The sequence below is a fragment of the Camellia sinensis genome, chromosome 2, assembly GCF_055761805.1.
Source record: "Camellia sinensis isolate YWXY chromosome 2, ASM5576180v1, whole genome shotgun sequence".
Classification (NCBI taxonomy): domain Eukaryota; kingdom Viridiplantae; phylum Streptophyta; class Magnoliopsida; order Ericales; family Theaceae; genus Camellia; species Camellia sinensis.
Genome location: NC_138962.1, coordinates 66,392,768 through 66,464,856, shown reverse-complemented (window position 1 = coordinate 66,464,856; position 72,089 = coordinate 66,392,768). Strand labels below are relative to the sequence as shown.

Here is a 72,089-nt window from a genome sequence, read left to right as displayed (position 1 = left end):
GTAAAAGGAAGAGCAGTAGTGGAGTTCCTTGCCGACCACCCGGTTGAAGGGGATGAAGCGGTTGAGTACCTGTTCCCAGATGAAGCCATTCTGCACATCGAAGATGAAACTTGGACGATGTACTTTGACGGAGCGTCGAACCAATACGGGTATGGGATAGGAGTGTTGCTGATAGCGCCGGACGATTCCCGTATCCCTTTAGCATTCAAACTCCGGTTCAAAGTCTCAAACAATGAAGCAGAGTATGAGGCATGTATTGCTGGCCTAGAAGCAGCCCTAGAACTAGGGGCAAGACGATTGGACGTCATTGGGGACTCGAACCTTGTTGTATCTCAAGCAAAAGGAGACTGGAAAGTCAAAGAGGAAAGGATGATAATTTACCACCAAACCTTGGATTTGTTAAATCCTCGATTTGAGAAGCTAAATTTCACCCACCTAGTAAGAGAGAACAACAGGTTAGCAGATTCACTAGCAACTCTATTTTCCATGATAGACATCCCGTCCGGAGTCCGGATGTGTCCAGTCATTATTGACCAGAAGTTTGCGCCAGTGTACGAGTCAATTTCCGCCATAGATGAGGCTCAGGACGACAACCCCTAGTATTACGACATTTGGAACTTCTTGGAAAAGGAGGCGTATCCGCTAGGGGCTAATGCCAAGGATAAAAGGGCAATCAGAAGAATAGCTGTTCAGTTCATCATCTGTGGGGGTAAGCTGTACAAGAGAGGTCATTTGGGAATGCACAAGCTGTGTGTTGAGGCCGAGGAATCGAAGCGTCTGATGGAGGCCATCCATGGAGGAGAATGCGGTGCACATATGAATGGAGTAATGCTGGCCAGAAAGATCCTCAGACAGGGCTACTACTGGTCTACCATGGAAGAGGATTGTATCGGCTTTGTTCGGCGATGCCACAAATGCCAGATCCATGCAAACCGCATGAACATCCCGCCGTCAAAACTGTACAACATGACGTCCCCATGGCCGTTTTCAGTTTGGGGAATCGATGTGATCGGAGCTGTTACCCCGAAGGAATCGAATGGGCATGAGTTTATCCTGGTAGCGATAGATTACTTTACGAAGTGGGTCGAGGCCCAATCTTATGCGGTGTTGAAGGCGTCGCACGTCGCAAAGTTCATCAGAAACAACATCATCTGTTGCTACGGGGTTCCGAACGAGGTTATTTCGGATAACGGATTCCACTTTAAGAAGGAAGTGGTTGACTTGTTGGAGAAATATAACGTGGCTTTTCATAAGTCATCCACATACCGGCCGCAAACCAACGGTGCAGTTGAGGCCGCCAACAAGAACGTCAAGCATATACTGCAAAAGATGGTGGAAACCTACCGGGATTGGCCAGATAAGCTGTCATTTGCTCTGTGGGGCTACAGGACTTCAATTAGAACTTCTACCGGAGCGACACCGTATTCATTGGTTTATGGGATGGAGGCCGTTCTACCTATCAAAATTGAGGTTCCGTCCTTACGGGTATTGGCTGAGTGTTAAATAGCCGAAGCAGATTGGCAGCAGAGCAGGTTTGAGGAACTCATGCTTTTTGACGAGAGAAGACTGAAAGCACTGTACCACGTTCAAAGTTATCAGCGCAGAATTGCCCGGGCTTTCAACAAGAAGGTTAAGTCCAGGAACCTAAAGGAAGGGGATTTGGTGCTCAAGGACAACCAAGCTCCCATCCACAACCCAAGGGGCAAGTTCAGACCCAATTGGACCGGTCCCTACATCATCAAAGCTATCTGGTCAGGTGGAGCTGTGGTTCTGATGGACCTAGATGGCCTGGAATTTTCCCAACCGATCAATATGGACAAATTGAAGAAATATTACCCTTGAGAGGCTCGCTAGGCCGAAAACCCGAAAGGGCGACCTAGGCAAAAGTTAGAGCACAAAAAATTAGAAAACATAAAAACTGAGCTCGCAAGGCTGAAAACCCGCAAAGGGCGGCTTTGGCAAAAGTTAGAGCGCAAAAGGAGAGTGAAAATACCCGAGTGAACCTAAGCCTGAACTACGTAAGGCTTGATTCCCATCTTTGGGATACGTAGGCAGCTTCATCCTGAAGTTCAGCCATAACACTTCCCCGATCAACTTTGTCCATTTAATCATCTCAGTCATCTTTGTCTATCAGTATCCATTGGAAACTCCAGTGCAGTGCTACTCAGACTAGGGGCAACTTTCCGTTGCTGTGCAGTGCTGTGGTGCTCTTCAGACTAGGGGCAACTTTCCAGTTGCAGGGATCTGGGGTTGTGCATCTCAGTGACAGATCTCAGGCGTGTCCAGTTCTGATCCACATCGAAAATGATTTTGAGAAGTTTTAATAAAAGCCGACTTTGTTCAAATAATCTTTTTACAACTTTGACCATTTTTGGACCAAAGCGGAAAATTTTCAGTACCACAACCTTCAATTTCATTGATTTCAAAGCAGAGTTCCCCTGCTCTTGCATACAATTGAAGTTGCTTTTATTACATTCATAAAGAAAACTTAAAAGTACTAATAAAGCAATAAATCTGGGGCATAGTCAAGTCAGGTGCTCCTGCGCCCCCTCCCAGAGCTAGTCAAAGCTTCTGACGCCAAGGTGGGCCCGACCTGTGCCTCCTCATTAAGCCAATCCAAGCACTCATCAGACAAAGTGCAACTGAAAGTAGGAGCAGGGGCCAGGAGTTCTCTCATCCTCCACGCGGTGGCCTGCCAAGCAAGCTGTGTGCCTCAGGCTGGGAATGCAGCAGGATACTCTATCCCCTCTGGCGGGCAAGTCTGGTCATGGCCAAATTGGCGTCGAATCCGAAATGGGAAATAGAATACACAGTGAGTGAGACCAACCAATTGAATCTCAGTCTGTCGGGGCATATTGTAACTCATTGCCGAGAGGCTTAGCCAAGGGCATCGCCAAGCAATACGGTTTGCGGACAAGCGGCACATCCAAGCGAACCACCATCCCTCATCCAAGGCATTGACTAGACGGTGCCGGAAGAAGTAGCCGCGAGCTGAATATGCCGGGCAAGAGTCCACAACCTGTAGTTTGTCTATCAACCATACCTGGGGAGGGACGAAGAATGAGAGAGTAAAGAATAGAGAGATGTACGAGGAGAGAAAAGTGAGAATAGGGCTTTGTGAGAAAAGACCGAGCTTGAGGGCCGAGTGATGTGAGCAAATACATATGCGAGATTGGGTGGGAAACATTACCTGTAGTAGTAGTGGACTCCCTGCTAATCTGGTCGTCTCACGACGATAAAAGGCGTCTAAGCCCATCAACGTCTCAACCAGAGTCATGGCAATACAGCTCTTGCCCTCCTTCAAGCCTTGGGCAACCTTAATTAGCCGAACACTAGACCCTCCGGAGCCTGAGACAAATAGAAAATGAGATAGCATGCACAAACAGAGGGCATGTCGCCGGAAGCCTTGCCAGTAATAGTTGTTGTGATCATCAGCATCAGAAAACTGATCGGTCAGACTCGAAATGTCCAGCATCCCGTCACAAATCAGAGACCGAGCGTCACGCATGCTGAGTCCACACATTCGCCCTAAGAATTGGGCATGACCAAAATTAAGTTGGGGCAGGAGCTCCTCGTCGCGCTCGGACTCCATTAAGGCTCAGAAATCTTCAAAGGTAGGACATATCTTTTGCCCAGCAAAGCTAAAGACATGCGTCACCGGATTCCAAAACCTTGCCGCGGTGTGGAGAAACGGGAGGTGCAGCGGGGTACGACCCAGAGTGAATAGTGCATTTATGCCGAAACCCCAGAAATTCAACTTTTCCGAGCCATCCAAGCTAGCAATCCAAGTTGTGAGATTTTGAGCAAGAAACTCTTCCATTAGAGCAAATCAGTGTGGAATTGAGAAAAACTACGATGCTGGGGTCTTTTGTAGGAGATAAGGTTGGGTGGAGGACAGGTGTCAACATTCTAGTGATTCCCCTCTTTAATAGCCGGCCGGCCAAATATTCTGCCGACCGGCCATTACCTGTTGCCGACTGAACAAATTTCTGGCCGATGGCCATTCCTTGTGGCCGATGGCCTTTACCCCTGGCCGATGGGCTTCCTCCTGGTCCCCTGATCTGTTTATGCTAGGGATTGGGGAACTCCACCACCTCCAATCCCTCCCCCGGTGATCGATTCTTGCGGAGTCACACCTGTCTGCTTATCGAGTTATTGTACATTTTCTTATCGAGTTGTATTTCACTCTCTTTGAGTTTTTGATTTGTTTATCGAGTTGTATTCACACTTGTTTGGTTATATCATGCCTTTGTTTTGCTTATCGAGTTGTAAGTCGGTTCACTACCTGATTATTACGATGCACATACTCGGTGTTCAAAATAAGTCAATTTCGTTCATATTGCGGTGTGATACCTTGCGATGCGATGCATAGAAAGTTTACAAATGCAACATATTTTGAACAAAATGGTTGTTTCATTCCCGTCACGTGCTTTGCAAAATGTGTAATTTTGAGAAAGAACAAAACCTGCCCGAGGCAGTGCAATGTGCTTAAACTACCAGTAAAAAGAAAAGTAAAACATAGAATGACAGGGTAGCAAAGTGCCAGAATAGATACCAGCAAAACTCCCCTTGCGGTTAACGCACCTTCCATGCCTTTGTTCGGGTCAACGATATGGTTTGGCACCTTCATTACTTGAGACCATGCGGGGAAGCGCACTTTTGAAACGTGGACCTTCGAGTTGACCTCAGGCCACAACTTCTGCGAATGATGCTCGATACGTACGAAGAACGTCCCTTCCCGTATCCTTTTCATGTCTTGAGGATTCCCACAAATCGCTTCAACTACGCTGTGTTACAGTATTTTACCCCCCTTGCATTATGGATGATATGTTCTCACTCACATGTGTTCAAGTTTCTCTTTATACACATTACTCGCGTAGACCACATGTTTATTACATTACCTGCGTAGACCGCATGTTTGTAATCAATTTCATTACTTGCGTAGACCGCATGTTTGTAATCAATTTCATTACTTGCGTAGACCGCATGTTAGTTACATTACCTGCGTAGACCGCATGTTTGTAATCAATTTCATTACTTGCGTAGACTGCATGTTAATTACATTACCTGCGTAGACCGCATGTTTGTAATCAATTTCATTACTTGCGTAGACCGCATGCATGTTAATTACATTACCTGCGTAGACCGCATGTTTGTAATCAATTTCATTACTTGCGTAGACCGCATGTTAATTACATTACCTGCGTAGACCGCATGTTTATAATCAATTTCATTACTTGCGTAGACCGCATGTTAATTACATTACCTGCGTAGACCGCATGTTTGTAATCAATTTCATTACTTGCGTAGACCGCATGCATGTTAATTACATTACCTGCGTAGACAGCATGTTTGTAATCAATTTCATTACTTGCGTAGACCGCATGTTAATTACATTACCTGCGTAGACCGCATGTTTGCAATCAATTTCATTACTTGCGTAGACCGCATGTTTGCAATCAATTTCATTACTTGCGTAGACCGCATGTTTGTAATCAATTTCATTACTTGCGTAGACCGCATGTTAATTACATTACCTGCGTAGACCGCATATTTGTAATCGATTTCATTACTTGCGTAGACCGCATGTTAATTACATTACTTGCGTAGACCGCATGTTTTGCTTGCATAGACCGCATGTTTGTTAAATTCATTACCTGCGTAGACCGCATGTTTTGCTTGCGTAGACCGCATGATTGTTCAATTTCATTACTTGCGTAGACCGCATATTCTACTTGCGTAGACCGCATTCTTATGTCCAATTTCATTGCTTGCGTAGACCGCATACTTATGATCAAATTCATTGCCTGCGTAGACCGCATGCTCCACTTACACATCTGTACCTTCACAGCATTGTTATGCTCCCCACTTGCTTTGCGTTGTCACGCATTTCGAGTACACTATTATGCATGTTGTTAACGATATTGTACCTGTTAAGTTTGTTTTCTTTGCAGGCACGATGTTGTATGTACGGTTCATTTGAGGCTGGTGCAACCAGACGAGCCGCACAGGTATTGTATCCTCTGAGTGAGACGTATTGAGAATTACATAATTCTCTTACATCCCTTCTGCATTGTAGTGTAGTTCGGTGTATGCTAGCTTAAAATTGTCGCATGTATGCTTCATTACAGTTTTCTTTGCATGATCATAAGTTATGCTCGGCTTCGTCCATTGTCTTGCATTTTGCCCCTGCCTTCGGGCGCATACCTTGTTTGTCTTGTATGTTTGTCTATGTTTTCGGCCTTGTCAAAAATGGGTCGTCTCTGGGCTTTGACATTCACTCCCGTCATTGTTATGACTTTCGAGTTCTGTCAAAGAGGGGCAACTGTAGACACCCCATTTTTGACCGTCCTCCAGACTTGGACGTCACCATTGGAACACTTGGTGATTATCCATGTTTATGTTCGTTTGGAGTTCCCGGAAGTCCCGGCTACGCGCCTTGTCTCAGGATCTCCGAACTCGACCATTTAGTGTCTGGTTTCACACCAAACACTTGTGTTTTGCCTTGGAGGGGCAGGGAATGCCTTGTGAGGCATCCCCACATATCACCGGCCATGGCCAGAGGCCACCGGCTGGTATTTTGTTTCCGTCGGCAATATATTTTGCCGGTCGGTACTATTTGTTGCCGGTCGGCACTAAATTTTGTCAAAATGGCAATTTTGAGCAGCCGATTACTGTTCATCTACTTTATGTAGATATTTTGTGCCAGCTGTGATAGCTGGCACCAACTCTGCTTCCCTCCATACACGTGTATGGAGGGATTTCCCTCTAAGCAAGCTTGTTGTGTAAGCTTGGCAAGAGGGACTTCTATAAGAGGAGAGGTCTTCTCCTTGTTCTAGGTTAGAAATTTTGAAGGCAAAAACTAGAGCCTATACATATAGATACACCCTCTCTCTATATTTCCCTCTCTCTCCTCCCTTGTGTGTGTTTCTTGGCCTAAAAGTGTGCTTTTACCTTACTTTTGCACTAATACACACACTATTACACCTTGCTCCGAGATTGAGGGGCTTTGAGCGTTGATTCTTGAGTTTTGGGGCTGTTTTGATCAAAAGAAGAGGGCTGCATTGGCTGTTCTTGAGGTGTGCTTCAAGGGTGAGCACTTTGCTTTAGTTTCCCCAAACTTGCACTAGTCTTTTACCTATCTTGCTTGCTGATTTAGTTTTTGCGCATAACATAAAAAAGGCTTATAGTTTCATGCTTAAGAACTTTCATTAAGGGTCCTTTGTGGTTTGAGTTCAAACTCACCCTTTTAGGCCTTATTTGGCCTTTTTTGTTGCCTCCTTGGTAAGGCCTTGTTTGCTTAACTGTTTTGGTCTTCTCACCACTGAAAACCAGTGGATTTTCAGTGGTGAGGAAGGTGGTTTGAAATCTTGCATAGGGGAGGGACACCCCTCTCCCTTCATTGTCTTATTTCCTTGCATTTTGGCTTAAAGGGTAACATGCATGCTTGATTGGTTTTGGCCTTTTTTCAGAGATTTTTGGGTGTTTTTAGGTCATATGTAATCTCTGTTTTTGGTCGGATTTGTGGCCTTTTGCATGCTTAATATACTTGCTTTGCATTCCTCCATTTGGCCTAGAAATGCATCTTGTGTTTAGGTCATGATTCTTGCATGTGTTGGCTTAGTCCCATGAAGGTGTTGGCATTATTTTACCATGTTTAAGGCCTGTTGGCCATATGTTTCAGTCATGCTTGCCTTATTTGGTGTCCTCTCTTTGTGTTTTGGCTTGTAAGCTTTGGGCATATTGACTTCTAGCATGCGTAGCTATGACAATCCTCATGATTTGGCATCATTTAGGATCGTACTTCAGTCCATAAATCATGTTTGTATGTGTACATAAGTGACCTCTTTCATGCTTTGAGGGTATGCCTTTTATGCCTAGATATGAGCTTTGGTGCAAGCATCTCATTGGAGCCACTTTAGCTGCCATGTTAGTAGGTTTTGGGGTCTATGTTTGCTTGCTAAGTTTCTGTTTTGGCTTGTCCAATTCATGCCATGAGTGGTCATGTTGGTGGAAGTGAAGTGCCCCCTTTTGTGCCTTAGTTTTAGGTCCATTGGCTTGCTTGTTGGTATGAGTGTTTGTCCATCATTTTGGACACTTTTGGCCACTGTTTTGGGGTGGATCAAGGTCTGCCCCTTCATGGTTTAAGCCCACCATTGCATGCTTGTCTCATGTCCATTGCATGATTGCTTCATCAAGTGTTGTAATATGTTGATCCTATTGCTTAGGTTGTCCATGTTTGCATCGCATTTGCATCTTGTATGCCTAGCATTGCATACTTGCCATATTAGTTGCATGGCACTTGGCATGCCTTGCATTTTAATCCCATGTTGTATCTTTGAGTCATTGTTCCCATAACATGCATTGCATTACTTGGTTTGGGGTGTCAAACCAAGTGTGAGGGTTAAGGAGCGTTCATACTATAAGTGATGTAATGCGCCTTGACTCTCGGTCACCGGGGCCCTTGACTTCGGCATGATAGGGTCTTGGTCCTCATTTGTGTGTTGCATGCATCTTTACATCAAGTGGCAAGCTTGATCCCTTGGGCTATCATGCACCATTGATGGCTCGAGGATCGAGGGCCATGCTTCCCTGAGTTCAAAGCATGATGGGAAACATGACCATGCTCACATGTGCCTGAAATCCCATGCCATACACTGTCTGTCCTCTGTTGCTGTCAAAACTGTCCTCTGCAGGAATCTTCTGCCGACCGGCAGCATCCAATGCCGACCGGCCATTTGTGAATGGCCGATAACTCAAACAGAAGCCGATGGGAATTATACAGGGCCGGTGGGCATTTCCCCCAGCCGGTGGTATTCTGCAGAATTCAAGGAACCTGTCCTAGGACTTTGGCGTTTTTCAGAGAAGCAAGACAGTGTTAACAGAGGCAACCTTGGTATGGTACAGACTTTCCGGGCAGGGCGGATTCGAGCATGCATCATTCGCGCATCTCGAGGCGGAGGCTGTGGCCACCTTTCTTTTTTTTTTTGCATTCTTTCTATTAATTAAGTAGAAATTTTGTAATAATTAATGTATTTATTATTTGGACTGTAATATTTATTTGTACCCTCCGAGTGAGGGCAATTATGTAATAAGTGTGCGTGAGTGGGTGTATGTCTTCCAACCCCACGTCTTTCTTCCCTTTTATTTACCCGCTTATGATGGTAGACTAGGGCATCTTTAAAATTAGCATACCTTATGCAATGCATGCTTGCATTTATACATTTGCCTTGCATGCACCAGGCTCGGTACATCATTCTAACTGCATTTGTACTTCAATTTCAAATTGAATACGTGATAGTTGTAGCATTTCACATACCATGTTTAGGTTAGCCGAGCCTATCTAATTGCATCCTGTATGTGCTGCATTAGTCAACTTGACATGAACTACGATCACGCATGTTTGCTAACCAGTTTATTGTTTTGGCACGGAATACGATGTAAGTATTTATGCTTTAGCATCATCGCATGCGTGTGAATGCTATCATGACAGTATGCTTACCATGTGGCTAGATGCTTATGTGTTATAAACTGTTTGAATGCCTTTGGGTGAAGGTTGGATTGTTTGAGTTGGAAAAACTCGTTGAAATCCGTATTTTTAGCCTACTTGCGAGTAGCAAATTCCAAAACATTTTTCCAAAACAAACGGATATGTAATGCTTGTTTCCAAATTAGGCAATCTAGTCTATACTTGTTTGCTGTGCGCATAACGTAGTAATCCTAGGCTAATAAATGGAATAAGAACACATAACGTTTTCAAAAACGGATATCACGGTTAGTAGAGGTCGATCTTCGGATCGGGCGAGAGGGGGTGCTCATAGCTGACCTTCCCCAATCGTACCCTAGCTCCCGAGCCGAGGCAACTCTGGTGATGACGGACATGTGGCCTTCGGCACCGAGTCAGGGTTTCCTAAATTCCCCATAAAAAATATTTAGGTGGCGACTTTGTATCTGGCGAAGCAGTCCATGTTTGGCACTTCTTTTTCTAAAAATCTGTTTCTCAAAACAATTTGCCAGATTTGGACTCTTTGGTTCAGATTAAGAACCGTGACACAAATCGAGTCCGAACTGTAGTGAGGCCCACACGGGCGCGTCTACAAGAACCCATTCCTTCACAGAATTGCGGTGTCAGCGGACCACCCACTTGCGTTTGAGATTGTGTTGTCAGCCTCCAAATGTTGTGTTGTTGTGACCCCCCCCCAAATCAGTGCTTTATTTCTAAGAATTGAATGGTGACTCTTATTGCTTTATGGTGCCCACTTCGTCTTTCTGAACTTTATTCGTACCCCAACCCCCCATTCGTTACCGTAGTCGTCATCTTCATTGGACTTCCTGGAATTGAATAGTGGCTCAGTTAAGGGATTGAAATTCTTTACCTAGACCATCACTATTTGAAGAGCCCCAGTTAAGGGAAGCTCTTGACTGAGCTACCTGTTCTGTTTTCTGCGCCCTTGAAGAAGGAACCTCATCTATCTGAACTGCACTAGCGGCTGGGCACACGCGATGCGTGTGCAAACTCGTTTAAAATTATAATTATGATTTTGATATTATTTTTTCTAATAATATACATATAAATCATATGAATAATTATGTACAATGTAACATTTGATATTAACGTATTTGATAAATAAAATATACGTACATTAAAAGATGTACAAATCTTAAAAAAAACACAATATTTACTAATCTTAACTATAAAAAATTTACAACAAAAAATCATATAAAATCTTAATTTGGTAACATGAGGCTGAAGATCCTGCAGTTGTTGCAAAAATATATAATATATATGTAAAAATTAGTTTGGTAATAATGTACATATATAAGATATTGTGAAAATTTTTTATAAACGAAATTCAAAAATTCAGAACTTATATTTTGACATAGATCGTCACAGTCCAAATCAAATGTCATGTTCAACAATCTCTTCAAATTGTTTTGATGCAATTTTTGACATACATATATGACAACATTAAACTACAAAAAATAAGATGGAATTGACAAAAAATGAAGTTCGTAACTTTTGTTATATATACAAACCTATAAGTAAATTACATTGTAACAATGTTGCACATATTTATGCAACTAAAAAACAAAATTTATAATATTAAAATAATTGTAATTTTTCTTCAAGTATATTTGTAAAATAATTGTAATGTTGCACATATTTGTAAGTTTTGTTTTCTTCAACCAACGCTAGAACTCAAATAATAAATAAAATAAAAATAAAATTGAGTGAGAAAAAAGTTTCAGTTAAAATTTTTTTGAGAGAAAGAAAATGATGCAAATGGGTTTAAATAGGGTGATTATATGCACAAGAGATTGAAAAAGAAAGGGAAAAATATGCTCTGTTTTAAAGAAAGTGGACAAAATCTTGGGCGACATTGTGAGTCATCGCTCCTCTCACACCCTTCTGCTGCCATTGTGCTGCATTTGGTACCACATGGATTTTCGTTTTACAAAAATAAAATATATATTTTTTTAAACAGTTTTTTAATTTTTTTTTAAGAACAATGAATTCTTTCTTTACAAAAAACACAATAAATAAATAAATTTTATTTCTTATTCTGTATTTTTTTTTCTCAAAGAACTTGATAACATAATGGAAAATTTAAGAACACTGTTTTTTTTTGAAACACACACACACACAAATTTAAGATTAAAGAAAACTCCAAAAAAAAAAAAAAAAGTTACAGAACCTGATAACATAATAGAAATTTTAAGACTATTGATTTTTTTAAACAACACACGCACACACACACACATACAAAATTAAGAAAACAAACACACTAATTTTTAATACTCTGCTTTTTCCCCCCCAAAGAACCTGATTACATAATAAAACTTTTTAATGAAGAAGATAAAAATTATAATTAACAATATTACACTTACCGTGCAAAATGAGCAATAGATATATATTTTGAACAACCACTCTATCAACTTGCAACAAAACTATAAGATTGTAATATTCTTGAATAGTCTTCCTCCATACCAAAAAAAAAAAAAAAAAAAAAGAAAGAAAGAAAGAAAAAAGTTCTTGAATACTTGAATAGTCTTTCTCCAAAAAAAAGAAAAAGAAAAAGAAAAGTTTTTGAATAGAGTGAATATAGTGAAATGTGGAACTTACACAGCGGTTTGTTATAAATTTAAAATAAAAAAAAAAGAAAAAAAGAAAGAAAGAGAGAAGATGGTGAAACGTGAAACAACACAGCAGTTTGTGAAACGTGGGAAGTGAAAAAGTGAAAGTTATTTAGCAAGTTAGTAATTTACGATTTGACCCTTAATTACAAATTGATATAAGTTTTAAAATAATAGATTATTTAAGAAGTTATGGTCATTTTAGGAAAAATATAAAAAAATTTCTCAACTAGGCTTCGTGACACCAAAATTGGTGTTCCCTTTTAATAGTAGAATAGATTAACCCCCCAACTGGACCAACAACTTGCAAATGCGATTGTTTTTGTAGCTCCCAAATTCTGTTTCTTGCCAACCCTCCATTCCTTCATTCCCATTATCACTGTGGTCATCGTTCTTACTCGACTTCTTCCAGGAATCGCTTGGTGAATCTTTCTGCCATCCTGTCTGTGACTGTAATTCAACTTTGCCGTGGCCCTCTTCACTCGAAGAACCCCGACCCCCTCTACTGGACCCTCAGCCATTTGCCTTCGACGTTGTGTCGTTCTCCAAAATTTGATTTTTGTCAACAGTCCACTCGTTGCCACCATTGGACTCACTATTTTTATTACAACTCTAGATGTTAGTGGGTGACTCATTTTCATGCCCAGTTTGAGATTGTATTTTAAGTTTACTCCCCTTAGTATTGGAAGAACCCCAAGCAACAAAAGTTTTTGACTGAGGTACATGCATACATCTTCTTACTAGACTGTATGAGCTCTCCAATTAGACCAACCACTTGGTTTGGACACCGTAGGCCTTGACCCCCAATTATCTCTTCTATCCACATGTCAACTGGGTTACGAGCTTGCAGAACAGGTTCATTTGGTATTATGAACAGGTTCTTCATTAATGGAAGTTCAATCATGAAGAAGAAATTTTTTATTTGTGAAAGAGAATTGAGCTTCTCTGCAATTTGGAATGAAGCCAGTATTCCGTCTTTAATAATAAATAGTTTCTCCAGCTCCCAAATTTTGTTTCTTGCTAACCATCAATTCCTTTCTTCCCATCATCACTGTGGTCATCATTCTTACTTAACTTCTTCCAGGAATCGCTTGGTGAATCTTTCTGCCATCCTGTCTGCGACTGTGATTCAACTTTACTGTGGCCCTTTTCACTCGAAGAACCCCAACCACCTCTACTGGACCCTCAACCATTTGCATTTGACGTTGTGTTGTTCTCCAAAATTTGAATTTTTTCAACAGCCCACTCGTTGCCACCATTGGACTCACTATTTTTATTACAACTCTAGATATTAGTGGGTGACTCATTCTCATGCCCGATTTGAGATTGTATTTCAACTTTACTCCTCTCAATATTTGAAGAACCCCAAGCAACAGAAGTTTTTGACTGAGGTACATGTTCTACATCTTTTTACTTAACTGTGGGTGTGTTTCACAGTGCCGTGTGTGAGAGAGAAAAGATATTCAATTTTATCTCATGTAACTTAGCTCATGGGCATTTCAAGACACTTGAGGGCATTATGGGCATTTCAGTATTTATTTTTGATGACATCAGCAGTTTCGGTTAGTTGGGTGGACAACAGTACAAAAATGAAAGAGTCTTGATATTGTCAGTTAAAGTAGGGGAGATTTCTGTAATTATTAAAATTACAGGAGAGATTTCTGTATTTGTCAAAAATCTCAAAGGATGTAAGTGTAATTTACCCAATAAAAAAAGAAAAAGAAAATGCAAAGAGGAGAAAAGGGGATGACTGTGAAGTTTCGTAAAGTGAAAATAAGATAAAATATAGGCTGCAGTGCCAATCTTCTTTAGATATTAGGTGACCATTTTATTATTTTGTTTTGTAGTGGGATGACAGGCGTCATAAAGGCAACTATTTTGTTTTGTTTTGTTTTGTTTTGAACATTGTTTTGGTGAAAAAATCAACAATAGTTTTGTAGGTCGAAGTGAGTTGTAACGTTGTGTATTTACCTGTACTCTGTTTCATAGTTGTTTATGAACAATATTGCTTTAAAACAAAGAAAATTAAAGCCTATGTTTCATTTTATGATTTAATTTATAATTTTAGCAAACACCAATTTGTACTGAAATCGTCAGTTCAAAGTGACTACTTAGTGTATTAAAAAAACAAGCATCAGAAAACAGTTTACTGTGGCTATGTGAACTTGACACTTTCATAGCGGGATGAATTTATTTGACACAGTCATTGCATTACTGATTAATTCGGCTCGAATATGAAGGGATTGCATTATGAAAAAGACGACCCACAATTATTATTTTATCTAACAACCACGTTCGTTCATTTTCTACTTTGGTTTTTAACTTTATGAAATTGTAATTTTGGTCTGCAAGTGCATGTTCGATGCGACTACTCACTACGATACCAAAACAAGCCATGTTACTTGAGCTTGTTATAGTGGGATGATGGATGTCAGAAAAACAACTATAATGAATTGAATGGCGATTAAGTCTGCCAAAGTGACTGCATCACAGGTACACAAAGTCACGGATAACATATTACTCAGGGTTGCATGAAATGAATAATAATATCACGGGTATCACTTCTTCCACAGTGCCCCAACATCTCAATTATCGTCACCATGTCATCTCTTTTGCACGTCTATAAATAGCGCTACCCCAAGTATGATGTTTGTTCAAGTCATAACAATAGTAATATATCTACAATTATTATTATTATTATTTTTTATTTTATTTTATTTTATTTTTATTTTATTTTTTATGAACAATGTCTTCAAAAGGTGCAGGAAGTTCACGCCGTCAAAGAAATCCAAAAGTGTGGCTACTACCTCCATTTACTTATGACTATAAGAGCGAAAAGTACTCGATTCCGAAGGATTATAATGCTGGTATCCGAGTAGAATGAGCGTTCAGGGTAACGGAGCAAGAACGATTATTTAATGATCTACGTAACTTTGGGGCACCGGTACCTTATCGTCGTTCAGTGACCATGGCTAGACGAAATGTGAATGACTATGAAAAAGCAGTCAGCATAATTAAGAAAAAGAACAACAGAATGTTGATGCGGAGATGTCGACATTTCATGCTTCAGCTAGCCACCGAAATGGCAGAAGTAAGCAATAGAGAATTGACAGTGATTGAGCGAAATAATGTCTTAAACAATGAAAAATATCTCCCTGACTACTTCATGTCAGATGAGGAATGAGAAATCAAACACCTTTATCTTTCATATATGTTTGTATGTTGTGTCGTATCTTCATTATTGGAATGTAAGACAATGTTGTTGTTTATCTAGGTCACAAATGTATTTCAACTATTTGTTATATGAAGCTGAAGTTTATGAAATCACTACACTTATAAGTACACATGTCAAGATTCTTTATGAATTTCTTTTCCTATTGATAACTCATGTATAAGCATTGCAAAACCATTACAATGAATGAAAATGTTTGGTCATTCATGCAACCAAGTTCATTCAGTATCATTATTATATCCCACTTCAATAATGCATAAAATCATGAAAGCGTAGTTCAATTAGCGTTCTTCAAAATAACAATAACGGAGAGAAAGTAAAAGTAATTGTTATTTGTAGAATTACAAGAACTATTCAAAAACTATTGAAATTTCTCCCTTTATTGATAAGTCGTGGATAAGCATTAGAAAGCCATTACAAGATAAATGGTTTGGTCATTCATCCAAACAATTTCATTTATTATTATCATCATCTGACATCTCAATGTCAGATTCATACATAGCATCCATGCTCCAGGTGAAGTACTGGTGCGCATCATCCATTAACCCATCTTCGGCAACCTCATTTGCGGTCTTCATTAGTTCGGACCTTTGCAAACGTTGGGTCATGCGATTAACTTTGTCGCGGATACGATGCAATGCCCTTTGCAACAACTGTGGGGTGTCAATTGGCATACGCATGGCTAACCGGCAAGAAAATTTAATATTAACTTCACGACATAGCTCAACGAGAACGCTTGCTCGAGTTATGCGAAATTCCCATTCAGCTCTCATGGTATTGATGGCGGCATGTGAGTAACGCAAATTTGGATTTAATGGGTATTGAAATTCATCTCCATCTACAATCCAATGGCCACCCATTGCTGAATATAGATTAACCACCGTATATCTCATGATGATATCACTCGATATATCTATAAAGCTTTTGTTGTGGTATGATGCAATATTTATACCACATATGCACAGTTGTTGCAACATGCACAAATTCAAAATAGAGATGGACGCAAGTATTCATGTCTTATAAACTCTAAACTCACATGACAACAATGAAGTGCTGATACTTTAGGAGGTTCACATGGTAGCTATATGTTTAAAATTATTGTAAAAGAGTTGTCACGTCAACCTTTATGACCTGAACAACTATGCATCAACTTTATAGGAGTTGTTACTTCGACTTTTATTGACTACTCAGTGCATATCTGAAGGTTTTAACCAAAGTTCAAATCCGCTTAGAAATTTAATTTCACTTTTCCGTTTACAAATATAATTCAATTTATTTTTCCTTGACAATATATTTAATTTTACTTTTTACCTTACATATTTAATTTAATTTAATTAGAGAAATTTAACCAATTTAATTTCAATTTAATTTCTTTATCTTTTATACGTATTGTGAGCTTATTTAGATGTACATGATGGGGTTTGGATTCTTCGGCTTGGCAGATATCTTTTAACTTGTTCCACTTCCTTTATTTTCTTGAATTGGTGCTGTATTAACTACTCTTAAAATCTCTTTGAACTACTTTTTAATAATTTCTCTAAAATTTTTAGTAAACTATGTGTTGATTTAAGTCGGTGTTGTTCTTATCTGCATACTAGGCTAGCTTTTATCTGTAACACTTTCAAGTTCTATACATCCAAAAACCCATCTATAAGTACTCTACTACAAATTAATCTTCAATACATCTTAACTCTATAATATTTTCTCTTCAAGGTTTATGAATCTATTTGAAGCTGCATAGGGTGGCTTTTTAAACAGAAAAAGTCTAATTGTTTTGTTGTTTTGTTCTAACACCCCCTTATCCCATTATGAATTGCTGAAGTTCACATAGGTACAATAGCTATGGTACGACCTCTTGCTTTTTTCATACAGTGAGTAGTCTCGTCAAAGTCGTCGTAGTGATACGTCCAACATTTCTCAGTGATACAGTGATGTAATGACTTTAACAGAGGTAATAAATTGAAGGACTCAATGAAATGGCCAAGTTTACATGGCCACAGTAAATAGCGTACGGATGATTGGTCTTTTTTGAAAAAGTGAGTAGTCACATTCAAGTGACGATTGAAGTACTGATTGTGTGGAGCATGTTTAACATTGATTGTTTATTCCTTACAATGACAACTCATAAATATGTGGGCTTTTAATGGTATATGACTTTGTGCAGCGCGACTTAGATGCTTTGTTTTTTCCTCACAGTTCAGAACTCATCTAAGTTACATTAATACGACCACATGGCAATAGTGTTGACAAACAACTATATAAAGGTCTGAAGGAGTGATAGTAAACACACAACCTTTCCACTCAGTTCGCCCTAGGAAACTATCATTCATTTATTGAGAAAAAATCAAATGGAGTATAGATCCATGACAGGGGGTATGAATTGCAGAGGTGAGAGTTCATGACAAGGAAGAGGAACAGGAAAGGGACTCGCAGGGGGTAGGAACTTCGAAAGAGGTGAGAGTTCACGCCGATGAAGAGGAACGGGAAGGGAAAGTGGCGATGTTGCAGATAAAACACCATTTGCTTTGTTAGATGCCTCTTGTGCTTTATCATGATAGGTTTGGGAAGCGACATTTTGTCATGCCCAAGTACTATCGAGATCCATGTGATTTCGTGGAGGATCCATTTGATAATCAAACAGGATATGGTTTAGCAGACGCTACACTTTTGAAGTGGCCCGCACTATTTATAGAGTGAGTGCAAATGGGAAGATTATGTCAGGAAAATCAACTGAAGGTGCCGAAAGCACGTTTAGTTGAGATCCAAAGGAAGATCCATATAATGTTGATCGACTATGTGAAAGACTTCGACGTGAGATTTGTCAAATGCGCCGTAGGTCAGCCCGCGATATGAAACTATCTATACTTAAGTCGGATGCCAAGAAGAACGGAACAACACCAAATGGTGAGGCTATCAAGGAGGATCCTGCACTTCTCTCTGACCCTGAGCTCTCAGATTGTTCGGACTCTGAGATTGCCGATTTGAGCGAGAATTAGGCGTCTATTTGTCTACTAAATTATATTAGGTTATCCATAATTATGTATTGTGTGTGTTAAAATAACTCTTTCGACAATGAGTTTGTGAAAGGTTTGTCTAATATTTGTCTATGTAACTGTTAAGTATTGTACTCGTCGCTTTATTTTATGTCCTGTGTTATGTTGAATGTTTTCACAAAATTATTTTTGTGAGATACTTATGTTTGAACTAGTAACGTCATTTTGAAGTATTATAAGTGTTATGGTCATACCTTTATTTTGTTTCTCTGTTCGTAATAGTAATTAGTAAATTAGATACTTTATATATGCTGTGTGAAGTTTTATTTAAATATTTCTTGGCAACAAAATATTTAAGGGAACAACAAATATTTAGTTTGGAAAATTCCGCGAAAGTATGCTTAGTTTGGGAAAAGTCCCAAGAAAATCTCTCTGAAACTACGCAAAATGTTCTCTAGGAAGGGTGCGTGTCTGGAGGCCACTATTTTCTTCTTCCTTTTTAATTTTTAATTTTTAATCTTTAATTTTTAATTTTTAATTTGTTGTTTTTATTTTTGTCCATCATCGATCTCTTTTAAATTATATTTGAATTATAAATTTAAATAAAAATTTTAAAAAACAAAATAATAAGGTAAATTAAGCAAATATTTAATTTATATTTTTTCATATTCTTTTTTACTTTTATATTTTTAAAGTCATAAGTGGTGATCATTGGTTCAATGGTAAAATCTTAGTCTAATATTCTTTGAGATTATGAGTTTAAGTCTCGGGACAATCACTTTGTGCACTATGTCAAATGTTAGGTGTGTACCCAGTGGTGGAGCCAAGAAATTAAATTAGAGGGGGCACTTATTAATTATAACATTAAAAATTTTTACAAAAATATTTCACATAAATTTTTACAATTGACTTCAAGAAACATAATATATATATATATATATATATATATATATATATATATATATTGTTTGTAACAAGTATATCATGAACAATAAAAAAAAAAAAAAAAAGAGTCATGGATATAAGTTTTAAAATAAATTATATAATGATAAAGTAATTTTTTATACAAAATTTTAGTAAAAATTCAATATAATAGTAATACCACGTTATCATTGACATATGATATCACCAACCAATAGTAAAGAAACATATAGAGGATGAACCCCAAATGTAAAATGTTACTAACAATTCAATAAATTCTATATCGTTATTGAGATTAATAATAATTATATATCAATAACAATAGACATCACCATTGTATTGAAATTTTTATAGATAATAATATTGACTTATCGTAATATCTTTATTTTGAATAAAAAAACAACCATTATTATTCTGAAAATTTTAAAAATGTCATTGATATTTCACTCTAGATAATATTTTATAATTTTTTTATTTAAAATATTTTCTTTATGTGTGCACAAAAAAAAAAAAAAATTTCAAAACCCAGGGGGGGGCACGTAACCCCCTGGCTCCACTGTGGCTCCGCCACTGCGTGTACCTAATCTTTTTTCTTTGAGTAATGCTATGGACCCCAAATGTTTTACCAAATATTTTACTAAATGTTTCACATGGGTATGAGACCCGCATGAAACGCACATGATGTGGGTCCCACACCACATTTGATAGGACATTTGATAAAATATTTGGGATCTAGCATTTTTTTTCCCCTCTTTCCTCTCCCAAACACACATTAATGTTAGGTGTGTATCTAATCTTTTCTCTCTTTTTTCTATGTTCACACATGAATATGTACTATTAAATTATGTGTGTATTCAATTTTTTCTCTTCTACATACACATTAAGATGTACTATTTAAATATTGTTTTTTTTATTTTATTTAAATCCATAATATAACACATTATGTGAGTACCAACTGGTACTGTTTGGCTACTTAGAAAGTTGTTGAGAGAATCTCTTCATTTTGGGTTTTGGAATTTTTCAATAAGGGGATTACATTTAGGTAGAAAAAAGAGAATTTTTTTTTTTTATTAACACATGGCGGATATAAGTGTGTTTATGGTGGGTTGTAAATGAAAAATTGTAGAGATGTAAGTGTTATTTATACCCCTCAATGTGTTGATTGTTTTTTCTCTAACTCTTACTTGTACATAGTTCTCCCGTTCAATAATAGTGACAGTGTCAGAATTGCGTCATTAATCATTTTACTTTTATTTTTACTTTCATTTATTTGCAAGATGTATGGTCACATATCTGATTTAGACAACAAAAATGATTAAGAGTTTTAATTTAGAGCTCTAGGAGGAGCTTTAATGGTGGGACGCACCATGTAATATGATGTTCATGCTTGCTTGTTTGTGGCTTTCTTTTTAATTTTTTATGTTACATCATTAGAGCTTAAATCAGAACTCTAGTTTTAGAGCTCTTAATCACTACTCTTTAGACAATTCATGCTGTTTATTTTTAAAAAAATTTATGTATAAATTATTTATGTAAATATCAAATTGATCTAATAATCGTATATATAATTTTATTATTTAAAAAAAAAATGAATGAGAAACATAATTTTAAAATTCTATAATTTATTTTTAAATATTAAAATAATAAAATTTGGTAGCTAAGATTGTTTATCAATATGATATTTTATATGAATAATTTATATATAGAGATCTAAAAGATGACTGAGTGAATTATAGAATGTGGATTGAAGAGAAATCAATCAAAATAATAATAATAATAATAAACAGGTTTTTACTAATTTCAGATGCTGGACAAACAAATATTTCTTTAAAAGCATGGTTACAAATCATGCTTTCTTTTAATAGCAAATATTTCTTTAAAAGCGTGGATAGAAATCACGCTTTCTCTTGAAAGCGTGTTTTCAAATCGCGCTATCACTTAAACCTGAAAATGTTAATAGCAACAACGTTTTATTAATTAAAGTTGTGTTTTCTAACAACGCTTTTATGATTTTATTTATTTTGTCCGCCTAGACCAAAAACATGCTGAAAGCGTGTTTAGTTGGAAAATTCAGCCAAACTAGATTTAGTTTGGGAAATAACTTAGTACTTAAGCTTAGTTTGAGAAAAGCCTCCAATGTTTGTTAGTTGGCATGATGGTTGCAACCACACAACCGTGTGAGAATTTTGAAACTTAAGAAATGGCGAATTTTGATACTTCAGAATCACGGTTGAGAGATGTGAGAATTTTGAAATGGCGAATTTTGTAACTTAAGAATCACGGTTGAGAGACGATTAGAATAGGCACACAAATTTTTAGAGTTAATTATACTTGTATCTTTAAACTTTCACAATAGTCTCATTTTGATTAGGCTATCCCTCTTAGGAGGTTCTATTTGTACACCATTATTTTTTCTTATTCAGTTCATATATATCTTTCGTTTGGATATTAACTATTATCGACCAAAAATAAATTGTTTGCACACCTGAATGAAAAAATACTAGTATGAATTGATAAGTTTTGTGATGTGCGAATGGAAGCTCCCTTCCCTCTCATCAAATGTACTCCAAAAAAAAAAAAGAAAATAAATAAAATAAATCACTTTGCTCCTTCACCAAAAAAAAGAAAATAAATCACTTTGCTCCTTCAATTTAGTTTGTAATAATAAACTTTTTTATATTTTATTTCAAGTTAAACTGTAATGTTATTTTTTGGTCTGTCATACTTTAATAAAAATTCATAAAAATTAAAATGTGAGTAGGGATGACAATTTCTTCCGTTCTACCCATGCATCCCCCACCTTGCCTCGATTAGGAAAGCGGGTGAGGGATGGATTTTGTTCCCCCTTTCTGGTTCTACCTTGCCCTCATATTGATTATATTTACTAAATATATTTATAAATGTAATTAGAGGTGGTTGGCAATGGAAGAAAATCATCGCCGATGGTTGTTAGTATTTATAAACAATGGGTGGTGGTCGAAAAAGGTGAGAAAATAGAAATGAAAAAAAAAGAAAAAGAAAAAGAAAAAAAAGTAAAATCAGCACTTTTTTTTGGTGACAAAATTCAAATTGGTTAGAACTTGCAAATCAAAGTATAAAACGCAGCGGGAAAAAAATTTAAATCATACCTTTTAGTAAAGCCTGAAGCGAAGAATCTCATGGGTAAATCACATGCTTCCAGGATGTGAACAACCATTCGAGAGAGAGTCTGGGAAAAAGGTTATGGGTAAAAACTGTTGGGAAAAACTACTCACATTACATAATTTCACATTGCATATCGCAAAATTATGAGATGAACAAAACAAACTTTCAATCCCAGGAAAAATAAAATGCTGAATAAAATACAGATAAAATATAAAATGGTTAAAGGAAGCAAACCGAAGCCTGTGTGATACCACAGTCTCCTTAAAATAGATTCGCCGCCTCACCGTTGGGTGCTGGAGGTACTCCGGCGTCTACTTCCCAGGATACGACGGTTTTTACCAGCTACAACAGAAGCACCTTCTGATTAGCTTAACGAACGGACAACGGCAACACTCTCTCTCAGGAAGAAAATTATAGGAGAAGTAGACTGACAGTGTATGGATGTCAAGGAAAAATTCTATATCTCTTTTCAAGGAATAGGGCCTCCTTTTATACACCATCGGGGAGAGGGGAGGAGCCTCTAGCCATCAAGGCTGGCAACTAGTGCTAGCAAAACTGCCCAATCAATTTTGTAAAACTGATGAGCCTTAAATGTGTGAGTTATATGCACATTTATGAGGCAATTTTTTATTCAATCATTTTTCTCCAACAATCCCCCACATGAATAAAAATTGACCGAATACAGCAAACGCTCAACGTTTATCAACAAAGACTCGGAAAGAGAGAGAGCACCTAGACTAACCCTGCATTAGAAAAGGTAGCTGTTGGCCTTGAACCTTTTGTAGTGAAAGCCTATCGGATTTACTGGCTGACCAGTGAACGTGATGTCTTGAACTGTTCTGCCGTTTATGTAAACCGAGACAATAGACCTCACACAGGAGTTAGTCCAACCAATGTTCTTGTTCTCACTGGTGTGTCCGGTATGGCCCTGGAACACTAGCTTGGTTCTGTGAGTGTTTTTAAAGAATTTGGCCTTGGCAATTCTTAAAGAAGCGGCCCCACTTCGCACTCACATAGGTGACCTAGATACGGTATTTCATTATACCACATCACTAAGGTCATTAAAAGCATTAGCTTAACCTTCTACCCCACAGGGCATCACTGTATAAATGAATGGGCAAGAGGATTTACCTCTTCAGTGACTCACCCGTTACACGAAGTTAGGTTGTCCCTTTGAACCTAGATCTTGGGATCTCCAGTCAACTAGGTTGGGTTTTCCGTTCTGATAACCTTTACTAAAGGCCTTAACCCCATTCCTTTTGACGACTTTTCTACTAACTCTCGAGTTAACCCTTTGGTTAGCGGATCCGCAATGTTGTCCTTAGACTTGACATAGTCTAGAGAGACAACTCCATTTGAGAGTAGTTGTCGTATGGAATTATGTCTACGACGGATATGTCTAGACTTTCCATTATACATATTACTCTGTGCCCGACCAATCGCTGATTGGCTATCGCAATGAATACTGATATCTGGCATAGGTTTCGGCCAACGTGGAATATCCTCAACAAACTGGCGAAGCCATTCAACTTCTTCAGTTGCTTTATCTAAAGCAATAAACTCAGATTCCATCGTTGATCTCGAGATACACGTTTACTTGGCAGATTTCCAAGACACGGCTGCCCCTCCGAGGGTAAACACATAACCACTAGTGGATTTGGAATCTTTTATATCAGATATCCAATTTTCGTCACTATACCCTTCTAGTACCGCTGGGTATCTAGTATAATGCAGTCCATAATCCAGGGTGTAACGGATATACCCCAACATCCGCATAATGCCCTTCCAATGAGTAGCATTAGGATTACTCGTGTATCTACTCAGCCTACTAACAGCGTAGGCGATATCCGGCCTTGTACAACTCATCAGATACATCAAACTCCCAATGACCCGAGAATATTCTAGTTGAGAGACACTCTCACCATTATTCTTGGTCAAATATAGACTTAAGTCTACCGGTGTCCTAAACATACTTGTATCTGACTTTCCAAATTTCTCAAGTATCTTATTAACATAATGAGCTTGAGAAAGTACAATACCACCAAATGTTCTGGTGATCTTAACACCCAGAATGACATCTGCAAGGCCCATATCCTTCATGTCAAACTTAGAGTTTAACAATCTTTTGGTAGCTGTAATCATTTCATCATTGCTACCAACAATGAGTATGTCATCAACGTATAGACACAAAATGACATAACCTTTGTCAGTATCTTTAACATATGCGCACTTATCACACTCATTGATTCGAAACCCATTTGACAACATAGCATTGTCAAACTTCTCATGCCATTGTTTGGGAGCTTGCTTCAAACCATACAATGACTTGACAAGCTTACAGACTTTCTTACTTTTTCCTGGAGCTGAAAACCCCTCGGGTTGCTCTATGTAGATTTCTTCATCTAAATCTCCATTTAAGAAAGCTGTCTTTACATCCATCTGACGTATTTTTAAACCACGTAAAGCTGCTATTGCAATCACCATGCAAATGGATGTAATCCTTGCCACAGATGAATACGTATCAAAGTAATCCAGGCTTTCTCGCTGTCTGTATCCTTTGATAACTAGCCGAGCTTTATATTTGTCAATTGACCCATCCGCTTTCATCTTTCTTCGAAAGATCCACTTGCTCCCCAAGGCCTTACTGCCTGGGGGTAGATCAACCAACTCCCAAGTATGGTTCTGTAAGATGGAGTCAATCTCACTCTTAATTGCTTCTTTCCATAAAGGACTTTCAGGTAAAGTCACAGCTTCATGGAACGTTCGAGGTTCTCCCTCTAACATATAAGTCAAGAAGTCTGGACCAAAAGACTTTGTGGTTCTAGCCCTTTTACTCCTTCTTGGCTCATCTACTTCATCAGCTTGATCATCTATTTGATCAGTTATTTGATCAGCTGTTTGATCATCCATGTGATCATCTATGTGATCGTCTTTGTGATTATCTATTTCTTTCATGGAACTCGGAACCCTGTCTTGGGGACGACACGGAAATACATCTTCAAAGAAAGATGCACTTCTAGATTCTATGATAGTATTCTTGTGTATATCTGAAATATCAGACTTGTGCACAAGAAATCTATATGCACTACTATTTTGTGCATAACCAATGAAAATACAGTCCACGATTTTCGGACCTATCCTAACCCGCTTGGGTGTAGGTACCGCCACTTTTGCAAGACACCCGCACATTCGTAGGTATTTATATGAAGGCTTGTGACCTTTCCACAACTCATATGGAGTCTTGTCCACTTTCTTCCGTGGTATTCTATTAAGAATATAATTCACAGAGAGAATTGCTTCCCCCCATAAGTTCTGTGGCAACCCAGAACTTATCAACATTGCATTCATCATCTCTTTCAGCGTCCTGTTCTTCCGCTCAGCAACATCATTTGACTGAGGCGAATAAAGTGCTGTGGTTTGGTGAATAATCCCAAATTGAGCACAAGTCTCGGCAAACGGGAATTCATACTCACCACCACGATCACTTTTCAATACCTTGATTTTCCGGCTTAATTGATTCTCAACTTCATCCTTAAAAAGAATAAATTTATCAATAGCCTCGTCTTTGCTTTTAAGCAAATACACATAACAGTATTTAGTGCAATCATCAACAAAAGTGATGAAGTACTTGTTGCCACCACGTGATTGTACAACTTTCAAGTCACACACATCACTATGCACTAAACCCAAAGGCTGGGTACTTTTTTCAATAGAATGAAAAGAAGACCTTGTCAATTTTGCTTCTACACAAGTTTCACACTTGTGTTGTGGATTAATCTTGAAAGATGGTGTGTGATCTAACTTGATTAATCTACGTAAAGAGTCAAAATTTACATGACCCAATCTACCATGCCATAAATTAGGGGACTCAAGCATATAAGCAGAAGAAGCTTTCTCATTAATCTTAGGAATAAGTGTCATTACATTCAATTTAAACATACCACCTGACATATATCCCTTCTCCACATAGACCCCGCCTTTGGTCAACACGACCTTGTCTGATTCAAACACCATGCGGAAGCCATGCTTGCTTAGGAGAGACCCCGAGACAAGGTTCTTACGAATGTCTGGCACAAAAAGGACATCGTTCAAAGTCAGTTCTTTTCCTGAAGTCATCTTCAGGATCATCTTGCCTTTACCCTCAACAGCTGAGGTTGCAGAGTTTTCCATAAACAACTTCTCCCCGTTTGAAATCGGTTCGAAAGTTGTGAACATTCTCTTCTCTGCACAAATATGGCGAGTGGCCCCAGTGTCCACCCACCACTCCCTCGGGTTTGATCCCACCATGTTCACTTCTGACACGACGGCTGACAGATGCATGTCGTCCACATCGTGTGACAATTCCTTCATTTCAGCCATATGTGCCCGGTTTTTGTGTTGGGAAGGGTTTTTCCTGTAGGGCTTCTTCTTCAGACAATCAACTGCCCGATGCCCGTCACTTCCACAGTTGAAGCATTTGCCATCGAACCTAAAAGTAGGCTCCTTTGGCTTGTAGGCTGGCCTTTTGGAGATTCCTCCTCTAGCCCCCAACTTTGAGCTTTTGCCTGTCGGTGGTTTTTTCCTCGCCCCCGAGGACTCGTCATGCTCAACCATGTTGGCTTTGACAGTGGAGGTACTCCCTTCTTTCTTCCTGTTGTCCTCTTCAATCCGGAGCCTGACAACGAGCTCTTCGACTGTCATCTCCTTTCGTTTGTGCTTCAAGTAGTTCTTGAAGTCTTTCCAGCCGTTAGGCAGTTTCTCAATCAAAGCAGCTGCCTGGAATGACTCACTTAGGACCATCCCTTCTGCATGTATCTCGTGCAGAATCACTTGGAACTCTTGGACTTGACTCAGGGCAGTTTTATAGTCCACCATCTTGAAGTCCAGGAACCGGCCGATGATAAATTTCTTTACCCTAGCATCCTCAGTCTTGTACTTTTTGTCCAAGGCATCCCACAACTCCTTAGCCGATTTCTTGGCATAGAACACGTTGAAAAGCGAATCCGCCAAGCCGTTCAGAATGTAATTCCGGCATAAGAAGTCTGCTTGTTTCCAAGCGTCCAGAGCCATGAGCTTTTGTTTATCTTGCTCATTCTCCTCTACGGCTGGTACATCTTCACTCAGAAATCTCGCAAGGCTTAGAGTAGTCAAATAAAACAGTATCTTCTGCTACCATCTCTTGAAGCCTTGATGGCTAGAGGCTCCTCACCTCTTCCCCATGGTGTATAAAAGGAGACCCTATTCCTTGAAAAGAGATATAGAATTTTTCCTTGACATCCATACACTGTCAGTCTACTTCTCCGATAATTTTCTTCCTGAGAGAGAGTGCTGCCATAGTCCGTTCGCTAAGCTAATCAGAAGGTGCTTCTGTTGTAGATGGTAAAAACCGTCGTATCCTAGGAAGTAGACGCCGGCGTGCCTCCAGCACCCAACGGTGAGGCAGCGAATCTATTTTAAGAAGACTGTGGTATCACACAGGCTTCGGTTTGCTTTCTTTAACCATTTTATATTTTATCTGTATTTTATTCAGCATTTTTTTTTCCTGGGATTGAAGGTTTGTTTTGTTCATCTCATAATTTTGCGATATGCAATGTGAAATGATGTAATGTGAGTAGTTTTTCCCAACAAAAATGACATAACGTATCTGATATATCAATATATTATCTAAAATATATAAGATATATAACCACCAATATCTATCTATCCATATATCCATATCGATTGATATGATAGATATAGATATCCTGAATGGTTATCCAAATAAGTTTTGAATTCAAATTCAAACTTACATAGATAAGGTTCAAAAAGTTCAAGTTCAAAAGGTCATGCCACATGGGCACCCAATTTCTAACCGAACTTTTTGAAAACCAAACCCAATTGGCTTATTGATTTTTAAGCACAATTAAAAATAGAAGAAGATGAATTATAAATATATGCTTGGAGGTTTACTTAAAATATGTTATGGAAATTATAAATATTTTTTTATTAGAATTTTGTATTTAACAGATTACCAATAAAATAAAATAAAATCATAACTATTCTCCTACATAACAATAACATTATCAAAATTATAAATTAAAATATATTTATGAGATCATTAAAATTGTTAATTAACTAAATAATTTATAAATACAAAGAATTATTTATTATAAATTTGAAAGGAAATATAATAATCAGAACTACAAAACCATAATTTATATTTTCAACTATTATTTGGTAAAAGAATTTAAAAAGAAATTTAGAGGTACCATCCCATCCCATGCATGAAACAAACGTTGTTCGTTCCTTGTCGCCCTTGTTTTTCTTGCTTTACTTTTACTGCTTCATATTCTTTTCCTCTGCTCTCTCTTTCCCACATATGCTATGGATTACAATGCCAAACTCTCTCTCTCTCTCTCTGTATATATACATATATATTCGTTTCAGCTTCTCTCCAATCTTCATTTCGTAGAGCATTATATTATATACACAGTTGTTGATAGTGCATTGAAGGTGTTCGAGAAATGGCGGCAGAGTCATCGAGGTCTCTGGTGTATACTCCGACGTGGATAGTCGCGGGTGTTTGCACTGCCATTGTCCTCATCTCTCTCCTTGCCGAGCGCGCTCTTCACCGCCTTGGAAAGGTAATAATCACACACACACACACACACACACACACACTACTTTCCATTCCAAAACTCATATCTTATTCATCCAAATTTTCATTCATAAAGTAATTTATTCAACTCTCAATCAAGGTTTTGGTTTTCAACTTGTTTAGGGGCTAATTATTATTATTGTTATTATTATACCCGTAGTCCTGTAATTTGTCTCTTGTATCAATTTTGTCCTTGTTTTTCTAATTGCATCAATTGGCAGCCCATTTGGGTCGAGTGAGTTGGTGAGAAATAACAAAGAAATGAAAGAGAAAGGGCACTATTTTCTCATGTTTGGTTGTTAGGTGAGAAATTATGAGAAATGTCAAGAAAGAAAACTCTCTTATTTTATATATTTTATTGCTCACCATAATTGGTGAGATTTTTTGAGAAACACTCCATATCCATATTTCACGTACTTTTTTTTTTTAATTATCCAAACATGATAGTGAGAGAGAAAACATAATTATTTATTTCTTATCTCACCCCCAATCCAAATGGAGTGTTAATTTTTCATATTGTATCAATTTAGTCTAATTGATAAAGTCTCTTTAGAAATCTAACTAAAAGGAGCAAAATAGTCCATTCTGATTTGAAATGGTTCAATCCCTTTTGAATGGACTATTTTTCCCTTGATTTTTGTCCAATTTTTAACCAATGTTTTAACTAGACTAAATTAACATAATGTGAAAAATTCAAAGACAAAATTGATACAATTGGAACTATAAGGACCAAATTGACACCAGAGTCAAATTATAGGGACCATTTGTATAATTTGCCCATTTATTTATTTTAACTGAGCACATAATCTTGACAGTGGGGAATGGCGACCCACCTGATTGGGACACAAGCTTGGTTTGATTTGGTTATCTAAGTTTTATCTCAAATTTTAGCTGGATTAACTATTTTTTGTGCTCCCCCCATCCATGGTTTATAGATAGTCATTGCATATTATCTATTCTCCTCTGACTAGATTTTTTTTAGTAGATTAAATTTAGTGATCAATTTCTTTAAGAATATTATGGAAGTGACCAATTGCTTAATATTTATGTCTTGATTTGGCTTGGTATCCAGTACTTGAAGCATAAGGAACAAGATGCATTATTTGAGGCCTTGCAAAAAATAAAAGAAGGTTTGTAATTGATACTTCTTCATTTCTTCTCTCTTTACAATGTTTATCTTTTCTCTTTTAATCCTAAACAAAAGGATTTGAAACCATGTCATCTGTTATATGAGATGACAATTTACATTAATATGATTTAAAAAAAAAAAAAAAAACTTTTAGTTGAATTTTTATATTCTTAGATGTAGTTGAATGAAGCTTCAAAAAATAGATTAAAGCACTTGAATGGGTAATTGCAAATAGATCCCAAGAAAATTAGCATGTTCCATATATCCAAATAATTTCTAATTGTCCTTCTATGCAGTAAACATTTTTTATTCCCTGACTTTTTTTTCCCTTTCTTTTCTTTTTTACCAGAATTGATGCTTTTGGGATTTATTTCCCTTCTTTTAACGGTCTCCCAAGGTCCAATAAGCCGCATATGCATCCCTGCTCATCTTGCATCTTACATGCTTCCATGCAAGTTGGAAACTGCTGCCTCAAGTAGCTCTGGGAATAACCATGAACAATATTTTCAGCAAACTATGACAAATGGACGGCGGCTTTTGTTCACAGAGACTGGTTACAGCCAATGTACCCGCAAGGTATCTCCCTAAGATTTATTTGATTCATCCATTTTCACTAGGAGGTGATTGAATTAGTAGTTTTCTCTCATTATCTCATAACATGCAATATTTAAAGCCTAATTAGTAGACCTGGTTTGCATGTGTAATGTATGTATAATATCAAATCAATGTTGTGGGGTCCTTTTTAATTTGTGTTTAATATTTGTGAATAATGGAATTGAAAGAAATTTATCAAATGCACCCCCACTCTATTACCAAATCTAGAGATGTACACAAACAGAAAAAAAAAAAAAAAGGAAAAAAAAGAAAAAAAGGAACAAGAAGCTGGGGCAATTTTCTTAGGATCATGATTCATAAGGCATTTCCCTCATTTTGTGACTCCATTCTCTAAGAGAAACATGATAATTTGTTCCTAAGAAATAAATTTGTTAAAATCCACCTACTCTCCACCTACTTCACCCACTTAAACCTACTCCACTAAACCTAACCCACTACACCACTACCACCTCACCTACTCCACTAAACCTAACCCACTACACCACTACCACCTCCACTTCACCTACTCCTTACCTACTACACACTCACCCTCTTCTATATATAGGAATCATGAATCATTGTAATAGATATCAATATAAATCAATCAATAATACAATTCTCTATTTCTCTTTATACATTAAATTTCTACATGGTATCAGAGCAAGGTTAAGCACTTAGTATTTTTCGTTTCACCGGCGGGCGGCAACCTCGCCTTGGCCGCCCGCCGGACCTCAACCTATTCTGCTTATTTTCTACACATACCTTCCCATCACTGCCTAAATCCTCTCTCTTGAGGCCAATGTGAATTCCTCTTCTTCATAATCTGCACTAACTGTGGCATCTTTTCCTGGGGCAAACTCTGCAACCCAACACTCAATCTATGCTTCTCCTCCATGCTCATTTGCCTCTTGTTAGGATCCTTCGCCTTCGGCTTTGGTTTGGGCTTCGCCACAGCCTTGAGCTTCACTGCAGCTTTCAGCTTCACGGCAGCCTTCGGTTTCACAGCAGCTTTTGGCTTCGCAGCTGGCTTGGCCTTTGCCGCTGGCTTGGGCTTCACAGCGGCTTTAGCTTTTGGCGCAGCAGCTTTTGTCTTAGCCGGAGCCTTCTTTTCCTTTTTCGCTTTTACAGCCTTCGGCTTTGCAGCAGCCTTCGGCTTTGCTTCCCTCTGGTGGCTCCCCAGGTTCCACCTGAGCTGCATGATTCATTTATAGCTGCAATTGATAAGGGAAGTATTAGAACAATGCCCAATAGAAGTATGCCAGCTGCTCCTTACCCTACTCCTGGAGCACTATTAATAGGTGATGCTTTCAACATGCGTCATCCTTTAACTGGTGGAGGAATGACTGGAGCCCTGTATAAGGTGTTTTGTGCATCTCCTGATCAAGCAAGGAAGGAAATACGTGAAGCATGTTTTGATTATTTGAGCCTTGGAGGTGTGTGTTCAACAGGACCAGTGGCTTTACTCTCTGGTCTAAATCCTAGCCCATTGAGCTTGATACTCCATTTCTTTGCTATAGCCATATATGGTGTTGGCCGTCTCTTGCTACCATTTCCTTCCCCTAAGCGCCTGTGGATAGTAGCTAGATTATTTTTGGGTGCATCGGCTATCATTTTTCCCCTCTTTCTCTCACATGGGCTTGTCCCCTCTCTCTCCTCCGTTTGATTTCAAAATCCATTATTTTTATTTATTTTCTCCAAACCACTTTCCTTATTTCCCCCATCTTTCATTTTGATTTCAAATATATTTTTATTATTTCTTTCTTTATTTTTCTTTCACATTATTTTTTAATCTTTTTCAAATTCCATTCATACCATATAGCTTTGCACACCAAACCATCTTTTATTCATCTCAGGGATCAACCCCGATCACAATTTTAACAAAAAAAAAAAAAAAAAAAAAAAAAAACAACCACAACAACACAAACCACAACACCACAAGATTTGTTTTCTTTTCTGCAGACGGCCACCCACCGACCTCACTTTTTCGCCTATTCCGCCGGTCTTTTCTTCTTGCCTCCGTCCTGGGCGGTCCTTGACGGTGTTGCCTCCGTGTTTCCCACTCCACTGGGCACGATCACTACTCCCTGCTCCTCCACTGCAGCATATGGCGGCCCTCCAAATCGGAACATCACGGTGGCCTTCCGCTTCAGCTCCTTATTTTCCGCCTTTAGGACACTCATCTCTGCTCGCGCATCCTTATACATGCGCTGGAGCAGAGCCAGTTGGGCGTTCAACTGTTGCACCTCATTTGTCCTGCTCTGCAGCCGGTGCGACAAGTTTGTGACCGCAGTCATGGTTTCCACACATGACTTCAGAGTATACTGATTGGCCTCAATATCAGTTTGCACCGCCATTTTTTGCTCCACCGACCGCATCGGAAAGTTCAACGGAGCAAACACAGAGGTGTTTGGTTGAGGTTCACTGGCCACCGCACCAGTTCTCTCTCTTGTTGACTCATTGAGGTCGGGAAAGAGAGTGAGTAAACCACGGGATGAAGAGGCCATATTCTGGGTAGCTGAACGGGAAGAAGAGGCCATGTTTTTTGGGTTGCTGAGTGTTTCCGAGAAGGGTTGGATACAGAGTATTTACAGATTGTTTCAGAATAACAAGTTCAGAGGTTTCAGTCTGGTTTGGTTTCCCCCGCCTCCGCATTGGTTTATATTGACACTGACGACACGGCCGACACGCCGCTCTGTCGCTCACGTGCCTCGCCGCGTCTCCGGCTCACCTTTTGATGGCTCGACGCTTTCTGTCGGGCACGACTTTTGATGAAGTGGGCGCGCCTTTTGAGGGCGCAACTTTTGATGGCACGTCTTTTTATGGATTGGGCACGCCTTTTGATGGCACGCCTTTTGAAAGATTGGGCACACCTTTTGAGGGTGCGACTTTTTAAGGGTCCGACAAGACTCTGTAAACTGTCCCGACATTGATTCCGGTTAGCTCCTTTATGGGTCCGACAAGACTCTGTAAACTGTCCCGACATTGATTCCGGTTAGCTCCTTCAAGGGTCCGACAAGACTCAGTAAACTGTCCCGACATTGATTCCGGTTAGTTTCTACAAGGGTCCAGCAAGACTCCGTAAACTGTCACAACAATTGTCACAACAGTGTCTGTTACAACGGTCCGACATGACCCCGTAAACTGTCTTCTACATCGGTCCGACATGACCCCATAAACTGTCTTCTACATCGGTCTGACACCGCCATCCAGTGTCCTCTACACCGTTATGACACCACCATACAGTGTCCTCTACATGGTTATGACACCCCCATACAGTGTCCTCTACAACGTTATGACACCACCATCCAGTGTCTTTACCAATGGTCTGATACGACCATACAGTGTCTCTTATCCTCTTTTATTTTTATGTATTTTCTTGTTTTGTTACTCTCTCCAAACTCAAGTTGGTTAGTTCCTATCCCCCTTGAGTTTGCGGGGGCTGTTAAAATCCACCTACTCTCCACCTACTTCACCCACTTAAACCTACTCCACTAAACCTAACCCACTACACCACTACCACCTCACCTACTCCACTAAACCTAACCCACTACACCACTACCACCTCCACTTCACCTACTCCTTACCTACTACACACTCACCCTCTTCTATATATAGGAATCATGAATCATTGTAATAGATATCAATATAAATCAATCAATAATACATTCTCTATTTCTCTTTATACATTAAATTTCTTCAAAATTTCATTAAGAGAGATTGATTTTTAGACAGCATAGTCATAAATTCATAATATGCACTTACAATAAGTAACTCGCTGCCTGGACAGCTTCCAGAATAAAAGAGAAAATTCAATAGGTTGGTAGGTACAAAGTAGGAGAATACTTGTGGTTTTTTGACACATTGAAACTAGTGTATTTCATCACAAACAAACATTTATTTATATATAAATATAACTATGATCTCTTACAGCTACTACTGGTTATAATTTGTTCCTTCCTGTACTCAGGGAAAGGTTCCTCTGTTATCGTTAGAAGCATTACACCAGCTGCACATTTTCATCTTCGTATTGGCAGTTGTTCATGTCATCTTTTGTGCGACTACCATGATTCTTGGAGGTGCAAAGGTAATGTATTTTGTACTCCAACTTCATGCCTTATTGTACAGATATATGAGTATATATGGTTTCTACAAAATATATATATATATATATATATATATATATATATATTTCCTTCAATTTTATGGAATTAACTAAATTCACATTCCTTCCATTAAGATTTGTATGATAATAAGCCAACAAGTACACAATTACAAGCATTTTTGTCGAGGCCAATTTGTTGCATATATCTGAGCTTCAGTTTTCTTTTTCTTTTTCTTTTTTTTTTTAGTTCTTTTCAAAGTTGTGTATACGTTGCTGCAGTGAAGAATCAAACTAGTCTTACATCAACCTAACAACTCATTTATTCATATCTCCCACAGATACGTCAGTGGAAGCGCTGGGAGGATTCAATTAGGAGTGAAATATCCATGCCACGCTCTGGTAAACCATGAGTTTCAAATTTTCATGCATGTGTTATAGAAATGGGGGGCTGCAGTTTCATTTTGGTTTCTTTGACTTAGTTATATGAAATCAATCCTGTGTAGTTCACAGTCATGCACGCCATCATCAAATTTTCAAGCATCGTGCAGATGGATATTGGAGAAGGTCAGTTGTCATAAGTGGGATGGTGAGTTCGCTTATCTATGGATGCTCAACAACAGTACTCAAATTTTTTGTAATAAATTTTTGAATTCATTCTAGCTTCTGCAAACCAATCAGCTAGAATTTACAAATCAGCTAGAAGTCTATCTTGTACAACTTAAATGTGCTAAATCATTCATTTGTATATGTGAAATAGTTTTAAACTTTCACATTTAAGACAAAGAGATGTGGAGAGAAACACTTGAATCTAAAGGATTTAGGATAAGCAGAACTAAGATAGAATATGCGGAGTGTAATTTTAGTAACAATAATAATGGAAGCAAAGAAGAGGTGAAGATTGAGGACCAAGCATTACCTAAGAGTGAACATTTTCATTATTTATGATTGATTATTACAACGGTTGGGGAGATTGGAGCGGATGTGGTCCATAGAATTAAGGCGGGGTGGCTTAAGTGGAAGAGTGCTTCTAGGGTACTGTTTGATAAACAAGAACCCACTAGACTGAAAGGGAAGTTCTATGAAATGGCTATAAGACCAACGATGTTGTATGGGACGGAATGTTGAACAACTAAGAAACAATATGTAGATAAGATGAGTGTTGCTGAGATGAGGATGTTTAGGTGGATGTGTGGCAAGACTAGAAAAGATAGAGTTAGAAATGAGTAAATTCGAGAATGGGTAGGAATAGTACCGATTGAAGATAAGTTGAGGGAAAATAGATTGAGATGGTTCGGTCATATATAACGGAGACTAACAGAGGTAATAGTGAAGAGATACGATATGGTGATGGTAGATGGAAGTGTTAGAGGAAGGGGTAGACCTAAATTGACGTGGGTTAGTGTAGTAAATAAAAATATGAATCTCCTTAATTTGACTAACGATATTTGGCTTTGAATAGAGTCGAATGGAGAAGAATGATTCATGTAGCTGACCCCATTTGATGGGACTTAAGGCTTGGTTTGGTTTGGTTTGGATGTGGACTTAGTTCATAACTCATTATTAAGGAACAAAATATTCTTTAATATTGGAATCATCACTATGGCCAATGTAATTATTTAGGATGTGATCCTGTCGTGATTAATACAACTCTTTGGTCTCTGCAAACAAACAATTAAATATAATATTCAAAAGATTAAAGGATTTGTCAACTAGGAAGTGCAAACAATTTAACATAATTGCAAATAACGAATATAGAAGGTATTCACACTTTCTTTTGAAGATTAGTTTGAAATCATAATTGTAAATTTTCGTCTATTTTTCTCTGAAGAAGTAGGCTTTGACAGTTGTATAATATACGAAAACTTCAGGGGGTGCATTTGTAATTTGTCCTTTTATTATTATTATTATTATTATTATTATTATTATTATTTTAAAACTAAACAAGCCTAAGCATTTATGTAGTTAATTGTTCTTTTAATTACTTGATTGAAATATACTTTATTGCACAACATTGGGAGTTTGGCACTGACAATCATGCATTATCAATTTTGCTTTTTAGCTTTCCTGTTGTTAATTAGCTTCTATTTGTATTGTAAAAAATAGTCATGGACAACGATGTAACATGATCGTTCTTGAAGAATCGAGCAAGATGCATGTTTTAGCAATGCAATGGCTATTCTTATGCAAGTTCTAACACTTGTTTTTTCATTTCTTCTGACACTTGTTCGTAGCTGTCATGCTTCAAACAGTTTTATGGCTCAGTCACAAAGTCAGACTACGTTGCACTGCGATTAGGATTTATACGGGTATAGTTCCCATCATTGGTTATTACTAGATATTCATCTTGTCTATTAGTTAATTTCATATGCTGTGTTAAAAGCATCACTAGTTACTGATTGTGAATGCCTTTCATGTAGACTCATTGTCCTTCCCACCAAACTTTTGATTTTCACAAGTACATGTTGCGAACACTACAAGTTGATTTTAAAAGAATAGTTGGCATAAGGTAAACCTTGTACATTTTAATCGTTGCACTACATTACAGGAATGAGATGATTTTATGCTAACATTGTTAACCAATCTGCAACTTCAGCTGGTACTTGTGGCTTTTTGTCGTGATCTTTTTGCTAATTAATATTCAAGGTACTTACCCTTTTCTCTTTCTTAGTTGTGCAATTCGCCATTTCATTTCATGATGGATTTCTAATTCTTCCCGAGTATTGGTTAAAAATGCAGGATGGCATTCATATTTTTGGTTATCCTTTCTGCCCTTAATTGTAAGTGAATTGTTTTCATTTTAAGTGTGATTTGGTGCCCATTTTGTAAAGAATGATGTAAGACTAATGCGAGTTGAGTGTGATGGCAGCTTCTGCTTCTTGTGGGTACTAAGCTGGAATACATAATTTCCCGCTTAGCTGAAGATTCTGTAGAGAAAAGGGCAGATGGCCTAGAAGCACAATTAGTGAAGCCTTCTGATGAACATTTTTGGTTTGGGAACCCCCATCTTGTTCTTTATTTGATTCACTTCATTTTGTTTCAGAATTCATTTGAAATTGCTTTCTTCTTTTGGATATTGGTAAGCAGATTATTCTATCATGTTTGCAGTGATACAGATTCACATGTGCAATGCATATTGTTTAGCACTGTTTTTAACTAATCATCTACTCTCCAGAGCACATATGGATTTCATTCATGCGTCATGGAGAAAGTGGGCTTCATCATCCCAAGACTTATCATTGGGTACTCCACTAATTCCGAATCTTAATTTTGCATTTTGTTTTAGTGTCACTGCATGTATGAAACTAAGTCTCTGTTTGTATTTATGGATTTGAAATGCATGGATTTGGCATTTCCATATTTTATTAAAGAGCTTTATCATGATGGATTTGAAATACCTATGCAAATGTAGATGTTTGAAATCATGCTAAGGATTCTCTTTTAGCTACAAAGATGCTACTAAAAGATACATCTTTTCCAGTTTTTCTATCCACCTGTAATAGCTACTTTTCAATATTTTTATAAAATCCAACCTCAAATCCCTTCATTTGAAATACATCTAACCAAACAGACCCTAAACAATTGTGTCCCATTCTCATCTTGTAATCATCTTCTCATTTCATCACTTGCTTGGGCAGGGTGATGGTTCAAGTGCTTTGCAGTTACAGCACCTTACCTTTGTATGCTCTTGTCACTCAGGTATTAAAAAAAGAAAAAGAAAAGCATATTACATCTATTTGCACTATTCTCGGATTAAGTTTGACACATTTGCTTTCCCGTTTTATTGCATGCTTAATGTAGATGGGCAGCATGTTTAAAAGAGGCATGTTTGAAGACCATATGGAAGACATTCTTAAAAACTGGTCTCGCAGAATGGTCAAAGAATCAATTGAAGATGACTACATTTCTGAAGAAATAAGAGCTGTTGATGAAGGAATTACGACATCAATAATTGAGCTTTCTCACCCTACCCGAACTCAAATATCATCTCCATGAGTTTGCTTAACTCATCAAAGACTAGTCATCAGTCTAACCAACTGAATTTTCTTTATCAATTGTCAATGACAATCATGTATACAAAGTAAGTTCCAGATTACTTCAAGATAACACTGGCATAAGTAAAGCACGTTTTCCAATCCTGAACATGAATTACTTTTCAAGTTCTGATTTATTTTTTTAAAATTGTTCTTTTCTTTTTCTTCTTTTCCTCGAAATATTTAGAGACTTTAGCAAATGGTGAGATGTGATGAAAGTAAACTGTCCCAAGCCCCCCGACTCATCCAGCATAATCAAATAAATTGTAAGGAAAAACAATATAGCAATGATTTAAAATATATTTATTTGTTTATTTACTTAGAAGAGGTTTGGGTCTATCAAAGCATGCAATTGAGTTTCAACTACATCATTTGAATTTGTTGGGTGCGGCAGTTTTAATTTAAAGAAAAACATCATACCATGCTCCACATGTGATATAGGACAAGATTTAAAAAAAAAAAAAAATCTAATTTTGTTTTTAATAGGGTACTCAGTCCAACAGTCCAATTTTAATTTTTTTTGGTTCATAAATCCACTCGTTAAATAACTCTGTCTATAAAGACATGTTTTAATAAAATGACCAAATTACCCCTTCTTCCTGTTGTGAGTCACTTTATACAATAATCTGTTGAAATCCATTCCCAAACCCGTTCTCTCTCTCTCTCTCTCTCTCTCTCCCTCTCTTCCTCTCTTCACCCTCCTCTCCTTCTCTCTCTACATTCGATCTGTTCAAATCCATTCCCAGAACTTATTCTCTCTCTTCTCCTCTTCTCTCTCTTCATCGGTGATTAATGGCCGTTAGCCTCCTCTTCCGCCACACCACCAACCTTTAGGTGCTTGATCGGCGACAGATCTTCCGGAGCCAGAACCATCTCTATTTCTATGTGATAGATCCGGATCTGCCGAATGTGCAAGTGCGGTGCGGTGGTTTTTTGCCTTCTCTATCTCAGCACCTGGCCACCTTTTTTACAGATCTATGATGCCTAACTCCACTTCCACCATAAATGATGCTGCTCTCAAAGCTCGTCAACACCTCGCCCAGAAACTCGGCTATTTCCGCTCTTATTGATAGGCTGTTGTTGATATTTGTTTGAGTCTTCCGCCAATTGATAATCATGTAAACAATCACATGTGATTTAAGACTTTTTTTGATTGGGGGGTTGTGTAAATGTAACTTAAGCAGGTGATACATATATATATGTATGTGTGCACGAGCACGCGCTCTCGCTCGCTGCTGGATCTGTAGTTCCATACCTAAACTTGGAAAAGCTTTTGAATCTTTCAGAGAGGCTTCCCTCTCTCAAACACACCACATTTGTTTATTCATTTGTTCCCCCCCTCTCTCTCTCTAGCCATCAAAATAGGTTCAAAAAACATTGAGTGTGTGTATGTATGAATGTATATCTTGAGTGTATATAGATCTGTGAGTGTATGTGTGTATATTTGCGAGTGTGTATGTATGAGACAGATCTGGAAAAAGCATTGATGTTGTTGATGATGATGATGATGATGATTGCAATAAATAAACAAAAAAGTTGGCATAGATTTTCGACAGATAGAAAAAAAATTGAATAGATAGATAGAATTTAGGGAAAAATTGAACAGATAGTCAAAAATTTTGAACAGATAGATATAAAATTGAACAAATAAATAGAATTAAGGCGAAAAAATTGAAGAGATAGATAGAATTTAGGAGAAAAATTGAACAAATAGGGGAATTGAACGGATAGATATAAATTTGAATGAATAGACAAAATTTGAACAGATAAATATAAATTTAAACAGATAATCAACGAAAAGTCAAATAGATAAAAAAAAGTCAAGGAGTAAAATTGGAAACAAAATGTCTTCTAAGGCTTCTCATATTTCACAAAGTGTGGATTTCTCACCAATAAAAAATATTCACGGAATCTAATATCTTACACCCTTTTTAAATTAGATTTATCATCAATTCTCTTTTTAATATAATATTTGGTCAAGAGAATTTTATTCATTTATTTATTCTTCTCTTCCTTGTCGATTCAAGGTTTTCTTTATGTGGATTTGGGATTCTTCACCCACTAAATCGATATCTAATTTTGTGTGATAATTTCGTTTCGTCAATAAACAATTATATGTGATGGGGTCACACTTGAAGAGAGGAACAATTTAAAAAGAAAAAATAAACATATTCTCCCATGTACTCTCATCACTTCACAATTTTCGTAGTGTTACAGAATTATCAACTGTTTTTCTTTTTTCTACTTGTACATGTATATATGTCAAGGATCTAACACAAAACCCCTCATGATTTCCAAACTATCTATCTACAAACCATCTAAGGCTATTACAATGATCATGAGAAAGCCAGATGCTTAGATCTTTCAAGTGGGGGCTTCTCCATCTCAAAATTGATGTGGTCATAACCAGAGGCTTCACCCTTGGCTTCTGCCCTCTCAAGTTCATTTAGGGTTCTCTTTGCATAGACGGTAAAAGCAACTGTGCTGAAGATTGCAACAATGAACGAGATAACATTGTATATGATTTCTACTAAAGTCATCTGATGGTTTCCATACTTCATGTCTGCAAATGTCATTATTAACCGACCGCTATAAAGAAGCACAACAAAAGATAAATCACAGTCAGCAAAAATATGTACAAGCAAAGACACAAACACGTGACATGACACACACGTTAATATTAAAAAAAATGTTGAACACAACATGTGAATCTAAGTGATTCTTCACGTGTTTCTCAAATGTCAGAACCGAACCCAAATCTATAATTTTAAGGAATAGTGGATGTGTGTCCGATAGGTGTCAAGAAATGTCCGATGAGTGTTGTGACATGTCGGTATTCGACATGGTGTCTAATATGACATGCCACATTCGTAGAAGTGTCCGTGCATCTTAGCTCCCAGTGAAGTAATCATCCAGGCTTATGTGCCCATGAATATAATCTTACCACTGACAATCATTCAGGCTTTGCATCAAGAACACAACTTGAGAAGAGATGCGCCTCAAAAAAGAAGTGTTCTTGTTATGATTTGATTGCCAGTCATCAATTGAATGACTATAAAATCATTTTATCCATTTTCAAGTTATTTTTCTAAAGGAGGCACTTTACCTGGCTTGTATAATTAATTTTTCTTAGAATGAGAAAAGCGGAAGATTAACTACAAAGAAAATTCAGAAAACTAACCCGTAGATGTAAATGAAGGCTTCTGGAACCATTCCAGCAACTGATCCACATAAATAAGGCCAAAATTTCAAACTTGTTACCACTACTGCGTAATTGAAAATTGTGTATGGAAATGGTGAAACCCTAAAGAGTGTAACGACTTGAAATTGATGGAACCAATTCCCTTCCCCTACCAGTCTAATCATTGCAGCTTTCTTAGGCCATCTCATTAACCATTGCTGCACATACAAGAAGAGAGATGAAATATGGGAAAACATATGAGAGGACATGAAATTAAATATGACAATTCATTCAATCATCATCGCTGATAATCTATTGATGTCTTACATGAATTTGTTCACGGAAGAGCAATCCAATCAAATATGGCAAGATCATGCCGATGGTTGTTCCAACCATAATTATGATGAATCCAATACCATATCCAAATATCATTCCAGCCAGCCACATGGAAGGGCCAGAAGGGATTAAGAACACAGGAAAAAATGCCAAAGAAGCAATAAGTACGAGAGCAAGAACTGGCCGATCCAAGGACGTGGCTTCCCATTGCATGATTGGAAGAATAACCTGCAATGAAATTGAGAAATCCAAGGTTCAGTGCTGCCATATTGGTAAAGTTTAATTTTAGTACTGCTTCATAGCAGAAACAATCCCTGGAGAAATATTATTGTATTAAAAACATGCGTTTAAGTTTTGGAAAACATCCATCAAACCAATTCAATGTGCCCAGTTTTAGGAGCCTGAAATGGAATTAAAGATTTTTTTCATTGGATCTTGTTGCTGAAAATTTGACATCACACAAGATTTCATTGCAATACAGGCTGGATAATTGCATGGAGTACAGAGAAAATTAATCAACAAGTTCAGGAAAGGATCGTGCAAAATTTAAATTTAAATACTAAAATTGATGCCAAGGGATAAAAAAGAAGAAGAACGAGAAGAAGAAGCGGTAAAAGAAATGCTTTATTATATAAACTTTCAACTTGCAAGAAATTGCACCAAACCGGGGCCTATCACAATCCAAATACTACTTTTTATATATGACATTTTTTAGTACAAGGCTGCACATTGAGCCAAAATTGAGTGATTCGTGAATTAGTATGGAAGTACCTTTTCAAAAAGAAATGGTACGCCCCATTTGGCAAAAATGAGAAGAATTAATATAGTAATAGAGCACCACAATATGGCCTTGGTCCAACAAATGAATGACTTATGTTTTGTTCCAGCTTGGGGTTGTAAGGTAACACCTTCGCCTGCCCTTGGTTCATTTGATATAACCAATCTCACATACTCACTATGTTCCCTCACTTGACCCCCATTGCTCAACCTGTCTTTTCCAACCATCTCAGCTGAATCTGGCATCTTCATTAAGACACCAGAAATCTGTCAAATGAAACATGAATATGCTATTAGCATCAATAGAGGCAGCATATTGTAGACTGTAGACTATTTAAATTACAGAACTTTGCATATTATTAACCGATGAATAATCCATAATCAAGCATACAAGCAGAACACTGAAATAACACATGCCTGGCAATGAGGACAGTTGCATATAACATAATGTCACTTTACACCATGTGCTATAAAGGATACAACTAACACATCACAATCTTTCATGCTTGATCCTACGTGGTTTTCCACTAGCTGTATTACACCACCTATATGAGGGAACTAGATTTCACAAATAACATCACTGATGAAAGTTAGGAAACCCATTGACATGGCCAGGTAGGGTCAAATAACTTTTGAATTCACTTATGGAAGGCACATTTAGGATTTTAATGATTTTTGAATGATTTCAGTTCCGGAGAAGAGCACTGACAGCTAATTTTGATTAGCTTATGCGCACTGAAGGTTGCCTATATCCTAGTAAAAGCTGATTCGCTTCAAGTTGAAGGCACAGGGGGGGCTGCTCTGGGCAAGAACAAGGTCAGCTGACAACAACTAACATAAATAACTACGCAATCACTTTGCCTATACTCCCTTTTTCTTTTCCATCCACAAATAACTACGCAACAAGATGAAGGAACTTATTTAATAATTATTATACTTGCACCAAAGATTCTACTGCACAAAAATCCAAATTAAATGTGTGCCTCTTGCTTTTTCTCCATCACCATCCTCCAATCTAGCACCAAAAGCCAACAATCCCCAACCCCCTTCATTGCAAAAATCTATCCACCCAAATTTAACCTCACAACAATCACTTTTCTACTGCCCCTTAATTCCAAGAGTGAATCCCTCAGCTATACTGTACTCAAAACTATTTAAGGCTCCGTTTGGATAAATGTGGATTTGAAATACACAGATTTTGACATTAATTATTCAAGAAGAATTACTCAAATTTAGATTTTGATAATTTACTTATGAATTTCAAGATATGATGTATATAAAAATAGTTATCTGAAATCATACTATTTTTCTTCTTCTCCCCCTATGATTAACAAGAAATTCACAAAAGATATTTAATCACGCGTGATCCAACAGTTTATAGATATTAATCTGTTAAAAACATTCCTAAAAACTAAGTAAATTTTCTCAGCTACCAAACACATAAACACACAAGCATATAAACATTCCTAAAATAGTTTAATCCACCCAATATTGATATGGTTCATATAGTTATGGTTCAGAGATTAATACTTACATTTAGTGCTTCTGCTCTCTCTCTCTCTCTCTCTAAACTGGAACAAATCGGCGAGAGGAGTCGTTGATGGTGGGGGAGAATCCAGAAATTGTAGGGGTGGAGAAGACGACGACGACGACGATGATGATGAGAGAGAGAGAGAGAGAGAGAGAGAGAGAGTATTTTGTTTTTTGAAGAACGTTATGGCCGCGTGAAAGCGGCCGCCCACCAGACTTGATTTCTGTTTTTTACCTACTATAACGTCTCTCTCTCTCTCTCTCTCTTCCCCACACACACAATTTACTAAATTACAAAATATCAACAAGATTAAAAAAGGATTAACTTCAAAGACATTAGTCACTTTATTATTTAATATTTTTCTTAATTCTCTACGCTTTAGAATTGTATATTTGAAATCTCTAGGAAAATATTATGATGCATACTTTATAATTAAAAAAAATGATATAATTTTATATTTTTTTGGGTTATAATTAAAAAAAGAATTATAAAAAAAAACCCTCAAAAGTTGACCCTTGTAACAAAATAAATTTTGAATTTTTAATTTTATCAATTTACATACTGAACTTTTGATTTGTTTTTAGTTTAAACTATTTGTCTATTTTCGTTAAATAAAATCGATGAAAAAATATTTATTTTAATCATTAAGTTCAATGAAAATAGTATTTTAGATATTTTATGTATATCTACATTAGTTTAATAACTAAAACACTATTTTTTGTCGATTTTACTTAACAAAAATAAACAAATAGTTTTTATTGAAAATAAATCAAAATATTAGGGTTTCAATTGATAAAATTAAAAATTCAAGATTTATTTTGTTAGAAGGCTCCAACTCTAAGTTATTTTTGTAATTGTCCCCAAAAAAAGAAAAATGTTTGAGGGCCCTAATTCTGTGGCTCAAATGTGGCTCAAATGGTCAAAACGACGTCGTTTTGGCCATTTTGATGTTGTTTTGTACTCAAAACGACGTCGTTTTGGCCATTTGAGCCACATTTGAGCCACAGAATTTGGGCCCTCTACCATTGCTCCCAAAAAAATATCATAACCAAACATAACATGATGAAGAACTCATGAGTCATAACTAAAATAATATTATAATTGAAAAAGAAAATTTATCATAACTAAAGAAGAAAATGATATAATTAGAGGTGTATATGGCACACCCATTTCAATGATATGTATATCAGAATTTCCCTAATATTGTATTACTTTGGATAATTTCACTTTAGTGTATATTTAGAAAAGAGCAATGGTAGAGGACCCAAATTCTGTGGCTCAAATGTGGCTCAAATGGCCAAAACGACGTCGTTTTGAGTACAAAACAACATCAAAATGGCCAAAACGACGTCGTTTTGGCCATTTGAGCCACATTTGAGCCACAGAATTAAGGCCCCCAAACATTTTTCTTTAGGAAATTATCTTCAAATTAATGGTAAACTTTACAAATATTAAAAAGTAAAATCATAAATTTTATCATGAATTTATAATTAATTTTTAAACTGCCTCTGACACGTAATTTCTCGTTTTTACTTTCATCTTATCAAATGACTAGTTGTATTATTATTATTATTATTTGGATAAACGTAAGGTTTTAAAAAAATGGTTTTTTTTAAGGTTCCTGGTATTATGATTTTAGAGCATAAAGGACACTCAATATTTTTATAATGTCTAAGATCCATCAACAATATTTTCATAATGTCTAAGATCCATCAACAATATTTTTATAATGTCTAAGATCCATTCTTAGTTGGAATTTATGCCAAAAAGAGTTTATATACATATCTCCGTGACCATACATATCTGTTTGGTCAATCCAAATCACAGAATTTCTCTAGATCAACCCATAGAAATTTCAGTTCAAGCTAGAGAGTTGAACTCAGAGAAATTCTGAATTTTCTCTAGGTTGAACCAGAGAAATTCTGAATTTTCTCTAGAACTATAAAACTATGATTTGATCAATTTGTCAATTGAAATACCTGGGAGGACTCTCTTCACCATTGCGCCATTACTCTCTTTGTTGCTGCTGTGACCGGAATGTTCGCAAAGTCGCAATTTTGCATAAAAAAGCTTAAATCAACAGTATGAGGCACAATAAGGAGGACAATCTTGTGCAAAGCTCAGAGAAATTCACTGATAAATTCCCAGAGAAAATCACAAAAACTCAGAGAAATTCACTGAGCAATTCTTTGATCTGCTCTATATTAAAATGGCTAACGCCAATGGCTAGAACTAGACCCAACTCCACCAGACCTTCCATTGCTTTCCATGTAGTCTTGAACCGATTCAGAAACTACCTATACTCACTCCCTAACTTAGTAGGAGGATCAGTAGCATCTCCAAATGCCGAGCTCTCAGGCCAATGCATCAAATAGAGATCCAAGTATGACACTCCAAGATTCTTAAGAGATACTCTAACAGAATTCTCCATCTTATTGAGTGAATTCATAGTATCAGAATTTCTCTGAGAAAAAACCAAGAAAATGTTACCCCTGTTTGCAAGGAACATAAAATAAATTACACAATTCCCTCTTACCTTATCGTTTTCTGGCAGAGAACCATTAAGAACCCAAAATAAATAAATAAATAAAAATTGAGAATAAAGAAATATTATAGATAATCAGAAACCATTCACAAGTCTAGCTAGAGTATGTGCCGGTTTAATTACATCACGATTTACTTTAGTCACAGCTAGGAACTTTAAAAACACTAGTGTTTAATATCCTCATCAATCACCATATTCACCTCCCAGTCAGCTTGAGGTTTGCCTTTAAGCTTTCCACCAAAATTTTACTGTCTGTGAATATGTTGCCATCGGTGATGTTTTGCACATAGAATAGCCGCTAAACATGACCAAGATTCAGCTACCATTGGTGAAGAAAGATGGAGAGCAGTTGCCTGTTGCTCAACTTGTTGTTGATCCGCATCAAAACCCACCCATGCTATTCCAGCTTTATTTGTGAACTATCAATCAGCATAGTCAAAATCTAATAATCTGAACAAGTAATAATCCCATTTGCAAGAACACAACAGTTAGTATTTTCAAAAACATTTGATGGATATATCCAGATAAATTTTAGTTCAAACCCAGAGAATTTCTCTAGAGATATATCCACACCGCTCACCACTCCAACCTTCAACTTTCCTCTGCTTCACCACCCTCTCTCTCACATATATATATATATATATATATATATATATATTGCTGCACAGCAGAATAAAAACTGATCATGAACACCAACCTCTGTGACTGATGGGAGTGCCATGTTTTCTTCACCACGACCCCAAACCATCTCTCTCTCTTTCTCGCTATATATATATCTATAACCTCATTAGAGCTCTGTTGAATCTTCTAATCTGCAGAGAGGCTGACTTTTATTTGGTGTGTGAAATGGAATCTGATTTGATTAACCTCCATCTATCAGCTTCACTGTGCCACAATTCCGATCAGAGACGATGCTTCTCCCCCTCTTCTTGGGGGCTCTCTGCTGCTGCTGTGGCTGCGGCTGCGGCTCTAGGATTGGAGTAACAAAAGGACAATCCGAATTAGAATGAGAATGCTCTGATCATACTCCCACCTCGCACCTACTTCGACTCCATCTTCGCCGGTGTTAAACCCTAACTTCCATTGATGAGTGACAGAATAGATAAAATACGATGAAGAGGAGAGAAGAAGAGCACGAGATCGTAGAGAGAGAGAGAGAGAGAGAGAGAGATGAGTTTTGATTTGGTAAGGTGAAATTTCTCCGTGCTATATGTAGGGACCTTAGACATCAACAAATAATTTTGTGGATCTCTTCCATTATGAAAAGTGGGAGAGGGACCCTAGACCAATTTTTCCTAAAAAAAATATAATAAAACGCATATTTTTGATATAATTATATTCACTTCTTTTTTATTAAGTTAAATAAACTAAAATTAATGTAAATAGTGCGAAGATATAAAAATAAATAATATAAAGTACATAATTTTATGTATAAAAAAAATGATAATATCACTTTTCATCCATATAACTAACAAATTATTAATAAAAATATGACTAAGCGTTATATAAATTAAAATTTTAAAAAAATTTAATATAATTATATTAAAATTGTGAATTTGATTACATTTTTTTATATATTTTTTTAAAGAGGTGAGTATAATTTACCCCTTTTAATATATGCATTAAGATCCTTTGGATTGTGATATTGTACCACTTTTTGTCTTGGTAAAATTATTTTTATAGTTTTTTTTTTTTAATGATTGAAGAATCAAAATGTATGACTTTATTAAATAATATTCAATGATATATTATAAAAATCAAATAAAATACACGTGTACTATCCGTTTTATTTTTTAAACTTGGTAAAGACAAAATGCTTCTATTTAAATGTCAAACTAATGGACAAATCTCAACCACTCATTACCTAAAACAAATATGATTAAAGAAAATGTTGGTATACTTTATTTTTTTTCTTTTCTTGCTAGACAATAAATAAGTTATTTATAAAACTCGAGTTTTTCAAAAAATTATCTCTCCAACATAAGTACTTTAGATTTTTTTTTTTTTTCAAAATTTTCAAAATATGGCTTTAAAAATGTGATTTCACAAATTAACATAAGTTTTGAAAAAAAATTCAGAAGTGTTTGGATTTAGAATTTAAAAATACACAAATTTTTTTTTTAATCAGAAAAATACACAAGTTTATTTGTTTATTTTTTTTAAAAAAAAAAATTCTGAAAGGCAGATACTACTAAGGGCATATATCCCTTGTTACAAATAAGCATGGAGGCAATCTCCAAGCAAAGATTGGATCATCCCAGAGAAGAAAAAACAAACAAACAAGCTTTAAACAATGAGAAAATAGACAGGTCAGAGCATCTTCCATCTTTCATACTTTTTTTTATTAAATTATTTGATAAATTTTTTTTTTTTCAAAAATTATCTTCAATGCTTTCATCAAATGTTCATTAAATGAAGCGATAATCATTTCTTTTTTCCATCAAATTAATTTTATCAAATCTTTTATCAAATTTGAATTTGGTGAAAATTTAAAAAGCTGAAACATTAGACCATCTCCAATGTTGAATAAAAAATTTCATCAAATTTGAGTAAACATTTAATGAAAATTTTGATTTGATACCGTTCACTCCAATGCTAAAATTAAAATTTTCGTCAAATTTTTTCGCATCCCCGGTTGTCTGGAAGGATGTCCAGGCGAATGTCTTAGAGGTCATTTGGACATAAACAAAAAAGCTGTCAAAGTGGACATCCAGGTGGACATCTGACATAACAGTAACATTTTAAATTTGATGAAAGATGAAATACTCTCTTCATTTGATGAAAGTTTTGATTTTCCCTCTATTTGATACGAATCTAATGAAAGAATTGGAGCGCCAAAATGAGGTGTTTTTGATGAAACATTTGATGCTGGATGGAGATGTTTTTATGAATGACTTTTTTATCATCAAATTCAATGAAAATGAAAATTTGGGATAAGAGAAAAAATTTAACAAGATTTTGATAAAAATTTAATGAAATGATTAAAATAATTTATATCAAATCAAACTTTTTACTCAACTTTAGAAACAAATTAGATGAAAAAATGGTCCAGGGTTAGAGCTCCTCTTATAAATCTGTTGCTAATGTTAAAAAGTGTGTAAGAAATATATTAAAATATTACTTATTGTCATTAACTTGACCCAAACAACAAAAGGAAAATGAGAGAAGACCAAAGCCTCGGTTGGAAACAAGCTAATTTAGTAAATTTTTGACTATTTAACTAAAATATGAGCTAAAAAAAATTAGTATATTTGGGATGACTTTTTGAATTTTTACAAAAAGATGTATAAAAAATAGAAAGAAAATTTTTTTTTGACTTTTTAATATGAATTATTGATTTTTTAATTTTTTTAATGATTTTTTTAACTTTTTAATTAAAAAAATTACTTACCAAACTAAGCCTAAAGCTAAACACATAAACAAGCAATGCCCGGAAGAAAAGGAACTCAAAAGCCCCCACCTCATAAAGTAAAGGACCACTAATCGAAAAGGACAAGAAGACTAATGCATAACCAACCCAAACCTAACGGCACCACCAATTGATCATATGATTAAGTTGTACCAAACACCCATCATTTGATCACATCATTCACTTAATAATGTTAGATTTATCATATTTGCATAATAATGTTAAATTTATCATATTTTTATATTATATTATGGTTATTATCATATTTGTCAGTATAATAATATCAGTAATAGTTCAATTTTAAAAAAATTACCTTAAATTTTATTCAAAACTATCAATTTATAACTCACATTCAATTTTCCTTACACAAACACCTCATCTAGAAAATCAAGGACAAAAATTTTGGGACTGTAGCATTTGTGGTATAATATTAGTAGTCTCACCACTTGTCTATCTACAATGTTGACACATAATAAGCATAAGGAAAATGTCTTGTAGCTCAAATTTTGTGGCTCAAAAGTAGCTCAAATGGCAAAAACGACGTCGTTTTGGCCATTTTTATGTTGTTCTGTACTCAAAACGATGTCGTTTTGGCCATTTGAGCCACTTTTGAGCCACAAAATTTGAGCTACGTAGCATTGTTGTAAGCATAATATGATATAAAATGTGATAAATACAATATTATTAAAAAGAAGACACAAATAACATAATTGTGAGTGAAAACACATTGTTTGAGTCACGTGTGTAACTCATGCGACCGTAAGAATAGAATATAACGGTGGTATCACGTGACGTTATCATAACTCATGAAAAATCTCACTATATTATTCCTGGAATCCCTCTCATCTTTTACAAAAAAAAAAAAAGAAAAAAAAGAAAGAAAGAAAGAAAGAAGAAGAAGAAGAAGAAGTGGAAGAATTCGAAATCCCTAATTTCTTCTTTCACTTCTTAAATGTTTATTGAGTGATCACACTAAATGATATCATTGATTTGTGTGGGTGTTGATTTTTGATCACACAATCAAACAGGGAAACTCAGTAGGAAAGTATCGGCAGAATAAAAAAATCCCGAACAACCTGTTACAGAAAGATAAGAATCCAGCGGTGGTTCGTCCACTCAGGGGCACTCCGATCGTCCACTCAGGGGCACTCCGATGATCAAGTCAGTAATTATCTCTCAAAGATAGCCAAATTGTGCCTAATTCACTAGACAGAGCATAAAAAGTTTCTCAAATAAAACATACTTTAGACCTACAGGGGTGCCCTACTTTTATAGCCAGCACTAAACTGATCCTTGTAGAGGCTTAGTTTTAATGGAATTTGACTTAATGCTCATCTTGGACTCCCAGCTAGATAGAGATAAACTCCCTAAGAGCTTTATCTTTATCCAGACTGAGATCCTCCCCTGTTCTAAGACTTTTGTCCCTTATCCGTTCATCTCGGATTCCGATATCTTCGCAGATAACCTTGACCTAGTCAAGATTACCTCGGCGTTAGAACCAGGCCACGTGGCACCTCAGCTGACACTTCGACATCACCTTGGCCATGTGCTGTCATTACAAAATATGTCCCCACAATTTGTTTTCCAATTAAAACATTTAATGCAATTGGCAATTTTTTATGTATATATTTTGCAACATAATTTTGACCTTATATCCTCCAACGAAAAATCAAAGGGTTCATTTCTTATTACTTCTGAGTCTTTGGCCTTTTTTTTTGGGTCCCTTTTCTAATCAGAAATTCAATTAGAATTCCCTCAAACTTCATAGTCTTATTATGTTATACCCAATAATTTGAATTAGCTTATTTAAAGCATGTATTGTTTGACTGCTAATATAGGTTGACCACGAAGTTATGTGATGTAATCACTCTCGTATTCATGGTTATAGAACATTCTTTTTTCTACTTTTCCTTTAATCTTTCAACTAATTACGTTTTGCTCTCTCAATTATAGTTGAATATCACCTTATCTCTCTCAATTTTAAAATAAAACATCTAGATTTCTCAATTATTTTACTTTATTTTTACCAACTTAAAAAAGAGTATATTTGTGAAATTTTTTATAATTGAAGTATTAATATCCGATTTTAAAATTGAAAGAGTAAAGTGATTTTGAGTGATATATCTTTTTCATCTAAAGTAATATCTTGCAAGTCTAAAGGTAATACACATGGTAAAGTTTACTATCTTAGAAAATTAACCAAAAAACTTACCAGAATTTCAAATATAGGGTCATGCGTTAAAGTTGTTATTATGAGACAGCACCTTAAATCAATTCTGGTCATTAATGTTAAATTTTAAACATTTTTCTATGCTCAATACAAATCAACAAAAAGTGGGTAAGTAATTACAAAGATGTAAGTCGGTATAAGTGAAAGTTGTATTCAAAGGTCATAGCTTTCAGTTACTTAATAAGGATACAAACTCACTTGCAAGAGTTATGTTACGGATTTTAAATAATTTATTAAATTTTTTATTAAATTTCTTATATGTGAGTTTCACACTCATGTGAGAGATTTGACAAAAAATTTGAGATCCATTACATTTTCCTACTTGCAATTTTACAAATTTATAATTGTTTATCCTAGGGAAAATTGCACGGACCTCCCTTAACAATCATCCAAATTACATCAGCTTCACTATGAAATTTTATGAAATTGAGAAACTTATCAATTTTTAAAATTTGCAAAAAAAAATAAAAATTTGTGTATAAGAAATTGTAAATATTTGTAATAAAAAATTTATTAGCCAATTTTTTGAAGAAAATTTTATATTTCCTCTTTTGAGATGAACTAAAAAAATCAACTTATTGACTTATTTAAATCACATCACATTTCTATTTTTCTACATCTATTTTTATATTAAATAAGAAAGGTAACTTATAAATCATACCTAAAACTAACACAAAATATAAATCTTATTTGATATTCGCAGTTCGGCACCGTACTGAGTGGCAGTTAATTAATTTCACTTCAGTAGTCAACTGTTACTCGGTTAACGATCAGTTATCAATATCACCATTCTCACATCAGCTAAAAAAAAATAGTGAGAGAGAGAGATACTACACGCATAAAAAAAATATTTAAATATAAGTCATCATTAGGCATTTGAAACTTTATTATTTGTAAACAACTTCAAGCTGTTCAAATATTAGTATTTGAAAGAATACATGACTGATTTCATACATACATACAAACAGACATGCATTGTATATCACAAACTACAACTGAAAAACAACCTCAGACTACCAACCCAACAATGAGTTCATAATTCATAGCCCCATCCCAACTCAGCCATCTTCAGAGATTGTAAACCATCATATACCTCATTCTTTTGTAGCCGCATCAAAATTCTTTTGCACAAAAATATCTACCCATGAGTCACACGACAGAACAACAATGACAAGAGACTTAAGTCAGCATCTCACGGTTTCCAAGGTGCTGGAGGCGGAGGTGGAGTTGGAAACATTGGCGGAACTGCAGAGAATATGGTGTTCTTGTCAATCCCGACAGTCTTGCCACCTGAGAGAGCTACCAGGGCAGCAACTAAACCGGCATTGCCCGCGATTGTTGGCTCCGTGTAATTGTAGTTAGTACGTACGTCGTGGAAACCGTCATGCTTGTCAGGGCCAGCAACCATGGCTCCGACAATTGTGTTTGGATTCGGCTTCGTACTGTCCCTCCATTTCCATCCTCCTTTACAGTTATACTTGACCTTGTTCTTGGGGATTGATGCAGCTCTATGGTGGACATGTTTAGGATAATGATTGCCAAAACCGACCACATAACTCATCCCTCTAGGATTTTTACCAAGGATGTAGTCAATCTGCAAAATCAAAATGAAATGAACAATTTTGTTTTGTTTTGTTATTCAGTCATCAATGGTTTCAACCTTGAGCACCTGCTAGACTTCTTTGGTGTAAACAATACCTATAAATATAGAGTAAATTATGTGAAAAGTGCTTAAAGTTCACACGCTTTTTTGATTAAGCCCCTAACTTTAAGTTTTTGTTCAAATAAGCCCTAACTTTTTTAATTTAGAGGGCTAATTAAATTTGTTCAATTTGATCCTTTTCTTACATTCTGTCAACTTTTGGCAATTCATTATATGATATAGGACCAATCTAAATGATAAATTGATAAAATTAATCATAAAATTCTTTTTCTAGTATGAATTTATGATTAATTTTATGAATTTACCTTTTAGTTGGGTCACCTCTAATGTATTTAATGGCCTAGTGTAGATAGAATGTAATAAGGGTCACATGGAACCAATTTGGAAAGTTAGAGGGCATAATTGAACAAAAATTTAGTTCAGGGGGTTAATCCAAAAAAGATGAAAAGTTCAGGGGCTTGTAACATAATTACTCATGAATATATATGCACAAATACACACAAATAAATAAATAAATAAACATATTAAACATCTGTTGCATCCACCTACGTATGAGAAAGAACAGAGTAGAGCATTACAAACCTGTGTCTCCGCAAATTTACGCAGGATATCTGTCGAGTAAAAATTGGGCCCGCAGTACCATCCAGGGGTATCAGCAGCTGCAAGATAATCACTGTAGACGGTAGCCAAGAAGGCTGCATTGACCACATATTGAAGTGGTTGCGGCCTTCCATGGTTCAATTGAATCAAGCCTCCTGCAATAAGCCACCAAAAAATTCTTTGATTTATGTCGAACTACATATTCAAGTCCACAAATCTATGAAATAGAGTTGGCTTGCCTTTTGTTCTATTAAAGCTTGTAAAATATGGTAGATACGAGCACATAATTATGCTGGTCTGGTTATGGAATGTCCTCAAAATTTCTTCATATGGGTACCCCGGGCTCAAGAACAATCTCAAACGGCTTAGAAGCACCTAAACATATAATTCCAAAAGAATGCGTCAGCAATAAGTGTGGTATCTCCAAAAACAATGAGTAATTTCTGAAACAAAAGTTCTGTGGGTAACCATAAGCACATTAATTTGGAATACACAAGTGAAGGGATGACACCATAAGCATACACAAATATAATGCACAACACAAAACAAATAATTGGAAACATGTTAATTGATTGGGCTATAACTATATTAAAGCCTTTTCTCTTTTTGTGAGATGTTAGTATGTGTCTATGGCAATGTACTTTCCCTAGGGGATAGTAATAGCCAACTTATTACAAGAAACTCCACTTACTTGAGCTCCAGCAAGCTTGTTGTCCCAGCTAAGTACGCCATAATCGGGGCCTCCCCAGAAGGCACCGGCATGTTTGGCAATTCCAGGAGTGGTAGCAAGTTGAAGATAAGATGAGTTTCCAGTAGCATAATATAACCAAGCCGCACCCCAGACATACTCATCCCAATAACTAGTAGAATTATAAAAAATCGCAGCTTCTGCAGTACCTGCACTGTACCTGCCACGCTGCTCCCTAGCAAACTTAAAGAGGGTTCTTGCACCATGGGAAAGTTTCTTTGAGTAAGCTTTGTTGTCTTTAAAAACAATAGATGCGGATGCTAAAGCAGCAGCCATCTCTGCACCAAGGTCTGAGCAACTATGACATTCAGATACAGGCCGCACGTAATCAATGTCCTCAGGACGCATCCAACAATAATGATCGTTAGGAGTCGGCCCTCCTGAAGTATCTCCAACTCCAACCTGTCAGACAAAGAGGAGAAAAAAGCAGGTAGATAGATCAGGTTACATGTGCTAGATTTTGCATCACCAGAGCCCAAAGGTTGAAAAAGTTAATAAACAATTTAGACACTGGAAATATGCGCATTTGACAATAAAAACTGAATAGTAACCACAAAAACCTGCTCAAAGGACAAGAAACAAACACCGAGTAGACAATTTTATTCCTTAACAGACTATCCATGGTTGTCAAATTGCAAATCAAATTGTGAATTGTTTTACAAAAATAGTGGATCGTAAATCTTATCGAATCGTGAATAAGTAAAATTCACTTTATTTAGCATAATATTATATATATATATATATATATATATATAAAATACACGTATAATGTTTAAAATGAAATAAATATCAATTTAACTAAATTATATATATGTTATAAAATAAAACTACGTATATCAATACAATTAATTCATCTCTTTTTTTTAATTATTTTTTATTTTTTTATTTTGTGAAAATGATGTCGTTTCATGCATTATGCAAATAGAACTACATCACTTGAAATGGAGTGAATCATAGCAAATCGTAAGATTCACTCAATTTAAGATTCAACTGCAAGAATTGAATTGTTCTGCTTGAAACTCGTATCAAATCGTGAATCGTACGATTTTAACAACCATATTAAGAACAATGACAGAATAATACAAACTGGTTTTGGAACACCAAAACATGGCATACAATCACTTGAAGAGGAAAGATGGGTGTATCATAAAAATTAGCTAAAGTGAATTGGCCTAACAATGCACAAGTTTACCTGTGCAGCTATCTGGGTAATGGAATCAGCAGATGAATTGAAGGTCTTGAGAAGGTAATCAGCTCCCCACTTGATGATGTCTTTAACGTGGTTGAGCTCTCCTGCAGCTTCATATTTTGCACTGTATTCAATTACACTCCAACTCAACATGGTCATGGCAAAAGATGCAGGGAAGTTAAACTTGATGGCATCTCCAGCATCATAATAGCCACCCACGAGATCCTTAATTACTGATGTATCAGACTTGCCGTCATTTAAACAGGAGTTTCCCCTCCATGAAACATTATTATGCTTTGGAAGCTTTCCAGCTGTAATTGTGAACAATGGAAATTAGAATTAAATGCAATAAAAATAAAAATAAAAATAAAAGATAAACAAAATGATATTTAGCGTACAAGGAAAAAATTTATTATACAAGAGCTACAACCTGATTTCCCCTTTGTCTCCTACATGGACAGATAAAATGATTGGCTCATAGCGGAATGACAAACTACCAATACTACGATGTTCAGTGGTCTTGTAGCCACACCCTAAGGGGAAGGTTAGGGGTTCAAGCTGATGGAGCAGCAACGACTCCTTTAATTGTAATCTAACTTCACTAACTTCACTAACATCCTACAATCTTGGTAAAATAACATAAAAAAATAGATGAGGTATTCCTTTACACTGCTGAATTGAACTTGTCAAACCAAAGGGGGGGGATACAAAAAATCTAGATGAATATCTTTTGCCCATTTAGATTATGAAGTCAAACCTTGTCATATATGTAGAGTAACATATTTAGCCATAATGTAAATATAGATAGAAAGAACTGTAGAAAAATATCTTAAATTATTTATCAACAAATTATATATATAGTATTAGAAAGTGACCTTTTTACAAATATATATATATATATATGTTGTATACATTATTTATCTATTTAATCTAAGCTTTTCAATTTTTTTAACTTTTCTTTTATTGAGTTGGCTGTTAGACTTTGTGGAGGTGTTTATTTCTTTCCAATTATGGAGACTCTTTGTTACTATCATAAAGTTCTGCCAATATGGAACCAAGTGTTGCTGATAGCACCCTAATAATTACTTTGGACCCCTTACTTTTTTGAACCCTCACCACCAAAATTGCTTCCCTCTACATGTTTCTTTGGACCCCAACCATAATTCCAAACATATTCTTTCAACCCTCACCCCCACACTTTTTTCCCAGCAACCCCTCTCCCTCACCGGCAACCCTTCCCCAACCCCCTTCATCCACTGGCAACCCTCCCTCAACCTCCCTCCCACACCAGTGACTTCCATGGTTCTAAATTGCGGTATCGGTATCAGTATCGGTAGTATCGGTCAGTACATATCGGGAATCGAGTGTCACGGTGGTGAAATTTTAAAAATCATTTCACAGGTTTTTTAGCTTTTTCTTTTCTGTACCGGTCTGAACCGGTGAATATCGGCTCGTCGCGACTTGTGTAACGGCTTGTATAACGGTTATAGACCGCTATGTACTGGAAGTCGGCCGATTCTTCTATAATTTTCAATCTCAGTGCTATACCAGCTTGTATCCGTCGCGGTACTCCATTTTTCCGATACGAACTAGCTGGTACGTAGCATATCGGCCGATTTTTAGAACTATGGTGACTCTACTCCTGCAACGACCCACCACCCTAGCTCCCTCTTCCTTTCCCTTCCCTACCAGCCACCCTCCCCATCTCATTTCTTTCACCCAAATCTTTTCTTCCACTAATCTCAACCATTTTCTGTCGACGCAACCCACTCAACTACTCGAAAGCCCTCTCCCGCCATGCTCATGTTTGATTCCTCTTCATTTGAAATTGTCACACTTAGTTAGGAAAATCATTACCAAACAAATAGTGGAGCTTCAGGTGTAAACCACCGAACAAATTGTGGCAGTTCATATGTAGACCAACAAATAGATGGTGGTGGCTGGGACCGGGGTTGCTTAATTGTATCTGGAGAGATTGCAAGCAATGTTACAGTCGTGATGATCGCATGGGGAGGTTGGGTCGCCACCGTCACTAACCTTCTGTGGCCGTGATTGCAATCTTGTGCATAAGAGAGAGAGAGAGAGAGAGAGAGAGAGGGAGAGGTGGGTGGAGATGGAGATGGCAGTGGTGGATGGAAATGGATTGAGAAGGGTCACTAAAGCTTGGAGGGTCGCGAAGAACAGTCCAAGAGTGATGTGGGTAGTGGCGCGTTGGTGGGTGGTGAGTGAGGGTTGTGGCGATGGCAGCGGGAGTTGAAAGATGGTAGCTAAGGTTGCCAGCCGGAGTGCGAATGGGTTGGTTAGGGTTAAGGTTAGCATTAGGGTTAGGGTTTGGGAGAGTAAAGGTGGGGTTAAATCTATAATTTGATGTTAGGACAAAAGTATAAAAAAAAAAAAAAAAAACAACGCCCAATTAGTACACATTAATGTGTGTTTAGGACAAAATTATAATTAAAAAAAGAAAAAAGAAAAAAGTGAGGGGTCCAAAGTAATTATTGGAGTGCTATTAATAAATATGGTACCTATATTTATAGTTTATTAGTTTTACACCATCTTTGATGTTTAGGTCTCAATAGAGAAACTTTATCTTGTGCCAAAGTACCTATGAGATTGAGAAATTATGAAAGATTTTTAATTATAAGGACACTTGTCAAATAACATTGGGTAAATTATATTGACCTCCTTGAAAATTAAAGAAATTAGAACAAGCCTCACAATTTTGGCATAATGGCACTGCCCATCCTTCCAGGCTAAACGGACCGAAACTAATGTAAATAGTGTGAAAAAGCAATAATAAACAAAATAAAAATATAACGACATTAATTTTTCATCCATATGACTAATAAATTAATGATAAAAATGAGTCCCAAGTCTTATGTAAATTAAAATTTTAAAGAAACCCAATATAATTATGTCAAATTTGTGAGATTTATTGTATTTTTTTCAAACTTTAGAAAGGTCAATGTAATTTACATTATTCCTTAACATTTTTTTTTTTTTTGAAATTGTACATAAAACCCTTTACTAAATAATAATAATAGTACAAATAGCATTTTTTTTTTTTTTTGGGGGGAGAAATGATGATGAAATTTTATAATTAAAAAGAATCTAAATACACCATATTGAAATTAAAGACTAAAATAGTATTTAGTGATGATTGATTAGTGTCCGTACAATTAATCCTTAAAAAAACACCATTCAAGAAATTCTTACCACCAATCTTGCTTAATTTATGCTAAATCAACATTTTATTCTTAGGACTCGTTTGAGAATAGGTTATTTTAATAATTTTTTAATTTTTTACGAAAAGATATACAGAGAAATAAAGAGATGTGATAACTTATATTGATTTTTTAGCTATAATATATAATTGACAAACGAGTCCTTAAAATACATACATATAATATACAAGGAGAAATAACCAGATGAATAAACAAACATATATAAAAAATAAAAAATTCATGCAAACAACATAGATATATCATATATATATATATATATATATATATATTAGTGATGATTGATTAGTGTCCGTATAATTAAACTAACAAAATACCATTCAAGATATTCTTACCATCAATCTTGCTTAATATACAAGGGAAAACAACAAATCAGGGCTAGTTTTAAATAATAAAAAAAAAAAATTATAAACTTTGTATACTTTAACAATTAAAGTTATAAACTGTTCCAGGAATCTGTAATTATTTTAGGATAGAGCAATGGTAGAGGGCCACAAAAAAGTTTGGCTCAAATGGCTCAAAACTGTCAAAACGATAAATGTCGTTTTGACAGTTTTGAGCCATTTGACAATTTTGAGCCATTTGAGCCAAACTTTTTTGTGGCCCTCAAACATTTTTCTTTAGGATAATACCACTCGCTGCTAAAGGAAAATGATTGGTGGCCCTAAAAAATTTGCCCCTAATGCCCCTAATTTCCATTTTTGGAAACTGTTTTCTTTTTTTCTTTCTTTTTTCCTTTTTTTTTTTTTTTTTTTTTTTACCAAAAGTGGAATTTCGGGGCATTCGAGCCCCGAAATTTAGGGCCCTCAAGCAGCGCTGATTTCTAAATTCTCCAAATAAAGAATCAGCAGATCTGACACTAAGCTGACATAAACAATCAACACATGAATAATAAAAAAATATATATATAAAAAATAAAAAATTCATGCAAACGACATAGATATATATATATATATATATTTTTTAAGTTACTTACATTTCTGGGCATTGAAGAACATGAGGGCTTTGCCGAGCGCGATGGTGTAATTGTCCGGCGGCGAATGAGAGTGGTGGTGGCGGGGCACAGTCTTGACAATAAGAGTAATAAACCCTACCAGAAACCCAGCAGCGAGAATCGTCCCGACAGTCCACACAAACAGCTTCCGACTGACAATAATACAACCCAGATCCACATACTTCTTCTTCTTCTGCTCTCCCGGACCTAACAACCAGCTCTGCTGCGTCTCGTCCAGCGGCCTCGACAGCGCCGCCTTGTCAAACTCCTGTAGGTTCCTGCTCCGATCATCGTCGGTGGCCGAGTCCGCCGCATTTATCTCCAGCGGCCCTCCCCACGGATCTCTCCCGTACATATCTTCTTCTTCTTCTTCCAATTATTATGAGATTTGTGAAATGCTAGGGCTTTGATATGAATTGGTGGCCTAGGGTTTGTATCTAGACCGTGTAATTTTGAGTCTCTTATGGACTGGAGAGAGACCGTGTAATTTGGGGTTGAGATGTTGTTTTCTTTATTTTTGTTGGTGGTGACGATGAGGAGTCCACTAATTGACAAAGACGGTCTGTCCAACCGTACTCTCTTTCTTCTACTTTACTTTTTAGTTGGGGGATTTAGATTTTCTTTTGGTTTCTTTCTCATTTTCTTGTCTGAGAAAATATGGTTGGGGCATTGCTTTAGCTTCATTGTACAGCAACCCCAACGGGTAGATAGATAATTTAGCGGGTTTTTAACGCCTCGAATCCCTCTCGTTTTATTTTCCCGCCGACACATTAAAATTTTCGACTAATGCGAGGTTTAAGAGTTCTATTAAATATTTTATGTAAGTAAAATTTTAAAATTTCTAATATTTCTGAAATTATTTTTGAAATTTTACGCCACGTCTCCAATTTCTCTCTCTACTCTATTTTTACTAGTATATTTATCGGAACAAAATAATAAAAATGATTTGGTAATATTAATTTTATAAAAGAGAATGATATACAAAATGGAATATAGAGGGGAATCTTTCTCATCTTTTAGACCTATTTTTATAGGCTTAATGATATATAAATGATATGATTTTAGTGATTATCAAGAGAAATTATTGGTTGGCCTTGGGCATCGCCACATGATGTCCCAATGGTATTGTAATTGATAGAGGGGGGTGGGATTCATGAATTTGTGTTAGCTGATTGTGAAATATGAAGATGCATAGTGAATTATGAATGATGTGGCACATGGCCACATGGCGCCCCAAGACCAACTAATAATTTTTTCAATTATTAGGTACTTCAGGAGCACAACTACGTGGTACTTTATGGTATTATGATTGGTGAATAAAGTGAGATATTATTATAATTTTGTATTGAATGATTGAAGAATACGAGGAGCATGGTGAATGATGATTAGTAAAGGAGTATGTACACGTATCTAATAATTTTTTGAGAGGATATTACCATTGATATCCTAGATTGACACATCACTGCTTGAAAATTATTTCTAATTTTTTTTGTCTTGAATAACAATGTTCTTTTGTAAATAAAATTTATCTTCATGAATTTTTATATTAAAATAAAGGATAAATTATAAATATAACTCTTAAGTTTGCTTAAAATATAGATTGGTTTATGTGGTTTGGAAATTACAAAACCCCTTAATTATAATTTTTTATTTAACAAAAAAAAAAAAACAATTCTAACTACTCTCCTATCACTAGAATTGTTAATTGAAATATATTTTTAATATCATTAAAAAATTATTAATTGATTTGATAATTTATTAATAAAATGAGTTATTTGTTATATAATTAGAAATTTGAAGAAGCATGATATAATTTCTAAAATCACAAAAAATAACTTGTATTTTAAATAAATCTTAATGAGTGTATTTGTAATTTATCATAAAATAATTGGGTTATTTCATTTTGTATGAAAATTTTGCATCAAATCAACCATTTCTACACCCATTTTCTTATCACTGCTAAAGTAAGGAGCAGCGGGTGGCCCGCTATGTGAGCGGCTTGAAATCTTCCATCCAAGATGTTCTTGCCTTGCACACATTATATAGTGTTTCCGAAGCTTCTAATCGGGCCTTAGCCGTGGAGAAGCAACAAAGCCGCCGTGCTTCCTAAATGGGACAATATTCCCAATGAGGGTTCCGAGGTGGTTTTAGACCGGGTCCTTCCATTCCTAGCTTTGCCAAAGCTATCCTCCTTCCAAGTTTGTGGGTAAGGGTGCTTCCTTCTCTCAAGCTCCTTGTTCTAATGGTGCTTTCGAAAACCAACATACACCACAAGGTGGGACATTCAAATGCTTTCGGTATGATGAATCAGAGCATAGATCTTCCGATTACTGCAAGAACATAGGTAATAATCGGAACAAGGCACTTCTCATTGAAGAAGTTGAGGAGCATGGTGACTTTGAAGATGCTCCAATCTTTGATCCTCCAGCTAATGTGGCAATTGGTGGAGATAGTGATGAAGAAGGGGTCTTGCTCTTATGTTGAAGAAGACTCTTCTCTCACCAAAACTAGAGAGCCAAGAAGATTGGTTGCATACCAATATCTTTTATTCCACTTACAACATTGGTGGCCGTATTTGTAACATGATCATTGATAGTGGAAGTTATGAGAACGTAGTTTCTCAATAAGTAGTGGACAAACTCAATCTTCCGGTGGAGGAACATCCACATCCTTATTCTCTATCTTGGTTCAAGAAAGGCAATGAGATCAAGGTTATCAAACGGTGCTTGGTTTCATTTTCTATCCGGCAAAAATACTTGGATGAGGCATGGTGTGATATAGTGCCTATGGATACTTGTCACATTCTACTTGGACGACCTTGGCAATATGATCGACAATCTTTGTATGATGGCAAACTAAACACCTACACCATTGTCAAGAATGATATTCAATTTACCTTGCTTTCAATGAAGGAAAAGGTTACTTCTAAGGATGTTTCCAAATCATCTCCCAGTGCTACTACATTGCTTGCTTCCAAGGAGTTTGTGGAAGAGAGTCGGGATTTTGGGATTGTATTTGGGTTCTTCTACACAAAAGGTTGAGATGGCTACTCTTTTGGAAGAGTATTCCGATGTCTTTCCCCAAGAGCTTCCTCCCGATTTGCCTCCTATGCGTGACATTCAACATTGTATTGATTTGGTCCCCGGGTCGGTGCTTCTAAACAAACCGGCCTATCACATGCCTCCAAAGGAGAAAGAGGAGTTACAATGACAAGTAGAAAAGCTTTTGGATAAAGGGTATATCCGGCCTAGCCTTAGCCCCTGTGGTGTTCCGGCGCTTTTGATACCTAAGAAGGATGGCTCTTGGCGTATGTGTGTGGATAGCCATGCAATCAACAAGATTACAATCAAGTACCACTTTCCAATTCCAAGATTGGATGATATGTTGGATTGCCTTGCCGGATCAAAGGTTTTTTCTAAGATTAATCTTAGAAGCGGGTATCATCAAATCTGCATCAAGCCCGATGATGAGTGGAAAATGGCCTTTAAAATGCCTCATGGCCTATTTGAGTGGCTTGTGATGCCATTTGGACTTACCAATGCTCCGAGTACTTTTATGAGAATGATGACACAAATGTTGCAACCATTTTTGGAAGTGTGTGTCGTGGTCTACTTTGATGATATCTTGATCTATAATCGAAGTTTGGAAGAGCATTTGTGCCACCTTCAGCAAGTCTTTGAGTTTTTTAGGCAAGACAAGTTCTATGGCAACACTTAGAAGTGCACATTTACCGTGGACCAAGTCATCTTCTTGGGATATGTTGTGTTTTCTCGTGGGGTGCTTATGAATGTGGAGAAGGTCAAAACAATTGTGGAATGGCCCACTCCTTCTAGTATCCAAGAAGTACGGAGTTTTCATGGTTTGGCTACTTTCTATAGGGGATTTATCCGTAACTTTAGTAGCATCGTTGCCCCTTTGACCAACATTCTCAAGCTTCAAGCTTTTGAGTGAAGCAAGGAAGCCGCCAATAGCTCCCATCTTTTGAAAAAGTTGCTTACCGAGGCTCCAATTTTGGCATTACCGAATTTTGACAAGATCTTTGAACTTGATTGTGATGCATCGGGATTGGGTATTGGAGGCGTTCTTAGCCAAAAAAGGTGGCCCATTGCTTTTTTTAGTGAAAAGTTAAATGGGGCTAAGCTCAAGTATTCCACTTATGACTTTTTATGCCATTATCCAAGCCATCAAGCATTGGAGCTGCTATCTTGCATACAAAGAGTTTGTGCTCAACACTGATCATGAAGCTCTCAAGTACATCAACAGTCAATCCTATCTTAACAAGCGCCATGCCAAATGGGTGCCCTACTTGCAACAATTCACATTCTCTTTGCGCCACAAATCGGGGGTTCTTAATAAGGTGGCCGATAGGTTGAGTAGGCGAACGACTTTCTTGATTGAAATGAAAAATGAAATTGTGGGTTTTGATAAATTTTGCACATTCTATGCACGTGATTCTTACTTTTTCAAGATCTTTTATGCTTTGCAAAAGGGGGATAGTACGGCTTATCCAAGTTACATGATAAGGGGTGGATTCCTCTTCCATGGCCTTAAGTTGTGTGTTCCTAGTTGTTCCTTGAGGGCACATTTGTTGGTTGAGCATCATAAGATGGGGCATTTTGGTAAGGACAAGACCTTTGGGTTGCTTCAAGATGCTTATTATTGGTCGGGCATGGCCAAGAATGTGCAAAATCATGTGAAGCGTTGTCAAATTTGTCAAAGGAGCAAGGGGACTACCACTAATGCGGGGCTATATCTACCTTTACTGGTGTCGGATGTTCCTTAGCGGTGCATTAGTATGGACTTTGTGTTGGGCCTCTCTCCTACTCAACGGCGGAGTGATTCTATCATGGTAGTGGTGGACCGTTTCTCCAAGATGGCACATTTTATACCTTGCAAGAAGACGATGGATGCTACAAACATTGCTAATCTCTTCTTCAAGGAATTCTACAAGTTGCATGGGGTGCCTACGTCTATTGTGTCCGATAGAGATGCTAAGTTCCTTGCTCACTTTTGAAGAACTTTGTGGAGGAAAATTGGCACGGACTTGAGTTTTAGTACTACATTCCATTCGCAAACCGATGGTCAAACGGAGGTCGTGAACCGTAGCCTTGGCAACTTGTTGCGGTGCCTTGTGGGGGATCACCCCAAGAGTTGGGATGGCATCCTTCATTTGGCTAAATTTGCTTACAATTCATCTATTAATTGCACCATTAATACTTCTTCCTTTGAAGTAATTTATGGGACAAGGCCTTCAAGTGTGGTGGATTTGGTGCCTTTGCCACTCTCAAAGAGAGGAAGCGCTAAGGCGAAGGAAATGGCCACGTTTATGAAAAGCATTCATTCTCAAGTGAGGGCCCAAATTGAAAAGTCTAATGCAAAGTATAAGGCGGCCGGTGATGTGCATAGGCGAAGAGTGGTGTTTGAAGTAGGGGATCTTATGTGGGTGGTATTGAGCAAAGAGAGATATGCCCACGGCACCTACACTAAGTTGAGTGACAAAAAGGCGGGACCTTGTAAGGTGTTGAGCAAGATTAATGACAATGCTTATAAAGTCAAGCTACCGCCTCATTTAGGCATCTCCAATACCTTTAACGCCCAACACCTTGTATCCTACTTTCCTAATGCCTCTTCCATTGATGATGCCTCTACCTTTGTAGACTAGTTCCCATCTTGTACTTGGTTTTTGTGTCTTTCATTCCTAGTATTGGTTGTATTTTGTTGTCTTCACTTGAGGACAAGTCTTTTCTTAAGAGGAGGAGTATTATGTAGTGTCATGTATATAGCATGTGTTAGATAGTGTATCCCATAAATAGTTGAGTATCACATCATTTGCAACCAACTTGGACGTATTGAAAATTGAATGGAATAGAGAATTTCTTTCTCTAATATCTCTCTCTCTAGTTCTTAATTGACCCCTTCATCAGGTTTGCAATATCTCCATGAGCTTGCTGACCCTCCAATCATACATAGAGATATCAAATCAAACAATATCTTATTGGATGAACACTTGAATGCAAAGGTTGCTGATTTTGGCCTCTCCAAGCCTATGGGTGATACAGAAAAAGGTCATGTTACCACTCAAGTCAATGGGACAATGGTCAGTATTTTTTCCTCTATAACCTATTTTTGAAAGAACAGTAATTTATAAACTTGGAGTTAGATAAAGATTTGGAAAGCTTACATAGACTCTTCTAGGTTCGTGATGTGAAGTACTCATGTTGGATACTCAACACTTGAGTAAGTCTGTCGAATTTGTGTTCAACGTGCTTAGTTGAATATGCACCCATCAAGTATGCCTAAGTAGTTGATTTTACTTTATAACTATATATAATACTCTCATTTTATGATTAAAATGCTTTATGTTCATTTGTAAAAACCTTTTTACCCAAAAAATATATGAAGTTTTTAAAAAATATGAAATCTAGTCATGTCTCCTTATGTTATTGGACATGAACATGACACTTATACATGCATGCATCCAAGTGGATGTAACATCCATCTATTTTATAAGTTATCAACTATCAAAAAAATTATTGTGAAACAGTTCTCAAGTAGTCATGGTCAAAGCTCAATCTAGTAAGCACAAAATCAAAACCTATTAATGAAATCCCTTTATTGCATTTCAAGCAGAAGATAACTTCTTGTACAGTTGGTTGTTTTGTTGGAGCTTTTTGGATGCTCCTCTTATGTTGCTTATTTTTGTTTTTGTTTATTGTCTTTATTTCCTTGTTTTGTGGCCCTCTTTGTCTGTATGGGGTTTGATCTGGTCATGTTCTAGGGTTTAGGCTTTTTTATTTTTTTAGCAGCATTTTAGTCTTTGTCTTGTTGTTGTTAGGGCTTGGGGTATACCCCTTGTATATGTTGTATATTTCATTGTCTTTATTGAGGACTTATCTACCCAAAAAAAAGCAGAAGATAACTAAACGGTCTATGGTTATATAAAAGTGTTATAGACTTCAATAATTTACACATTTCTCATAATATTTATTTTTATATATTTTTTAAAACTATAATAATGAAATTTCTAACCATAATCATTTTATAAAAATTAGGCATCAACCTAAAATTGAATTTATTAATTACATTTAAAACTGAAATAAATTTATAAAATATAAGGCAAGAAGAAAAGGAATAACAAGAACAGTCATCTCTTTTTGGTCCTGAGGTCTGTTTTCTTTCCTTTTTTTCAAGAGGTGGGGATTGATATTCGTTTCTTGTTGAAAAGGAAGAAAATCATTCTATTTTTGCTAATAGTGTGATTTGGTTGAAGATCGACAATATTGCTTTATTTGGATCCTGAATATTACATGTCCCAGCAGTTGACTGAGAAGAGTGACGTTTACAGCTTTGGAGTGCTAATGCTAGAGCTAATAACTGCAAGACAACCAATCGAGAAAGGCAAATACATTGTAAGAGAGGTGAGGACGCAAATCGATAAGGAAAAAGTTCTATAGAATCTTCACAAGATTCTTGACCTAGTCATTTTGGGCACAACACTAAAAGGTTTTGACAAGTTTGTAGATCTAGCAATGAGTTGTGCTGAGGAGCTAAAAGGCCTACAATGGGTGAGGTGGTAAAAGAGTTTGAGACCATTATGCAAATTGTTGGTCTGAACCCCATTGCTAACTCGACAACCTCTTCAGAAAATTATGAAGGTGCTAGTAGGGAGTACAACCATCCTTACAATGATGAGAACTTCTTTATTTATAGTGGTGTCTTTCCTCCTTCAAAGTTAGAGCCCCGGTGAGAATTTTAATTTACATTCAACCTTGTGATGTTTGTGTTGTGTGCGAAAGATTTGAACTATGTATTGATACAAATTCTTGGCTCTCTTTCTCTGTCTTTCCCTTTTTACGTACTAAAGGAGTGTAAGAAAAGCATATAAAATCAGAGTACTTGTGTACAAATTGTACATTAATAAAATCTTTCTGATTTGTTTTTAAAGATACTGGTGTTTTCTGTTCCAAGCAAATGACCCTGGATATTCTGTAGCATTGAAAAACTAATATTGTAATTTCCTGATTCTGATGAAAATCCAGTGCTAACGGTAAAACAAGAGCTCGATATGCCAATAATGCTGTAGATTCAATGGAGGCTCATTGCATATTGTAGGCATAGTTCTAAATATCGGCCGGTACGTACCGTACAAGCCGGTTCGTACCGGAAAATTAGAGTGCCAATTCGGATGTAGGCCGGTATATCGATGAGAATGAAATTCGCAACCATAGCGGCCGATTCCTGGTACGTATCGGCCTGAATCAGATACATGAGCAATACAATTCTGATACGAGTTTTCCATTGCCAGTACGGCGAAAATTTGAGTAGAGAACCTCCTGCAAAAACAAAAATAATCGTTCGGTACAAATGACAATGTAGAAGAGCAACTGCAAAAACAAAAACAAATACAAAAAAAGAAGGGAATAACCCATCACATACATGTACATCACTCACTTAGACCTTTCACTTCAAGTGCTTTGTCTTCTTCAAGCAATATACGGACTCACGGACCATAAATTTGATACTAGTTACAGATTTGCAATTCACATTTCACAATCAAACTTCTTTGTGGCTTAGTTCCATAGATCTAAGCTTCTTCCTTTGGGTTGTGTGGTGGAGTTCACTTTAATTTTCAACTTGAGGAGATAACATGTAAACAAAAACCCTTAATCGAACCAAATCCAAATCCATCTCCCAGTGGCATCGATCTTGTAAGGTGTTGCAGGGAGAAGTATCGAATCGAAGCCAAACCCATATCCCAGTGGCACTGCTTTCAAGCTTCTTCTTTGAAGGTTTGTTGTCATGCTCTGTTTTCTTCTTGTTGTTATTCTGTTTATATATATACATATATATATATTATTTTTTTCTTTTCTTTTCTTCTTCTTCTTCTTCTTCTTCTTCGTAGTTGTTATTTAAGCCACTGTTCTGCATTTTGTGATTATATTATGGTATGGGATAGGAGATATATATATATATATATGATTGTTCAAATATTAATATATATATTTATTTTTTTTTCTCAGTAATGTACCTGTAGAGTATGTTTCATACTTATTTCACTTCTTAATTCCTTTAAGATGATTTATTAGGTTCACTGTTCATGGACCTATTAAAACCAATAAATTAAGTGGTAGCAGTGTATAATTAGGCTCATGTATTGAATCTACTTAACTGACTTCCACTACAGTTTTCAAAACTTTTGTCTGTCAACATCTTGATTGTTCGTTGTTTTTTTTTTAAAGAGGTTTAATATTTTAGATTTTTTATTTCAAATTTTTTTTATTATTTCAGATTTTTTAATCTGTCAGATTTTTTTTATTTCAGATTTTTTTTATGTCAGATTTTTTTTTAAAGAGGTCTCATCTGTCAGATTTTTTTAAAGAGGTATAATTGTTAAGTAAAGAGGTTTAATATTTTAGATTTTTTATTTTTATTTTAAATGCATTATTGCTAGTAACTAAATTAGAATTACAATATTTGTTAATTGAAAACTGTTATTGTAGATAATTGAAAGTTATAATGGCGCACGGAGGTGGTTCTAGTGGAAAACCTCAATGCGATGATATTGGTTGGAAATTTGGAATTCCACTAGAAAATACTAGACATAAAATTAGGTGTACATTTTGTGGAAAATGAGCTAAATGGTGGTATAACTAAGTTGAAGCAACATTTGGCCCATACGAAAGGTCAAGTCGCACCTTGTGCTAATGTCAGTGGTGAAGTTCGGACACTAATGATGGATCATTTGAATAATCATAACGGCAAAAAGCTTGACAAAAGGAAGATGAATGAGGAATTGATAGAACAAATTAGAGCCAGTCAGTGTGATGATGATGAAAATGATGAGGAGGAAATAGAAATGGTTATGGCCTAACAAATTAGGGCTAGTGATATTGAGGTTGCACCTCCTCCTGGTTTTGCTCGGCGAAGTCATAGTGTTCGTGAGGCTAGTACAGGTGGGAAATGGATTGATACATCCTCTCCAGAAGTTCAATTATTAGACATAGATGTGGATCTTTATAGGACCAAAGGCAACAAACAATCCAAACTCTCCTCTAGATTCATGAAAGAAGCAAAGAAAAAATTAGAAAGAGCAGTTAGCTAGTTTGTATTGTTCACTCTGGTGCCTACTAATGTTGTTAATTCTAAATGGCTAGAACCAATGTTGGATACTGCAAGAGAGGTTGGAAAAGGAACAAAGCTACCTAGTTCTTATGAAGTAAGCCTCTAACTTGAAGTATGAAAAAACTCTTTCTATGTTTAAAAATAAATAAATTATTAAGATGCTTGTTAATAGCTTTTGTTTGTTATTTATTATTAAATAGGTAACTGAAGTGTATTTACCAATGGAGTATGAAGCTTTACAAAATTAGATAAAATCTCATAAATCTAGTTGGGCTGAGAGAGGTGTTATAATTATGTATGATGGATGGTCTGGGCCCACAAGAAAGCACATTGTTAATTATCTTGTGTATAGCAATCATGGAACAATTTTTCAGAAGTCTGTGGATGTAACTGATGTACCTAGTAGGATAGCTGATTATTACTTGTGCCTTATGGACAAAGTAGTGGATGAAATTGGAGAAGAATATGTTATGCAAATCATAACTGATAACGAAGCTGCGATAAAGGCAACTGGTTACAAACTCATGCAAAAAAATGGAGAATCTGTATTGGACAGGACGTACATCTCATTGAATTGATTTTATTTTAGAGGATATTGGGAAGAAAAAAAAATGTGGCAAAGGTGTTG

General features: G+C 36.4%; 3 protein-coding genes across 4 annotated transcripts; 1 reads left to right on the top strand and 2 right to left on the bottom strand.

The window, feature by feature from the left end:
- The first annotated feature begins 28,663 nt into the window (after window positions 1-28,663).
- Window positions 28,664-39,045, top strand: MLO13 (Seven transmembrane MLO family protein). The gene is made up of 14 exons (XM_028264775.2): window positions 28,664-29,027; window positions 30,114-30,171; window positions 30,520-30,746; window positions 34,732-34,848; window positions 35,205-35,265; window positions 35,370-35,452; window positions 37,098-37,172; window positions 37,284-37,372; window positions 37,460-37,509; window positions 37,603-37,643; window positions 37,733-37,942; window positions 38,039-38,106; window positions 38,502-38,562; window positions 38,665-39,045. The coding sequence occupies exons 1-14, from the start codon at window positions 28,908-28,910 to the stop codon at window positions 38,857-38,859; spliced, it is 1,455 nt and encodes a 484-aa protein (XP_028120576.2). The 5' UTR covers window positions 28,664-28,907; the 3' UTR covers window positions 38,860-39,045.
- A 2,000-nt stretch (window positions 39,046-41,045) lies between these two features.
- Window positions 41,046-45,021, bottom strand: LOC114312439 (uncharacterized). Of its 2 annotated transcripts, XM_082914693.1 has the most exons (6): window positions 44,726-44,994; window positions 43,186-43,458; window positions 42,406-42,642; window positions 42,252-42,296; window positions 42,079-42,118; window positions 41,046-41,486 (listed from the first exon to the last, which is right to left on the bottom strand). In XM_082914693.1, exons 2-6 carry the CDS (start codon window positions 43,441-43,443, stop codon window positions 41,476-41,478), a joined length of 591 nt encoding a protein of 196 aa, XP_082770819.1. In that variant the 5' UTR covers window positions 43,444-43,458; window positions 44,726-44,994; the 3' UTR covers window positions 41,046-41,475. The 2 variants fall into 2 exon arrangements, with proteins under 2 accessions (XP_082770819.1, XP_082770818.1); XM_082914692.1 differs by having other exon boundaries at window positions 42,079-42,296; window positions 44,726-45,021.
- An 8,735-nt stretch (window positions 45,022-53,756) lies between these two features.
- LOC114312481 (endoglucanase 25) lies at window positions 53,757-62,120 on the bottom strand. The gene is made up of 6 exons (XM_028258718.2): window positions 61,322-62,120; window positions 57,110-57,417; window positions 55,861-56,319; window positions 55,409-55,544; window positions 55,152-55,324; window positions 53,757-54,500 (listed from the first exon to the last, which is right to left on the bottom strand). Exons 1-6 carry the CDS (start codon window positions 61,692-61,694, stop codon window positions 54,099-54,101), a joined length of 1,851 nt encoding a protein of 616 aa, XP_028114519.1. The 5' UTR covers window positions 61,695-62,120; the 3' UTR covers window positions 53,757-54,098.
- Window positions 62,121-72,089: the final 9,969 nt, after the last annotated feature.

Bases quoted from the DNA above. Each gene is read 5' to 3' on its own strand.
- LOC114312481 (XM_028258718.2), bottom strand. From the start codon at position 61,694: ATGTACGGGAGAGATCCGTGGGGAGGGCCGCTGGAGATAAATGCGGCG. The intron at 57,418-61,321 runs GTAAGTAACTTA...TCACAATTACAG, and splicing joins GTTCTTCAATGCCCAGAAAT to CTGGAAAGCTTCCAAAGCAT. The intron at 56,320-57,109 runs GTAAACTTGTGC...TTTGTCTGACAG, and splicing joins TTACCCAGATAGCTGCACAG to GTTGGAGTTGGAGATACTTC.
- MLO13 (XM_028264775.2), top strand. From the start codon at position 28,908: ATGGCGGCAGAGTCATCGAGGTCTCTGGTGTATACTCCGACGTGGATA. The intron at 37,373-37,459 runs GTAAACCTTGTA...CTGCAACTTCAG, and splicing joins AAAAGAATAGTTGGCATAAG to CTGGTACTTGTGGCTTTTTG. The intron at 37,510-37,602 runs GTACTTACCCTT...TTAAAAATGCAG, and splicing joins TTTGCTAATTAATATTCAAG to GATGGCATTCATATTTTTGG.
- LOC114312439 (XM_082914692.1), bottom strand. From the start codon at position 43,443: ATGAAGATGCCAGATTCAGCTGAGATGGTTGGAAAAGACAGGTTGAGC. The intron at 42,297-42,405 runs GTAAGACATCAA...TTGTATGTGCAG, and splicing joins TCTTCCGTGAACAAATTCAT to CAATGGTTAATGAGATGGCC. The intron at 41,487-42,078 runs GTTAGTTTTCTG...GCTTCTTTATAG, and splicing joins GCCTTCATTTACATCTACGG to CGGTCGGTTAATAATGACAT.